This window comes from Helianthus annuus, chromosome 10 (genome assembly GCF_002127325.2).
Source record: "Helianthus annuus cultivar XRQ/B chromosome 10, HanXRQr2.0-SUNRISE, whole genome shotgun sequence".
NCBI classification, from domain to species: Eukaryota; Viridiplantae; Streptophyta; class Magnoliopsida; order Asterales; family Asteraceae; genus Helianthus; species Helianthus annuus.
Genome location: NC_035442.2, coordinates 154,008,493 through 154,080,581, shown reverse-complemented (window position 1 = coordinate 154,080,581; position 72,089 = coordinate 154,008,493). Strand labels below are relative to the sequence as shown.

Sequence of the window (72,089 nt, the reverse complement as noted above, 5' to 3'; positions counted from 1 at the left end):
TGCACAATGAGGCCTTTTATAGGCACTTTGATCCATTGTGATCATGACAACAAGGCCTAAAATGATTCTAGATCATGTACAAGTGTCCCCTGATGTCTAAGAGGTGATTAGGGGTCGCCCATATCTCTGGGAGATCTTTACATTTATGATTTACCGCTTAAAACAGCCAACAGCCAACTTTCTGTCGCTGGGCATCGCTTACGGACCGTATGGCTTGGTCCTTGCGGTCCGTAAGCCTATGGCGGAAAATGTTTTACCCTTTCACCCCCTTACGGTCCGTAAGGAATGACCCTTACGGTCCGTAAGCGTTCATCCGTGGCAAAAAAAATTAACCTTTCATGCATTGAACGGTCAACTTGCATTATATAATTTTGGGTATGGGATATGTCAGTATGAGGCCCTATTTAACCCATGCTTGATCAGATTTTATAATGGGTCACGGGTTTGCATAACTAATTATTTGTGTTGCATTTCTCTTAAGACCCTATTTAACAACTTGTATGCTTTTGATTATTAATAATGACCTGATTAAGATTAGGTGCTTATAAATTTGCTTGGGGTCTCGGGATTTATAGTGTCGAAGTCGCTCAGAGGTATTAAATTAACATGTCGACATATTCGAAAATCCTACCGCATATCTTATTTTAATTCCGGGTTTATAATATTTTGTCGTATTTGACACGTGTCATTTATTTATTGAACACAAAATTTCGAGGTGTTACACTTAGACTAAAATTATTTATGTGAGAATTAAAAGAATTGATTCATGCATTTATAAAATTAATATACCATAAATATAAAATTAATATACCATTAATTCACTAATTAATCACATTGAATAAAGAATTGCAATAGAGTATTGTGAAACCCAATAGACAAAACACAATTAAAAATATGTCACTAATTAAAATCACCATCAATTGCAATTCAAGATGATGTAAATATAGTTAAAAAGACAATTCTTTGTTTTGGATTGTATGCCATATATTTTCGGTTATCAAGAGTGTCAGAACGAAACATTTGAAAATGAATATATTTTACTTCCATAAGAAAGCCATTACATCATGATTGCCAGTTATTTGAATTGTTCAAAAGAGCTCGTGATATTATTAACAAATTGACTTACATGATTCAACTTCTAAATCAACTTGCAGGTCAGAAGATCATGAAACATAAAACATGGCAACAAATCAATTTATATGATCAATCTGATATAATCAACATTGCTCTGATACCACATGTTGATTATATCTATAAACATGGGTCAAAAATATAGAACCTAATCATGTTTATTCAATCATAACGTAAATATAGATACCAAGTTAGAGACACTTACTTGTGGGAGTGGTCATCTTTGAAGACGAAGATATGGCCATGATTCCCTTTATGGTACCTTGGGTTGATGGATCACCTTAGAGAGAATTTTAGTGTTGGTGTTCTTAAGGAGTTTTTCATACCTTTTTATCAATACCAATGATCAATATATAATGATCATAAGTGATGGTAGGTTATGAAAACTCTTTACATTCTCTATTAAAGGTACTTAAAGGGAAATCATAATTGCCCCTTAAACTAATCAATAGTTACAATTACTACCATCAAGTAACTGTCAGGAATTAGTTACGTCATATTGGTAATGTTACAAAATGATCCGTAAGGCCACATCAACGGGTTATTTCTAACACTTTGGTGTATAATTGATGTGTAACGCGAGATTGATTGGGGCTATGGTAGTACCATTTGGTGCCCCTTCCCTCATAATTCTATGGTATGAATGTATTTGTTTAAAAAAGTGCCTAACATAGTACCTTTGGATACCCCTTCCCTCATATTGCTATCGTATTAATTTATCTACTTAGAAAAGTGCCTAACAAAGTTGATAGGAAGCTCTAATACCTTGTTATACATTTATATTGCTACCTTTTAGGTTATAGGAAGATGAATAATTAGAATATGTTTTAAAGAATATAACGAAAAATAAATCATATGTTTTTTATATAAATATAAAATATAGATCATAATTGATTTTTTTTAAATATAATTAGGGTACATGGGGCACATATCACACAAAAAATTTCATCACTCAATCAGTATTTGAGGACTCAATTTATCACATTTCACTCGTCACACTTGCAACACTCATCACATTCAATTACACACTTTTATTTTTAATTTTTTTATTAAAATAAAATAATTAAAGACAAATAAATAAAAATTGTCTTGAACTCAAAAAATACAATAAAAATAAAACTCTATAACCTAAAAAACTAAATGTTGCGAAATAAAACACCGACCGAATTTGGGGAAATGAAAAATAACTTAAAAGTTATCAAGGCAATCCCACTTCGCACAAATTTCCCGTTTGCATCTATGAATCGATCGATATGGTTCGGGACGTTTTTATGCGGTTGGCTCAAAACTTACAAATCTATGTTCTTCTCTATCTCATGCAAGTGCTTCATGTTGCGATCTATGAATCGATCGATATGGTTCGTGGACATTTTCATGCGGTTGGCTCAAAACTTTCAAATCTATGTTCTTCTCTATATCATGCAAGTGCTTCATGTATTGATTGTCTCTTTTTAACTTTGAATCCGCCAACATCTTGCGACGTTCTATATTCTCGTCCATCCCCAACATTTTTTTTCAACTTGAATTCGGTCATGGATTCCACCCAACCTTTTTTCCCTTTGCTTGTTGACGACTCGACACTTTTCCTCTATTGCGGCCTTGTTGGTGTTGTGTCCTCGGTTGGGTCGTCATATAAATTGATGTTGAGAATGTTGCTTAATACCCATCCGTTGAGGTTGTGGAATTTCCCGACTCAGATGTTTTTTTTATCGTTTTTAGAACGCCCACAAGTACCCGTGGGGCCATTATTAATGATATGACCATCTTCAAATAAATGCAAGATCACCAAAATCCAAAAGAAACGGAATTATTTGAAGACAAGGTATTTCACGTAAACTACGATTGTAAATACGATTACAATTAAAAACTATGAAAAACACATATTAGTCCTGATCATGTAAATTAGGAAAGAGTAGCATATGCCATTAAAAAAAATACTGATGTATTTACTATGCTTTATAAAAAAAGTATATTTATTTCATCCAAGTGAGTTCGGCATTTACTAGAGGAATGGTACGTCAATATCCCACCCGTGACCCGTCGCATTTTTTGTGTGGTTGCGCTAGCCTATCTTTGTTGACTAATTCTTTGGAAACAAATAGTAATGGCCCATTTTCCAGTACTCTTTTTTTCTAAACATAATTATCAAGACCTGTCTTAAGCTCACGCGTTACGGGTCGGGATGTAAAATCATGCTAGGAGTGTGGGGTTGAGGGGGGCGTAAAAGTGTAAAACTATGTTAATCAAACAACGACAAAAACCAGGGAGAAACTTAAAACAATCACACGATGTTACAACACCAAGTAACCCACTGAAAACGTACATTAAAATAAGGACGAAAAGATATATTTGGCTTAAAGCATTTTAGGAAAAAATATACGTCAAAACGTAAAACAATTTTTATTTATACCGACGTGTACATAAAATAAAACACGTAAAACTCCAGGGAGTTAAAATGACTTTTTACAAAGTTTTTGAAAAATTAAGAGGCTGTAAGTGTAAGTGTGAATGTTAAAAGTTAAGTTAAAAATAACAAAACAAACAAAAAAAGGACAGAATAAACACTATTCATTAGTATATTATGAACTAAGTTATTACCCCGTGTATTAAACGAGTTTAATAAATAAATTTTATATACTAAATAATAAAACAATACATCTTTAAAAATCTCATTTATTGCACGGGTTGAATAAATATAATTTTATTTATTAAATAATAAAAAATTATATCTATAAGAACAATATTGTACGGGTTAAATAAATGTAATTTTATATACCAAATAAGAAAGTTATATCTTTAAAACCACGTGTATTACACGGGTTGAATAAATAAACTTTATATACTAAATAATAAAACAATATATCTTTAAAAACCCTATTTATTGCACAGGTTGAATAAATGTAATTTTACCAAATAATAAAAAAAAATTACATCTTTAAAAATATGTGTATTACATGGTTTGAATAAATGTAATTTTCTGTTAAATAATATATATATATATACCGACGTGTACATAAAATAAAACACGTAAAACTCCAGGGAGTTAAAATGACTTTTTACAAAGTTTTTGAAAAATTAAGAGGCTGTAAGTGTAAGTGTGAATGTTAAAAGTTAAGTTAAAAATAACAAAACAAACAAAAAAAGGACAGAATAAACACTATTCATTAGTATATTATAAACTAGGTTATAACCCCGTGTATTAAACGAGTTGAATAAATAAATTTTATATACTAAATAATAAAACAATACATCTTTAAAAATCTCATTTATTGCACGGGTTGAATAAATATAATTTTATTTATTAAATAATAAAAAATTATATCTATAAGAACAATATTGTACGTATATATATATATATATATATATATATATATATATATATATATATATATATATATATAGGGGATGATTCAATTGAAAACCAATTTTATTGTGAAAACGCGAAAACTAACTAAAAAAACTTAAAAAAACACACAAAGTTTTTTTTCAATTTTTTTATAAAAATCGTTGGTTTTTATATATGAAAAAAAAAACTTTTTTTCAAAAAAAAAAAATTGTATTACACATGTGTAATAATACACATACACATGTGTAGTATTACACATGTGCACTACACAAAATTTTTTTTTTTAAATTATTTTTTATATAAAAAAACCTGCGAAAATTATTATGCAAAAAAAAAATTGGGTATGTTTTTTTGGCTTTTTTAGTTAGTTTTCGAGTTTTCGCAATAATTAGTGGTTTTCATTTGAACCTTCCCCTATATATATATATATATATATATATATATATATATCCTTAAAAAACCTCGTGTATTGTACGAATTGAATAAATCTAATTTTATACATCAAATAATAAAAAGTTATATCTTAAAAAACCTCATGTATTACATAAGTCGAGTAAATGTAATTTTGTATAGTGAAAATAAAAATATTTAATATATTAACACAAAGTTTGGTTTTCGTGATAAAAATAGATTTTTCTGTTGTTGCAAAATTTGTTAACTAAGTATCAATAAATTTACCCCTTTATTTAAAACTTCGTAAATGTATAAATGATAAATAATATTAGTTAATTTTATTTTAAGTTTCGTAAAATCGATTTGATACCAAACTTAACAAAATGTTCAAATATATAGTTAAGATCAAATTATATAATTAAGTTTGAATTTGAAGTAAATAGATAAATATAAAAGTAATAATTAGTTCGAATAAATAATATTATAAATTAGAAGAAGATTAAACTAAATAATAATTATCGATAAGATATTAAGCTAAATAATATTTAGTAGGAGGGTTATCTATAATTAATTAGAAAAGATTAAACTAAAATAATAATTATCTATAAGAGATGCCCTAATATGATGACAACTGTCCTCAAATGGTTTCTTTTATTATATAGTAAATATAATAATAATAATAATAGATATATAATCAATTACAAAAATTGTATTTCTACATATTGTTTTGAGTGTTTAGATAAACTTAACGTAAGCCTTGTAATCTGAAATAATCTCACTAATATCTGATAATTTTTATTAATAAAAACCCAACTTAAAAATTATTATTATTCCAAAACATTAAAAATAAGAATCTTTTATAATATCAGTGGCGGATCTAGACCAAAATCTAAGGGGTCATCATCATCATCATACTCAGTAAATCCCACCAATTGCTAAGCTAAGGTAGGCACTGAGAAGAGTAAGATGTAGACAGCCTTACCTCTACCCCGTAGGAATAGAGATACTGCTTCCAGTGAGACCTCCGGCTCGATGGTAGTTTTTCATCAAGTCTTGGACATAAAGCACATAACACTCGACAATTAAGACAAAGACCAATTAGTGCATGTACTCCCTTGTCTTTCGGTTATCAACGCCACCACATGATGCATAATTAACCATCCCGTTTTTAACAATATTTTCACGAAATTAGTAAAATAACGTTAAAACTAAAGCACTCTCACTTTTTCCTCACCGAGTGCCCACACATATATACATTATATGCGCATACCGCAAGCGGGGCGTACCAAAATCCAAGGGGTAACGTTCATTTTTTTCCGTACATCATACAATGTAAACGAAACAAAAATAAAAACACGATAATAAATAGAGTTAAATACAGACCTAATAGATTTTTTCTCTTCGGTTTTAGAAAGGTTGAAATCGAGCCATATTATCCTCTTCTCTTACTTTATCAAAAGTTTCTCTTTCAATCGCACAAATTAGAGCATTGTTCAAATACTACGTACTTATTTGATTGCGTGAATCCATCTTGATAAACTTCAGTTTAGAACGTCCCTAAATTCAAGTAAACAAGAGTTTGGGCTTGATCTTTCATTTTACTTTAGGCTTTTAAGTTACAAATCAATAGTGGCCTTTTAATAAGTGTTGGGCTTTTAATAAAATTTTGAGAGGGTGAGGGTGTTCAGCAGTGTTTTTAAAACTGGATCAGACAGCAAACCAAATGTTATTCCGGTCAACTAGTCCATCTAGTCGGGGCGCTCTAACCGGATTTAGGAACCGGATCACATATTTAATAATTAACCAAAGGTATATTAAAACAAAATGTACTAATAATGAAAAAGTAATAAGACATGTATTTTCTAGGCTCTACTTCTCCATACGACGTTATCACTTTTTTAGTTTCCAATCTTTAAATTTAATTATGAACTCTAAAACAACTATTACATTCTCTTTCTACGCTTTCTTTTCAATTTTTATCCTCTTTTCTAGTTCTAGAACTCTTTTCTAGTTTTAGAGAATACCGATTCCAATATGTTTCATGGGTTTTGAGGATGAGAGTGACAAAAAAAATTGTTCAAAACACAGGTTGCGTCTCATGTTCTTAATTGAAATTCGAATTTGAAGTCTGTTCACCTGTTTTCCAGATTTGAATCTAGTTCCAGATTTAAATGATTTGACAAATAATATTGTGTTTCTTAGAAAAAGTCAGTTAAAAACTAATATCTCCATATAAAAGAAAAAAAAGAAACGTTATTCAAATATTGAAAAATATAAATAAAAATGCTTAATAGAAATTAATAAGTTTTAAGCTAAATAAAAAGATAAACATATAAAATAAAGAAATGAATTTGAAGGTTTCAACATATAAATCTTAATTTATGAATGTGACTATATTGTGTATTTGCTATTTTGTTTTGTTTTATTTTAGTTTTATTTTTATACTTTTATGGTCCTTTTTTTCATTTTAGTTAAATGGGCCATAACTTAATTTAAAACAAAAAGCCCAATATGTGTATATTAGTCGTTAGATATGTTCAAGTCATCTTCTTTATTGTGTTTTCGTTCTTTAATAGAGCCGCCAACAACAACCGGAAAAATCACATCATCTTAGCTTCATCCTCTCTTTTTCATTTCAAAATCATGTTATTGAGGAGGAGTAGCATAATATTATTTGACGGGTAGCAGAATAAAAAAAAAGTCATAAAAGAAAAAAACTACACATCAGCCAAAATGTTGAGGGGTAACGTGAACTACCCCTATCAAAGAGATAGGTCCGCCCTATATATCACCCAATAGTAAAATAGTTTTTGTATGTTCTTAAATAATGGGTCGAGTTTTCAAAGGTTTTTGGATTTTCGTGTCAAATTATAATATGATTATGATCCATACTTGACTACCGTTTTGTCGGTTTATTCGTATTATTTTATTATTCATTTTTATATAGTAACAAAGTTTTTCATTTTTTAAATGATAAACTCACACAACCACTTATTTTATAGGTTATTCGGTGTGGGGAGCGGTCTAGGGCCGGTGACCTCCCAGCACACCGCCCCCTAGATCTGTTAGCGTCCTCCTGAAGACGTTCTCGTCAGGCCTCCTCTTTCTTTTTTCTTTTTTTTTTCTTTGCTTTTTTTTTTTTTTTATGTCTTTTTCATCTTTGCACATAGTAGAGAAGAAGTAATATATTTATCCGGTGGAGTCCCTGTGCGGCCGGAGTTCAGCTCCGAGTGTGCTTCTTTTGGGTTTCAAAGATGAAGAGGAATAGATAATGCCCTATTTTATTTAGTAGTACTGGGCTTTTTACAACTTATGTGGCTCAACTGAAAATATTTACTACTGGGCTTTTACAACTTACTATTGTTTGTTTAATAAAATATCTACAACTAGTAGTTTTTTAATTCAGTTTTTTTTTAAGTGTAGGTTGTTTTTTAATGTAATAATAATAATAATGTAAGAATTAATATTTATTTTAGAATTTAAATTAATTTTAATTATATATATATATATATAGAGAGAGAGAGAGGCCGGTTATCATACAAATGCTCTAATCGTACATTATGTACGCTACAACAACAACCGTACGATCATCTCATTAAAAGCGCGTGTTTAAATAATTAAATTAATCAAAATAAAATTAGTAAAAGAAACAGTCAAGGTTAGAATCGTCCATAGCGAGAACAAAACCCCTGATTATTAGCACACAATAACTCAAAATCATATCGTAAACCCAAAATCAAAAGCATTCTCCTTCTCCAAAACATCACCTGCTACTCTCCATTGCGATTACCTGCTACTCTGCATTGCGATTTCAACTACGATTCCATGAATATTGAGAAAAGAAGCAAAGCAAACAACGACAGACCACAATCGAAGAAGATGAATCCAGGTATCAATTTACATTTGCGATTTAAAGTGTAATATACAGGTGCTTTAATTATCAAATGCGATTTTGTTTGTTTATTAACGTTTTAACTAAACATATAAGTTTTATAACATTATATATTGATAACAACATCAATTTTGCTAGGGTTTGTTATTGGTATATTTATTTGTTAGGTTTTGAATTTTTTATGCAGTTGTCTTAATGATACTGATGGATGTGCGATATCATATAGGGTTTTGTTGTGCTTTTTTTGATATTTGCGATTTCATATGATAAAAGCTGGTATGTAGAAGGTTTTTTGTTTTAGGTTAAATTAGATTTGCGAATTGATATAAATGCAAATGCGATTTTATATCAGAAGTTAGTTGTATTGTTTTTTTAGTTTTAGGTTAAATTAGATTTGCGAATTCATATAAATGCAAATGCGATTTTATATCAGAAGTTAGTTGTATTGTTTAGATAATGCTTATGTAACAAATGCGAAATCATAACACTTAAAAGCAAATTGATAAAATAAAACGTGCGAATTGATATCTAACACATGCGAACTGATGACTTGTTGTGCATGATTAGCTGACAAATGCGATTTTGTAAGTGTTTTTTAACTATAGCTTGCGATTTTGTAGAAATAGAATCTGATGAAGACTTTGAAGGACCAATATCAAGTCTGATAAAAATTAAAAAGCATAGAAAGAGATTGGTGATTCAAGAAAGTTCAGAAGATGATGAATTTGTTAAACCACCCCAAAAAAAGAAAAAGCATGAGAAGAAGGAAGATAAAAAAAAATCAAAGATAGTCACAAAAAAACATTCAAAGAAGGGGCAACAACCAAAAACAGAACACAGAGAGTTTTTCAAATACAACAATGAAGCAATACTACTGCGATGCCAACCTAACTCATATATGGATACTGTTAGAAGATTTTCAAAGAAACAGATAGATGATGTTAGGGATATGGGGTTTGGAGCTATTCTTGATATCAACATCAACCATATTTCGACAAGATTGGCGTATTGGCTAGTGAGAAACTTTGATGAAAAGTTGGATAAGCTAAACGTACGAAACCACCAAATCAAAATAACATCGAACACAGTATATGAGGTATTTGGATTACCAAAAGGTCCAAAGAAGGTTGAAATAATAGCCGATAAGAGGAAAGTCAAAAAGCAAGACAAAATTGAAAAAAGTCAAGAACCGGGAAATACGGTCCGGGATACATTCATCCGCCAGTGGGGACAAAACGCGAGACTTACCCATGGCTTAATAGCAAATACAATGGAAAACCAAAGAGACGGAGTGTCACACCCCAACCAATGGCGGAAACATCGGGATGAGACGAAGTGTGAAGATTGCTCGAGACATCATAACGCTATTTGTGACAATAATTTAATAATCCAAATTTCATTTCCAAAATAAATGTCAAAACATTACAAGAAAAGCAAATAACAACATTGTTCAACATAACATAAACAAAATTGATACAACACTTTAAACCTAAACGTCTAAGTGAGTATTTAGGCATCTTTGCTATCCGTTTTCATTTCATCATCAACAACCTGTAACATGTTTAAAAATACAATTCAATGCAAAAGCAAAGGCGAGTATACAAGTTTGGTACGTACATAGCATAAGTTAAAAAGTGTGATCAATTCCTCATGGCAAACATATGATTCAAGATAAACCTTAAATATGGCATGTGTCTAACATATCAAACCAAGAAAACGCAATATGCTCAAGACATAACCTCAAGTTTACGGGCGGGTCGTTAATCCTATAGCGCTACATATGTCAAGGTTTGGCTCGTACGAAGTTAATGATAAGTTCAACACATAAGAATAACCCAAGTTTAAAGTATCAAGTCATCACGTATACAAGCATGTTATAGGAACGTTCATGTGTTTAATAAAGTGTTCATGTGTAAGTTAATAGGTAAACATGTTACACCCCAAAAGTGGTAAAAGTAAAAAGGGGGAAATACGAGTATACTCACGGTTTACAAGTGGTGACTTGAAATTCCGAGAGCAAGTTTGTAGATGAATTAGTTCGGAGCACCTTGTCCTTCTACACAAGGAAACGTAGGTGTGTGAGTTTGGCGTATAACGGAAGATTATAGATTCGGAGTTTTTAATATATAGAAAGTAACATAGGTGAAAATAATCATCTTGTACGCATAACTCTTGTTCTTGACACTATTGAAACTCAAAAGAGTTGGTATGATTTCATGGATTCTAAGATCCATTAGAGTCATAACAAGGGCATGGTCATAGATGATGTAACGTCCACTTAACAAATAACTATTAAGTCATCATCAAGTCTTAGTTACTTAGATGTATACATATAGAATAACTTAGATATTATATAGTTTACAAGTCTTATGATTCAAGCATGAGGTAGGAGATTAATGTCTCCATTTAGGTACCTCTTTGTGTCATAGAATACATACATGAGGTAGGAAGAACAAGCTTCCATTTAGGCACCTCTATTGTTCACCACTACACTTGTTGTTATAAACAACAAGGAGGGTCATGAACATACAAGTATCAAGGTATTAACAACAACTAATCTATAGCAAAACATCAAGTAATGAGTGGATTCTTATGAAGGATAGCCCAAGCTAATCCAACCATCACACATTCAACAAGTTTCATACTTGAACATTACTTGTGGGTAAAACCCTAATTAAAAACAGAAAGTTTATGAGGTTTTAACCTCTGATTTAGATGTCTCAACCTTGTTTTTAAGCTTAACCAACCATGGGATAAGTTGTAAGCATTAGGACATAGGTATGAGATGTGTTGGACACAAGTTGCATAGATTTAAACAAGTTTTTGATGAACATAAAAACAAACAGAAAGTTTATGGACTATTTCGGGGCATTTCCAGGTCTGATTTCTCCAAGGAGAAGTCTAGGAATCGAACCCCATGATTATACAAGCAAGTAGGAAAAAGAATCGAGTGAATCGGATAAGAATTGAGTGAGTTATGCTCATTTTCGTGAAGGGGTGTCAATCTACTCGAACCTTTGCTTTCAGCTACGGTTTGGAGGATGTTTTGAGAGTTTTTAGTGTTGCAAAAGTGGTAGGGAGGCTGGTTATAAGTGGTATTTATAGGGGGAAGGATTAGGGTTTCAATGGGTTGGGCTTTGGAAGTGTTTAGAAGGGGTTACACCTTGAAACTAGCCCACAAAACCCAACTATATGGGGCTGAATTTTGCTGAATTTGGGCTGCCATGTTTCTTTAGTTTTTTTATTTTTTTAAAACATTATAATGAGTAATTTTATTAGTTAAGTTGTGTAATAATATGCAACAATGTTTCCCCTAACTTGTAACAAGGTGAAATATGAAATAAAACATGATTTAACTAGGCAAAAAGTGTAATGTACAAGTATGTAACATGTTTGTAAGTAACAAGTATATGTCACATATTTACAAGTTCAACATATGTTTGTAAGTATCACAAAGAAGTATCAAATGATCTCATGATTAATCGTATTATGGTGTATGTATAGTATGTAACAAGGAAAAGCAAGTTTTCATTCATGATCAAAATCTCGAGTTTACAACGAGTACTAGAAGGAACGAGTACAATGATACAAAGCTTCCAAAATTAGCAACACGAGTAAGACAAGCTATAAATAGAAAGTACAAAACACAGGGCGTTACACGGAGGGCATCTGTTTAAATTAACTTTCCTTGTATACTGGATGACTTTCTTTGCAGAAATTACAAAGGCAACACTTGCAAATGATAGATGTTTGCTCGGTGTAGAAGATGTTGAGGAAATAAAAAATCTAGATTGGTGCTCATATCTACTAGAAACCTTGCGCCGGACACGAGCAGGCTGGAAGAACTATAAGATACAGTTCGTAAGACCTGTTGCCTTTCTTACGGTATACATTACTACATTTAATAACACATTTAAAAATACTAGTTTGTTCTTTTATATAATTAAATGATCTTGCGATTTATACAGCTTTTGTACACGCATGAATACAACAAAAAGCTTAACCTGTTTGAGAAAGCCGTGGAGATGCCGGTTATTCGTTATATAACATCTTCAGAGATTGATAAAGTCGAAGAACATATTTCGGATAACGGACCTCTATGGATATCAAGTGAGAGTGAAGAAGAAGAAGAAAGTGAAGAAGAAAATGAAGAAGAAAATGAAGGAGAAAATGAAGAAAACAAGGAAGAAGAAGAGGGTCCTCTGGATGATGATTATACACTACGACCACCGGTTGACACGACAATAAGCTACAAAAGAAGGACTGCGCGCGCAGTACAAAACGAAGAAACCGGGGCAGAGCCAAAAGATAACGAGAACATCGATGATTTCATGAATTTCAGTTTTGAAATAAATGAAATGTCTCAGATGAACATTGACTTTGAAGTTGGAACGCAGACGCAGAAAATGATGGATTATTGCAACACTCCTGCTCCACTTTCATTGTCAGTAATCTATGACACGACCCACGAACAACAACTAGAGGCTTCAAGAGCAGCCAAAAAGGTAAGTGTAAAAAAATATTAAATTAACTTATTTAACTTAATTAATTATATTTAACTTCTATGTTCATATTACAGAATCTGTTGAAAAAGATGAAAGCGAATGTCAAAAAATACCTTAAAATGGTTCGAGATGTTCAAGAGATGAACAACTTAGTGTCAGAGGCAAAAACTAAGTGTTTTTGGGATGTTGAGGTTATGAATGCTTGTAAGGAGTGGGATCAGACGCTTAAGAATAATCCCATTTGTCTGCCACCTGAACCGGTTCAAGAGGATGAACCTGCAGCCTCTCCTGTTCATCAAGAAACTGAAAACCCAACTTCTGATGTTCATCATGAAGTTGATACAAACAAAGAAGGTAGAGAGGATGAAGAAGCACAAAAAGTAATATCCAGTGTTTTGGTACAATTGGCATCAGAAGGTAACACATGCGAACTCATATATTAACACATGCGATATAATGTAAAAATTCACTAAAAATTATGCATTTGCGAAACCTATAAAAAACACATGCGATATTATGAAAAACATTTCAGATTTGGTTTCGCACACAATGTCATGTATACTCCTGCGATTTTGATTATGCTGTATTAAATAAAATAATTTGGATCTATAGGTACACTGCAACCAGATGATGGAGGAGTCACATACACCCTCATTGCAAATATTCAAACAGTGGAACCGGGTGTATATGCTTACCAAACAACTGCCAATGGTAATAAAAACCCTTTACTTTTTGAGAAAAATTAAACATCATAAATTATTGTATATCTTAAATTACTCTGGCATGCAGAAACTGGTGAAAATGAAACTGTTGACGAAGAGACAGTGAACTTGGCAGAATCTACACAAAAGGTCCAGGAAGAAGTGCCGGAAAAAGACCCCCCACAACTCGATACGGACGTTGAAGTTGAAAAGGAAATGGAACCTGAATGCCCTCAAGTAACTGCTGAAGAACTGCATTCAGTTGAGTTGGTTTTGAGCGTAGGGCCAACATTGGAAGAAGATAAAGGGAAAAAACAAACTAGGGGGAGAAAAAACACAAAGCCAAAGCAAGTTCCAAAACAAGTCATACCAAAAGGTTTAAACGAACTGCTTTACAAGACAATAGAACAAGCAAGAATAAGAGGTGAAAAAAGATGTGCAGAACTTGGAGATAAATTTTGCTCACCTTACTGCAATAGAGTGGTGAACATGCATGAAGCACTCTTGACCCAAGAATTGAGTGTGATCCGCTTCACATTTGCTACCTTTGCAGACTTGCAGTAAGTATCATAAAAATATATCAAACAAACAAGAATATAATAAAAATATACACAAAACAACAACTAATTATTTGTTTTTATGACTGGCAGAGAAGAGTTTTACCGATCAAAAACTGAGGTTGCAACATTCAAAGCTGTGTTTGAAAGCTTCTTCAGGGAACAATACGTAGCATCGAACGGGATAGATGCATTTGTAGATATTCTAAACCTTGAAGAGAAGAAAAGGGATAGAAAATTATCACCACACAGATTCTTCTTGTTTTCCACAATGATGGTATGTTTTCATGTACATTTTGTCATTTGAAATTCTAAAAGGTAAATGCATACTAAATGATTTCGCAAACTATTTATATCTAAATCGCATGTATTATTTCAGAATTTTTGCTATTAAAACATTTTCATACTGTTTGTAATTTCGTATGTGTTGTATATACTATTCGCATGTGAAAAAAATCAAAAGTTTGCCTTTCTCCTTCTGTTGTAATTTCGCATTTGGTACATACACTATTCGCATTTGGTACATTGTTTTCATGGATTTGACTCTTGTTACATAACATACAGCCGGATATCTTTTACGACGAGGATAAATACATAGATGACCAACGACTTAAAATATTTGCCTCAAATTTTGAAGACATGTTAAATAGATATGAGGTAAAAAAACTTGAATCGGTTGACCTGGTGTTTATTCCGGTACTTCAAGGTGACCACTTCTATGTGTTGTGCTTCAACTTAAAAACCGGCTTAATTGAGCTGATTGACAATTCAGCTGCAAAACAAGAGTTTAAGGAAAGATACAAGGGGCTCCCAGACACACTGGTAATACAAAACCCTATACTTATACATGTTATATTTTATGTAAAAGCTACTAACACAATGTTACAATGTTACAGAGAATGGTATTGGTTTTATACCTACAAAATGCTTTAAAATCAACATCGGCTATAGAAGAGCTTGCAACCTCAGTGATAGAAAGAAAAGAAATGGATTGGAGGACGAAGAATAACGACGTAGACTGTGGAGTGTTTACGATGCGTCACATGGAAACGTACAAAGGTGACCAAAAGCCATGGGCGACAGGATTTGTGAATGAAGATGAAGTGAACAACAGACAGAAAGCACAACTTCATCTCCTAAGGACAAGATATCTCAGCAAAATCATTCTGTCAGAACACAACATGCATCGTCTTAAAATAATTAAAATGGCCAATGCTTTCGACAAAATGCCAGACAAAGAGAGATATATGAAAGATCTGGATAAGGAAATCCCAGAAAGGATGAAAATATATTTTGACAGGGCAACCTAAACTACATTTGATGATGTATTTATGTTACATATTTCAACTGTTACACCTGTTTCAAACTGCTTTAATTCTCTTCTTAATATCGCATATATTGGTGTTTCTTAATTGCCAATTTTGTTTTTATTTCGCATGTGTTTTGTATGAAAGTCGCATGTTTCACATTGAATTCTTAAAATTTGCGAAATACAAAGTCCATTACATACAAATTTATTGGAACAAAACATACATCAAAAAGTTCATTCAAAAGATGAAAGAAACTCTATTTTCATCTTCATAGAGCATCTTAATACAGTTATTGCACCAGCCAACTCTTTCAACTATTTCTCATCCCTCTCACCCAAATCCACCATAAACATAACTGCAATTTCTTTAAGACTACTCACTTGCATCTAGGATAACATGTTCAGAATTTCTTGTCTTCTCTTCATGTTTTCCGTTACACGAGAAATGTTGGCCTCCAACATCTCTTGACAAGATTGATCCTCTTGAATCTGTTGCTGAATTCTTTTCCTCAAAACCTGCTTGATACTTGGTTCAGAAGAAGAAGAAGAAGAGGATGTTGGTAGATCTGCCATTTTTTAATTGCATGTCTGCAATAGTGATGAAAACATAGAATATATAATAAAAAAATATTGATATGAATTATTGAAATCAATTATTGAACTGAATTATTTGATTTCAATAATTGAAAGACACAGTGCAAAAATAAAAATAATTACTCATAAAAGAATGCGAAATCAAAAGCTGCAATTGATAAACATCTTTAAAGTTTGCGAAATCTAAAATTACATTTGCGAAATTATATACCAAACTTTATTGTGTGCGAAATGACTATATTTAAACATGCGAATTTATGCAACCTATCCATTCCTTTACTAGTCGGTTTATTTTAACACATCACATGCGATATATAAAAAAAACACATGCGATATAGTAACCCAACAATTAGTTCCAATAAACACTTAACTTCTACCTCTGATTATAAATATAATAATAAAAAAAATTCAAATAAAAAAAAACCCCCCAAAAATTAACTAAATGACGATTCAAGAAATCTCTGCACAAATGGCCGTTCTGTGTGGAATCAATCAATGAAACCCCCGCAATCGAAAATTGATAAAGAAGAATACTTATATGGAACGGTTATGAAACGAACACCATAATTGACGGGATTCAATGATTAGCTGTCGTAAAAATGATAAAATAGAATGTCTGATATACCCTTATTTGTTAAAATTGAATCAGGACACGTGTATGGCTGTAGTTGTAGCGTACATAATGTACGATTGTGGGATTTGTACCATACTCTTTACCTATATATATATATATATATATATATATATATAGGGGATGGATCATGAGAAAACTAGTTTAAATGAGAAAACCAAAAAACTAACTAAAAAAACCTAAAAAAAAACCTAAAAAAATACCAATTTTTTTTTTACAATTTTTTAAAGAAAAATCGCTACTTTTTATGTATGGAAAAAAATTTTCAAAAAAAAAAAAGAAATTTTTTTGTTGTACTGCACATGTGCACTAATACGGAAAGCCTAAACCACTTAACTCACCCCCCACCGACACCCCCCAAAAACCTAAACCCCCCCCCACCCCCACCCCCCAAAAACCTAAATTCACCCTCCCACCAAAAGCCTAACCCCCCACCCCCCCCCCCCCCCAAAAAAAAAAACCTAAAACTAAACCCTAAACATAAACCCGAAAAAAACCTAAACCCCCCACCCCACCCCCTAAAAACCTAAACCCCCCTCCCCCCACACCCAAAAACCCAATCCTAATCCTAAACCTCCAAAAAAACTAACCCTAAAAGCTAAACTAGACTCAAAAAGCTAATTTTAAGCATGTAATGCAATTGTAGTACATGTTATATTGCACATGTGCACTACTATAATAATAGTGTTGAAAACAAGACGACACCATAAATCTTTTTTTATGTCATAAAAAATATGCTCGAATATACTTGAATGAAAGATAAGAAAATTTGTGATCTTATGGTGCCATTTTTGTTTTAAAATGATAACGTATGGAGAAATGGGAAATGTTTGAAAAGTTATATATTTTTTTTTCCAATTTTACCCCTCCTTCATTAAAAGTCCCCTCTCCTTCATTAAAAGTCTCCCTCCCCCTCCTTTTTAGTGGATTTTAGTTAGTTTTCTAGTTTTCTCATTTATATCTAGTTTTCTCATGATCCTCTCCCTATATATATATATATATATATATATATATATATATATATATATATAGGGTAGGGATACGGTAAAAAGTGTCTAAAATGTAAGAAGGGTAAGAAGTGTTTTAAACCATTGGATATTTGATCTAATGGTTGAGATCAATAGGGTATAAAATGTAAATTGTGTTTTAATTAGAAGGACCTTATGTAAAAATTGAAGGGCAATAGTGACTTTTCCAACGTTTCAAATATGGTAACCGTTTCAAAACCCCCATCAACTTCCTAAAGATCACCGAATTATATGGTAACCGTCATCAATCTCCAAAAAATCAACGAATTTCTTCATACTTTATCATAAATAGATCTATAATCAGATTCATGGCGTGGTGTTTTAAAGCAACTGGATAAATTGACTATGATTCAGGTCATGGTGTTTTATCTGGAGACATTGTTCATGTCGTGGTGTTTTAAACGCTTATGATTCAAGTCATGGTGTTTTATCTGGAGACATTGTTCATGGCGTAGTGTTTTATCAATAGAAAACATTCCCAGATTTTAAAACACCATGACTATGATTCAAGTCATGGTGTTTTATCTGGAGACATTGTTCATGGCGTGGTGTTTTAAAACATCTATGATTCAAGTCATGGTGTTTTATCAGGAGACATTGTTCATGGCGTGGTGTTTTATCAATACAAAAACATTCCCAGATTTTAAAACACCATGACTATGATTCAAGTCATGATGTTTTATCTGTAGACATTGTTCATGGTGCGGTGTTTTAAACATCTATGATTCAAGTCATGGTGTTTTATATGGAGACATTGTATAATCAGATTCATGGCGTGGTGTTTTAAAATAACTGGATAAATTGACTATGATTCAAGATGGTCGGAGAAGATGATCTGAATCGGAGATGGAGATGAAACGATCAATCCCTAAAAATTCTCATCGCCAGTTTTTTTTTCAGTTATATTGTAAATCAATTAAGTGACAAAAATGTACAATTACTAATCTACCCTTTTGAATTAATTAAGAGGAGGGACACTTGTCATTCCAAGATTATTTCTTACACTTCTTACAAAAGATGGACTTTTTACAGGATCCTTTACCTATATATATATATATATATACATATATAAGGGAAGGCTAGATAGAAAACCCTTAAGTTTTTAGAAAACTCTGGAAACTCAAATCTCCCCCCATTTTTACCCAACCTCCCGACATTTTTTTTTTTTGAAAAAAATAACACTTGTAATATACATGTTTTAAAGTGTTTTGGGTCAAAAAAAACAAAAAAGCGCCGAAGGGATGTTTTTTAAAAAAATAAACAAATTTCAGCAATGTCCGGTTGCCTAACATGTGTTAGGCACAAAAGACAGAAACTTGCTGATTTTTTTTTTAAATCATTCCTTCGGCGCTTTTTTGATTTTTTTGGCCCAAAACTCTTAAAAACATGTATATTACATGTGTTATTTTTTTCAAAAAAAAAAAAAATGTCGGGAGGTTGGGTTTTCTAGGGTTTTCTATATAGCCCTCCCCTATATATATATATATATATATATATATATATATATATATATATATATATATATTGCACTTTGCCAAAATGTTAAAAAAAATGAGGGGAGACCCATCCTCCATCCCCTTGGTTCATCATTGGAGGGGCATCCTCCTTGAATGTTGACGTTGCGATAACGTGGAGGGGCATCCTCCAAGGACTTGCCTCCTCCACACCCTATAGTCTAAATTTTAAATCTACACATAATAGTGAGAAATACCATTATAGATAAGGCTAGTTATGAGAATTTAGGTGTCCTACCCAAGCGCGAAAAAATGTGTCCTTAGGGCTTAGGCTTAACAAAATAGATAAGGTAAGCTATTTTTTGCCGCTCATTGTTATCATTGCTACCGTTGTTTTTGAAACTAAAATTAGTATTAGGCTTAAGTTATAAATTTTGAGATTGATAGTCTTAAATGAGGCTAAGATCTAAGCTTATATTTTATATGGGTTTTCTATTATTTTTTATAATATATATATATATATATATATAACATATATATAAGATTTTTTTTTTTAAATTGTGGCCTCGGATAAAATGTGCCTTGGACGGGAGTCCTCCTTACCCACCCCGAGGGTCGGCTATGATTATCGGTGTATATAAGGTGTCTCTCGCTAAGAGGTGCCACTAATTTTAATTCACACATTGACTATACTATAAGCACCAACATGTCTTTGGCGTAGTGGTATCCTTATGTATATAAGTTGCCCGTCCCTAAGAGGTCAGGGGATTCAAATCTCGTTTCAGACTATTGTATAGTGTAGTGTAGGGGTGTGTGTATTAGTTTGTTGTTAAAAAAAAAATACTAGGCTACAATCATGTTTTCTTTTCTTTTCTCTTATATAACGGGGTTTAAGATATCCAAGACTATATATAGGTCTATTCTTAATGTAAACATAAGTGTGACAACATATTTTAAAATTGGGTTTGGGAGGGGGGGGGGGGGTTTGTAAACATAATCCGACGACAAGGTTGTTTTCATTATTGATCTACCATAATAGGTAAAACATGAAAACCATAAGATATGATGACCTGAGATGCTAGATACAAACATGACACGATAACTTATCGTGTCATTTTTTCAAACACGAACACGACATTTTATAAACACGTCAATATGAATTAACATGTTAACAAACCTATTTAGGGACAGGTACACGATGTATATCACATATTTAAGAGCTTGGTTGATGAAAATAAAAATTGCCAGAAGTTCATAAAAGTCTTAACTAATAATAAACCTTAACATATTAACCCTCACCAAATTTCATAAAAGTTAGATCATAACATCCGTTACAGATATAAAAAGGTCACTAAACGTTGTTAACAAGTTGCTAATAGGTTAATAGGTCTTTAACATGTTTAGACACGAATTGTATCGTGTTCTAAATGTATCGATTTGTTTAAGACACGAATCCTGTTAGGCCTAAACATGAAACCTGTTAAGAACTTGTTAATAAGTTTGTGTCTAAATGAAATATATATCCGTCATTGGTTTACATTTTTTCTATCCTATATAAATAAAACAATTTGTGATGAATATCCTATATAAATAAAAAAGTAAACTACTGTTTTGGCTCCCGTGGTTTAGTCAGTTTAACCATTTCAGCTCAAAAAGGAATCTTTTAACATATCAGACCCGAGGTTGCATTTTATAACGGTTTTGGCCCCTGACACTAACTTTGTTTAAGTGTAAGGGTAATTAGGTCATTATATACCTTAGGGCTATTTTTGATAATTAAAAAGTTCTTTTAATATTTAAGAGATTATTAATGCAAGTAGTCAAGTTTTTTTTTAATTATTTTGTTATTTTCACGATTATTATTTAACAAAATATGTTTTATATATACAAATAAATATGTATTTTCATTCAGCGTTTGTCTTTTATAAACATCGTTTTTAAAATCATTGTTTTTAACCTTTTTTAAACCGTCTATCGTTGTTAAAATTATTCATTTATAAACCGTTTGTTTATTAAAATCATCCCTTTTAAAGTTGTTGTCTTTTAAAGTTTTTTTTTAAACGATTTATTTTATACCGTTCTTTTTGAAATCACTTTTTTTTAAATTAATTCGTTTTTTTAAGTCGTACATTTTTAAAAGCGTTTCTTTTTAAACCGTTTCTATTAGAACCGTTTTTGAAATAGTACACTTCTGAAACTTTTTTATTCCGTTTACTTATAGCCGTTAGAGAAAAAGAACTTCAGAAAATGAACGATTTAAAAAAATTGAAGGAATTTAAAAACTATCGATTTTAAACGAACGAGTGGTTTAAAAAAACGAAGACTAAAAAAAGGACGTTTATAAAAAAAACCTTAAAAAATAAGTTAACAAGTGTAAGGTACTAAAAACGCACAAATTTAATAAACGAAAGGTTAAAAAAATAACGAATTTTGAATAAAAAAATCCAAAGAAATGAAAGATTTGAAAAAGAAATAAATCATTCTAAAAAAAGTTTTAAGAATGAACGATCTTTTGCAAACTTTTTATTACAATGTTTCTTTTTTTTTTTTAAATCTTACATTTCTTTTGTTTTTTATACACGTCCTTTTGTAAAATTTAAAAAATGAACGACCTAAAAAAGTGAGTTGTTAAAAAATGTTCAAAAAATAAACGATTTTAAAAAGAATGGCATAAAATGAAGTGTTTTAAAAAACTTTGAAAGAGAAACAACTTTAAAAAGAACAATTTTTAAAAAACAAATGGTTTAAAAGGGAAAAATTTTAAAAACGGTAGATGATTTTAACAAAATGTAAAAAAAAAATATTTTTAAAACGACTTTTATAAAAACAAACCCTTAATGAAAATACATATGTATTTGTAAATTTAAAACGTATTTTATTAAATAATAATCGTGAATAAAACGAAATAATAAAAAAAGTTGAGTAATTGCATTAATAATCTCTTAAATATTAAAAAAAAACTTTTTAATTATAAAAAACAACCCCTAAGGTATAAAATAACCTAATTATCCTTACACTTAATTGCAAAAAAATAATAAAGTTAGTGTCAGAGGCCAAAACCGTTATAAAATGCAACCTCCAGATCTAATATTTTAAAAGATTTCTTTTTGGACTGAAATAGTTAAACTGGATATATTTCATGGCAAAAAAAAAGTAATTTACTCTAAATAAAACAATATGTGATGAATAATTATGAGTTTATGGCAATGTCTTGCATTGGTACGAGATCCCAAAAGACAATTTTTAACATTAGCAGAAAAGATCACAAGATAATGTTTTGTATTGTATGTTGATAATAACATTGTCATGTCATGTGCAAGTTTTGAACTAAACTAGTTAAATTTCCGCCCGCGCGTTGCGGCGGGGACCCAATGACTGCAAAATGTGTGTCAGTAACGGCAAGCAGATACTGAATATCAAAACATAAATAAAAATGTCGTGAAAAGGATAGTCAATCCGTCCAAAAAAAAAACGACTTTAAATAACCTAATATATAATAATAATAATAATAGGACCCACAAGTCCTACACGTTGGAAATTCGGTTGTTTTCAGTTCAGTTATTACGGTGCTAATATGTTAAAATATGGATGAGCTCGGTACCGGTAACGGGACCGAAAGTACCGATCCGGAAAATCATCGAAATTAGGTACCGGCACTGAAAATGCTCGGTACAATACGGTATGGTATTTGAAGGTAAAAATCAATAAATATAGGTGTGGTTCTAGACCGGTGTCGAACCGAAAGTAACGATTCTGAAAACGCCAAAAGGTGGGTGCCAGATTGGTACCGAAAATGATTTGGTATAGTAAATTTAGTACCGATACGATACCGGTTTGATTACAGGATTTGATACGATTTGCTCATCAATAATCTAAATATCCAAGTTTATTTTATATGCTACAATTCATTCATTACGTAAAAAGGCAAAAAAATAAAGCAAAATAAGTTGTGTGTATTAAACCTCATTCAAACGAAACACAGTTTACTTACTGTGTGTATGAAAAGTAATCTAAACTGTGCAATTACTTGCATTGCTACGTTGCTACAGGATTTGATGAACTCGGTACCAACCGGTACCGAAAATACCGTTACCGAGATCCCCAAAAGTGGGTACTGGTACCGAATATACCTGGTACAGTATGGCTTGATATGGTCGGTACTGGTACGGTACCGGTATTTGAGGAGATAACCCGATGAATACCGGTGCCGAACGAATACCGAAAATACACCCAGTTAATTTGATACTGGCATCGGTACCCGATACTATTAATACATTTCTATTTTTATTACTATTAATTCATTTCTCTTTTTAATATTTATTATTTATTACTGTTCATTTGGTTTTTATTATTTATTACTGTTCATTTGGTTTGTTTTTTAATATAAGGATAATATACCTATTTACCTTTGGCAATGAAGCGCTGGAATCGGTAAACCATCTTTTCATTACCTGCGATATGGCTCAACTAATTTGGAGTTTAATCTTTCAATGGATGAAAGTTCCCCTACCACGTTATATTCTGAGTGTGGTACAAATGCTGGAGGTTATCGGTTCTTACAAATGTGCAAAGAAATTTAAACGTGCGATGTATACGGTGGCGGCAGCAACATGCTGGAACATCTGGCTGATGCGGAATGCAGTCATCTTCAGAAGTAAATCTATTGAAATCGAAAAATTGCTCAGTGATATTAAAGCTATCTCATACACCTGGGTAAAGAATCGGGCAGGACTTTCAGATATAACATGGGAGAAATTGTGGAATTTTAGTATCTAATGTAATTGTATTTCTTTCCTTCTTTTTTCGTTTATCTTTTTCCTTGTTTGTACTATGCTTGAGCGCCTTGCTTAAGGTTTTTATATAATTCCGCCCTTTTTTTTAAAAAAAAGAATTACCTTTGGCGGCTTAAAGATCAGAGATATTAATTGTAATAAACAAGTCTAGGTTTGAGCCTACCCTCAAGTTCTTTACTTAAAACTTGCATTTATGAACAAGTCTATTTTTTTTGTATTTGTATTGGTGTATGAATCTTGGCGAGGTTAACAGTTTTCGTTGTCTCGCTTTTAACAAAATTTAGCTGGCCGTTAAAAAAAAACTTGCATTTATGTTAACCATGAAACCGGTTGATTGAGTCGTTAGAGATAGATTACCCTTTTCAGATTTACTTAAACAGAGCTTAATTAAGTGAGACGTAACCTCCAAAGCTGCATCGAACCGTCATCATCACTAAATTCATAATTTTTATCATCAGATTTATCTTGATTCATGGACGACAATGACCATCACTCCCACGAAATGTTATAAGCCAAACTCACTTTTCCTGATGGAAAAGAAGGTTAAAAAGGTAGTAATCTTGCGACGATACTTAATTCTAGAGATGCAGTGGTTACCAAAATATAACTAATTATTATACATTAATAGTAAATGGTAGTTTCTTGGCAATTTAACTTAACTTGAAGACTTTTATATATCTGTACTGTACTATCAAGATACTTAATTCTAGAGTTGGTCATGTACCACACTTGACTCTTCCTGGCTTTATCCGTTGTCACTGTTAGCCATCATAAAAACAAACCTGTTTTAACTTTTTCTTTCTTATAAAATAACTTGTTTTGATACAAACCAAGTGTAACCCTATAATTGAATAATGTGTTCGTTTAGTCAAACTTAGATAGTTATTAATTATAATTATAATAACAATCATATTTACTTAGTTTTTGTATTATATTTTTTTGAATCTAATTGTTAACGTCCGTGATACATGAATCATTGAATTATTCTAGTATTATACTATAATTAAACTAAACCCTAATCAATCAGTATTCACGTGCACATGGGTTAGCTGCATTAGGTTATTTATTTAGACAATAATATTATTTAGCTGATCAACTGGCCAGTGGCCAAGATGAAGACTGGTTGACTCTTTGACTTTTTGGGTTGGGTAGGCCACCATGTGCTGGCCGATATAATTGGGAGTACTCACATTCTATATATACCATTCAACATCTATCTTAAGTTACAACAACTCATCAAGAAACAAATAACCAAGGTTATGCAATCTCATGCCTTGTAACTAAAACCCCATCCCCTCTTCCCTCTGTCACCACCAGGCCATCATGGCCGACCACAAATCCGAAGAAAACGGTCTTTCGGGTAAGTCTAATCACCTTATCACTGACTTCGATCCACCAAAACCGCCGAAGAGGAACAAGTATGCTTTCGCCTGTGCCATATTGGCTTCCATGACTTCTGTCTTGCTTGGTTATGGTAATATATCTAACTGTCTTATTTTTATCTACGTTTATTTGTTTCTGAGCTTTATAAAAATCTTTTAAAATCCCACCATATGTTGTGTCGGATGTCACGTCAGTAAAGTAAATAACTAAACAATAAAGAAGCCTTTGAAAAAATATGTGTTTTTTAGCATGAAACGCAAGTTAGGATGCATAATGATTTACGTGTTACAAAACATCTTTCCAAAAACAGTAGTATCTTTTTAACTACATTATAATTTAAAAAAAATATTTGAGTTAATTACATAGTTAGTCCTTGTGCTTTGCACAGAATAACATACTTAGGTACTAATAGTTTAAAATCATCTTCTAGGGTATTAACTTTTCATTTTGTAACGTTTGAAGGTATTAACTTAACATAGTTAGTCCATGTGGTTTGCACAAAATAACATACTTTGGCACTAATAGTTTAACAAACAATTAACGTTAATACCTTCAAACGTTACAAAATGAAAAGTTAGTACCCTAGAATGTGATTTTAAACTATTAGTATCTAAGTATGTTACTTTGTGCAAACTATAGGGACTAATTATGTAATTAACTCTATTATTAACTTGATAAACGACAACAGTCTTATGGGTTTTTTAAATATTATTATTTCAGTATTCAGTATTTCCAACTTGTGTTTGAAATTATTATGGTTGGAAATGGAAATGGAAATTTTTATATATTTGTATATTAAACAATACAATAATACAGTTGATAATAAAAGAAAAAAAAATTTGTGGCAGATATTGGTGTGATGAGTGGGGCCCAAAAATTCATCCAAAGAGATTTTGGTTGTAGTGACAGGCAAATCGAGATCATGGTGGGTATTCTCAACCTATACTCGTTGGTCGGGTCAGCCGCCGCCGGGAGAACATCCGACTGGATTGGTCGCCGGTACACAATTGTGTTGGCTGGAGCTATTTTCTTCATCGGAGCAATCTTGATGGGGGTCGCTACAAACTACGCGTTTCTCATGGTTGGCCGGTTTGTCGCTGGTATCGGCGTAGGATACGCGCTTATGATTGCACCGGTGTACACAGCAGAGGTTTCGCCGGCGTCTGCTCGTGGCTTCCTCACTTCTTTCCCAGAAGTCTTCATTAACGCTGGTAGGCTTCATGACTGGACTTAACAGAAAAATTTAAACTTAGTCACACAGGACCGGATGAGTGTGATAACATATTATCATAAATAAATAATAATTTAAATATATGGGGGTAAAATGAAAACTTATACGACTTGTGAGAACTTAAAGAACTCAGTCTTACGAAAAGTTTTTTCAATTTTTTTAACCAAAAATCCTAAAAAAATCAACGTTTCAAAAAAAAACTGGTTTTTCTTTTTCATTTACGGCATCCGTAAATGCTGTAAAAAATGATAACATGCTTATGTCATCAACTTTTTAAGGCCGCTGTAAAGGGTAAAAAAAAACACCGCTTTGAATTTTTTTTATTTATATTTATATATTTTTTACGGCAGTCTTTCTAAATATTTTAATCTACTAGTGTGAAAAAAAAATAGGGGCAAAACTCACACAGAAACGCTGAGTTCTCTAAATTCTCACGGGTTTTCCTTAATCTTTGTATTTTAAGAATGATTCATCCAAGTTGATACAAAGTTAGATGACACAAGCTATAATTTACTCTTCAAATTTTTTAAAGGGGCAACTTTTGAATAAACATTTTCTAATGTACAATAAATCATATTTTGGAATTTGGATTACAATAAATATTTTCCGCTTTATATCTTCAAATAACACAACATCAAATATGATTATAGTATTGTTTTATAAATATTTTGTATTTATAATGATTTTTTTTTTAATTTTTATGTAATACTTTTTTTTTCTATAGGTATAATGTTCGGGTATGTGTCAAACTATGCTTTCTCAAAGCTTCCGCTTCACTTGGGATGGCGAATCATGCTAGGAATCGGAGCCATCCCATCAGTAATCTTAGCCGTGGGTGTCTTAGGCATGCCCGAGTCACCCCGTTGGCTAATCATGCAAGGACGATTAGGTGATGCCAAAATCGTCCTTGATAAAACCTCCGACAGCTTGGAAGAATCCAAGCTTCGGTTGGCTGACATCAAGAAAGCAGCTGGCATCCCTGAAGACTGTAACGACGATATTGTCCAAGTATCTAAAACTAGCCACGGTGAGGGCGTATGGAAGGAGTTGTTGATCCATCCCACGCCCACCGTCCGCCATATTTTAGTAGCGGCCCTAGGCATCCATTTCTTCCAACAAGCGAGTGGAATCGACGCCGTCGTGTTATATAGCCCGAGAATCTTCGAGAAGGCAGGGATAGTCAAGGACACCCCGCAGCTACTCGCAACCATAGCCGTTGGATTCGTGAAAACAGTGTTTATTCTAGTGGGCACGTTTAACCTTGACAAAGTCGGACGTCGACCACTATTGTTATCTAGCATTATTGGCATGATCGTATCGTTACTGACACTCGGTATGGCATTGACCATCATAGACCACTCCGATCACAAGATCACATGGGCTATAGCTCTCTGCATTATCGCAGTTTTATCATTCGTGGCGTGTTTTTCGATCGGGATGGGGCCAATTACCTGGGTGTACAGCTCTGAGGTGTTTCCGTTACGGTTGCGAGCACAAGGGTGTAGCATTTGTGTGGCAGTGAACAGGACGACAAGTGGGGTGATCACTATGACATTTATTTCCCTGTATGAGGCGATTACGATAGGCGGTGCGTTCTTTGTGTTTACCGGTATAGCGGCGGCGGGGTGTGTGCTCTTTTACACCCTGTTTCCGGAAACACGGGGTAAGAATCTAGAAGAAGTGGAGGATGTTTTTGGGACCTTTTTCCGGTGGAGGTCAAGACAGGCAGAATTGGACAGGAAGAAAGAGGCTGAGATGGTGGCTCATAAGGTCCAAAATTAAGTTTAGGCATTAGAAGTTGCAAGAAAATAAGTATGTAATTATGGGTTTATGAAGCGTATTTATGTCTATTGCTCACAAGGGAAAATTTGTGTTGTTTAAAAGTTGCATGAAATGTGGGTGTAGTAGTAATGCAATGCTCTATTTTATAACAAGAAAGATTATATCGCATTATGTTGTAGTATGGTTTGGACTTTGTGAAAATGGTCACAAGTTGTTTGGCAATATTTGCATTTGGTACATTTTATAAGCACGCATGTTATTGAATAGGTGTTGTTTTATTACTATATATATACTGGTCGGCAGTGGCGAAGCTTGAAGTTTTCGTCGGGGGGTCGAAAACGTATATACCAAAAATTTCTATAGAACCGGGGGGTCGAAAACGTATATACCCAAAAATTTCTATACGAAAACTACATGTACAACACTATTGAGCGAAAAGTTCAGGGGGTCGGGCGCCCCTCCCGGCCCCTTAAATGCTACACCCCTGCTGGTCGGATAACTAGACCGGTTTTAAATAGCCGGATAATATCATAAGTGATTTAAATTAAAATAATATTGTAGCTTAATTAAATATAATAAGATCAAATATATATGATGAAACACCGATTAACACAAGGATTATCGGTGGGGTTATTTCGTCTGTGGGGTTCAACCTCTTTTCTTGCTCGTAGGAATGGCTTGAGATCTGCAAAACATTAAACACCGTTAGTCTCGCTAAGAGGGGGAGAAGGGGGGTTTCCCTCTTAACCAGGCTCCGACGTGAGAATAAGTACTGTTCTGAGAGAAATAAACAGTGTGTGTATAGAGAGAGTATGGAGAGTAAAGATCGTGAATGATGAAGGGTCCTATTTATAGCCGGAGGGTGAAGAAGGAAGGAGCAGCTGTGCCAGCTGTGGGCGCGTGCCAGCTGTCCGACCAAGGGGAATATCCTCTTGGTCTGGTCTGTCACGGCAGGTGTAGTGGTACACGTGGCGTTCTTACATTTGCCCACGCTGGATACCTCGTACTGGCGTTGTCAGCCCTGCTCCCTGATTTGTCGCAGGTCTATGTGTCGTTCTGCGAGTGGTGACACGTGTTGTCCTTTATGTCGGATAGAGCATCTTTGGCGCCAGCTGCACGTCTTCCAGAAGTTTCTAGAAGCTTCTGGATTGCTTTGCTGATGTGGACGCCTTGTATGCTCAAAAGTGATGTGGTCCCTGCCATGTAGGCAGAGAATTGGGACCATACCTCTTCAAGTCCCCCCAGTCCAGTGTGCCTTCTAGTTGAGTTGATCGTCTAGGAGGGATTCTGGACTTATGAGAGTAGTGGGTTTTTGCGGCATGTGGAGTTTGGTGATTTGGAAAAAATGAGCCAAGTGGACGCACGGCGCGTGGGTCTTGGCATTTTGTAAGAAATGAGCCAAGTGGACGCACGACGCGTGGGTTTTGGCACTTTGTAAAAAGTGAGCCAAGTGGACGCACGGCGCGTGGGTCTCGACATTTTGTTAAAAATGAGCCAAGTGGACGCACGGCGCGTGGGTCTTGGCACTTTGTAAAAAATGAGCCAAGTGGACGCACGGCGCGTGGGTCTGGGCACTTTGTAAAAAGTGAGCCAAGTGGACGCACGGCGCGTGGGTCTCGGCATTTTGTAAAAAATGAGCCAAGTGGACGCACGGCGCGTGGGTCTTGGCACTTTGTAAAAAGTGAGCCAAGTGGACGCACGGCGCGTGGGTCTCGGCATTTTGTAAAAAATGAGCCAAGTGGACGCTTGGCGCATGAGTTTTGGCCTTTTGTAAAAAGTGAGCCAAATGGACGCATGGCGCATGGGTTTTTGGCCCCTTTGTTGTTTCCTTCTGATGGAAGTTTGGTGGGCATGGGGAAGTGTTTGGTGTGACTATCTGACGTCCCTGTCTTATCGGAGGTGAACAGTTGCTTTTGTAGTTACTTTCTGTCACGTCAGCCGGTTCTGTTGCCCATGTTTCCCGAAAAAAAGAGCCGACGTCTTCTCTCTCTTCTGACGTGGCACTCTTTTATTGGCTCCTTTTTCTGTACCCTGACGGTCCACTACCCATCGCATTAAATGCGATGGGTATAAATAGGAGGCGGTTTCTCGTTCTTCTTTACTTTTTCAAATTTCAAGTGTTTTCTCCTTCTGTATTCTTCCCTCATTCTCCGTTCTTCAATACTTTCTTTGAGTTCTTATCTCCGACGTCTTAGTATTTAGACCATGTCTGAGAAGAATCATACTCAACGGAAAAGAAAATATAAGGGGAGGGCCCCTCCTGGTCCTGACCAGGCTGTTATTGGGTGGAAAGAAGAAGAGTTTAATAATCTGGTTGGGGGTATGGGTTTCCGTCCCGAGTGGGGAGCCCAGTATCCTCCTGTTGGTTCTACTGCCTTGGACGCCCCTCCGGGTTATATTACGTTGTATGCTGCGTTTTTCCGGGAAGGCAGTTTCAGATTACCTATTACAAAGTTCACCGCTGCTGTGTTGAGGGGCTATGGGCTTCATATTTCACAACTGAATGCTATTGGGCTTCCACGCATTACTCACTTTGAGTATGTCTGTAGGGCTTATCGTATTGAGCCTACGTTTCAGATGTTCAATGTATTTTATAGTGTGACGTATGCTAGCGGTTTCTATTCGTTTCAAGCACGGTCAGGTGTTGCTCCGGTGTGCTCCGTGCCTTTGAAGAGTCTTCATGAATGGAAGCAGAAATTTTTCTACATCCGCCGTGGTGTAATCCCGATAGATATGCCTTATCGGCAGGTGGGCCAAGGGATTCCAAAGGTAGATGTTATGGAGGATTATGGTGCCCAGGACTGGTTCAAGAGGATAACCCAGAAGGCGACTGCTATTTCTCAACTGGAGGAGATGGATCTGGTTGGTGCTGGGATGAGTTTGTTGTGGGTGCCCAAGAATCCATTAGGTCAACCCGTATACAGTTATCAGGGCAAATGTATGTTTCTTTCATAAGATACTGTTGAGTTATTCTCCCTTATGTTTGTTATGTTTTCTGATCTTCTTGCCTTTTTGCAGTTGGTTACAGCTTGTTGAATGTCTTGGATCCTAAGGCGACGGGTGCCATGGTTGAAGCTACCCAAGCGAAAGGGAATCCGACGTGGTTAGACCAGATCTGCGGTCGTTTTTTGCATCCGACTGATGAGAGCTTGAGTAAATATGCTAGCGAGGTTCTAGGTGAAGATGTTTGGAATGACCCTGTCGACTCGGGTCGAGAGGGAGTTATTGTTCTTTCAAGTGGAAGTTCTGACCAAAACTTTGAGGATCTAACCTCTCGTTGCGCGCGTGCAGGTACCGCGCAGGGTGATGTTGCTGAACCCGTGCACGAGGTTGTTGGTGATGATGATGTAGAGGTGCCTGTTGACTCTTCTGCTCAATTGGAGTCGAGGAAAAAGGCGAGAACTGATAAGTCTGGGAAGAGAGAGGGGAAGACTGAGGGTAAAGCTGCTGGTTCTTCTCGTAAGCGACCCTCTACTCTTCCTTGTCTAGATTATGTGATAGTTTCTGACACGTTGTCTGGCCTAGGGGCTGGTGAGAGAAGTCGAGAATCGGATCCTGATGACAGTGCTACTCTGACTGAGCACATGAGGAAAAAAGCCATCGAGGATCACAAGCGCAGGCTTGATGAGCAGTCCGCTGCTCTTTTTGCTGCTAAGAAAGCAAAACTTCATAAAGAGGCCCCCCCAGCACCTTCTGAATCTGAGATTGATCTTGGTGATTTTAGTGGAGCTCGCGGGAATCTTTTGGAGGAGCTATATGCTGCATCTGCCCCTCCTACTGGTAATAGGCCTTTAATTGCATATTTCATTCGTTTCCTTCGAGTTGGTTTTAATTCTTGTTTCATGACAGCAGTCAAGTTTGGCAAGAAACCTCGTATGGTTGATATATCGCAGATTACGCCGCCTACTTCTCCTCCGTCAAGGACGGTTGGTCTGACCCCTCCTCGTGATGATGTTGAAGCAGACAAAAAGGGAGGAGAAGGGGTTGCTGAAGATGTGGGTGAAGGTGGTGGTGATGCTGAAGCTGATAAAGGGAAAGGTGTGGAAGTGGAGGTGGAATCGAGTGAAACCACAGCACGCCAAACAATTTATACTCGACGCACTCCGGGTGGTGGTGCTACTTCTGGTGCTGCTGGTAATCCTGAATTTGAGAGAAGTCATGCTGGTTCTTGGGATACACGTAATCCCGCTTGTGACGACCTACCACACGTTCCTCGGGGGAATCTTACTCAGGGTTCTCGGATGAGTGAGTTGGGTAATTGTCATGATTTCTTCTCCATGTCTCTCCCCCCTGCGGAAAGACTATTTCAAAAGAGGCGGAATCGATTTGAGCTGCTAGACGACCATGTTCATGCTGGAGTGAACTTCTTTGCCACCTCTCAGGAGATTTTACGCGAGTGGCGATTGATGGGTGAAGAAATCAGTGAGTTTGAGAATGCCAAGAGGTTGTTTGCGGAAGAGAGGGAGAAGTTTAATGCCGAGAAGAAGGGGTTGCAGTGGAGGGTGTCTGATGCTGAACAAAAGCTTGAAGAGCAAAAGCAGTTGAATGTTCAGAAACAGAAGGATTGGGAGGCCGCGTGCGAGCGTACCAATGAGGAGATGCGGTCTCAGTGTGATGCCATTGTGCGTTTGTCTGGTGAGAAAATGCAACTTGCTGAAGAGGCTCATCAAGCGCGTCTTGCTGCTGAGAAAAAAGAGAAAGAATACGTTGATCGTATTGATAAGTTGGAGGTGCTCGTGCAACAGAAGGTGGCTGAGTGTGAGGCTGCACAGCGCCTTCTTGATGAGAAGACAGCGGAGTGTCAAGCTTCTGAGTTTCTTGCTGAAGAGGCATCTGTTGACACCAGATGGTTGCTTTCTCGTGGTGTACCCTTGGTAATTTCTTTTGCTCTTTCATGTTCTTTTGTTTTTGTGGTTTTATATTTGATTGCCTTACTTTATGCAGCTTGTTGACCGTATTCTAAATTCCCCTGAACTTGCCACGTACATGTTTGAATTGGGCCAAGCGGGTTACAATAGCGGTCGTAAGTTTGGGTATGCTGAAGGCAAGGCTGCAGCAATCAACAAGGAAAAAGATTATCATTTTGAGTTGTATAAGGAAGATTGTGATGGCGCTTATGCGGCTAAGTGCAAGGCGTTTTCAACTCTTGACTTTGCTGTCGTCCGGGCGGCGCAGAAGTTATCCCGGAAGCCAGATGGAGTTGCTCTTCTGAAGAAAGCCCTTGGAGATGATGCCGATGCGGCAGGAGGTGCTGGCACCAGTCAAACCTGATGGGTGTGTTTCGGCCTGTGTGCCGCGTATGGCCCTGAATGGGTCTGTAATGCTGACTGTTTTTAGACAATTTTATTTTTGTTTACCTTTGTGTCGTGTATGGCTCTGTGTACTGTGGATATACGCGCTTAATATGCTTTGTTTGATGCATATTTTATCGCCTGTTTGGCTTTATGTGAATTTGTTATCGTCATAATATGTGCATGTTTAATTACTTTGATTAGGTGTCACGAATGAATTATGGCGCTGACAGGTGATGTTGTGTTATTACAACGTGTTATTCTGTCGTTTGTATGCGCGCGCTTATGTGTGACTTACGAAGTGATCGAGTTGCAGGTTATTGTGTGAGCTCAGCTGTGTTAAGCCTTGGGAGCATTACAATGTTTAGTTACCTTGCTATCGATGTTTTCATGTTTATGTGGGCACGAAGTTCTATTTTGGCGTTTCGTAGGCTTTGGTTGTGTTTCTGACCCGGCTGTGCACTTGGTTGTGACGAGCCTTGGAGGTCTACAACGTTTCCTATAGTCGAGCCATTGATGTTTTCGTGTACGCCCAAAGTAATAAATGCAGTTGTGACAAGAAATTTGCATAAAATAAAGGTAGCCAAACACTTCTTGTATTATAGTAAATGTGTTGGCAGTTCGCCCTTTTACGATTACATAGTTGTTTTACATGTAGCACTTTCGGAGTTGTTGAGCATTCCAGGTTCGTGGAACCTCTTTGTTGTTGATGGTGCGCAATTTCTAAGCTCCTTTGCCGAGTACTGCATCGATTACGTATGGGCCTTCCCTTTTGGGAGCCAGTTTTCCGGGCTTTTCCGCGTTGGAAGCTTCATTGTCCCTTAGGACATAGTCTCCTGGGTTAAAAGTGCAGACTCGGACTCTGGAGTTGTAATATTTTTCCAGCTTTGTTTTGTATTTGGCCTCGTTGATTGCTGCCATCTCTCTCCGTTCTTCTAGGAGGTCTAAGTCGATCCTCCTTTCTTGGTCGTTGTCGATTGAATTCATGGAGAGCATCCTTGGAGATGGCAGCCCGATTTCTGCTGGGATAACAGCTTCAGACCCATAGACCAAACTGAACGGTGTTTCACCGTTGCTTGTTTTTGGCATTGTTCTATGGGCCCACAATATGCTGGGTAGTTCGTTAACCCAGCCTCTTCGTTTCTCGCCAAGCCTTGCCTTTATGCCATCGACGATGCTTTTGTTGACTGCCTCTACTTGACCATTCCCTTGTGGGTGCGCAACCGAAGAGAAGGTATGTTCGATGTGTAGTTCTTTGAACCATCGTTCGAGGTCGTCTGCTGCAAAGTTAGTTCCGTTATCGGTGATGATTCTGAGAGGTAAGCCAAAGCGGCATATGATTTGCTCTCATATAAATCGCTTGACGACTGCCGATGTGGTTGACGCAAGTGCTTTCGCCTCCACCCATTTCGTGAAATAGTCGACTGCGACTATTATGAATTTGACTGCCCCTGGTGCTTCTGGGAAAGGACCTACCATGTCTATGCCCCATTGTTGAAAAGGCCATGCGGTGGTGACGGGTACTAGTTCATTTTTGGGGCGCATGGTCTTTGGCGCATGTCTCTGGCAGCCACTGCACTTCCTCAATTCTTTCACGGCATCAAGGTGCATCCCGGGCCAGTAGTATTCGGCATTCATCACCTTTGCCACCACCATTCGAGGCCCGGCATGAATACCACAAATTCCTTCATGCACTTCCCGGATTAGGTAATTTGCGTCGTCGGCGTCAACACATCTCAGTAGCGGGCCTAGATATGACTTTCGGTATAGTATCCCATCTGCCATCTGACAGTGTTCTGATTTGTATTGGATCTTTCGCGCCTCGGCTTTGTTTTCGGGAAGTATCCCTGACTGCAAGTACATGATTATCGGTGTCATCCAGGACGTTGTTCCTGTCTGGATGACACTTACTTCCCTCAGTAGAACGGATGGGTTGCTCAAAACCTCTATGCGCACATCTTTTGCTAGGTGCTGGAAACTTGTTGATGCGAGCTTACTCAACGCGTCTGCCGGCTTGTTCTCGCTTCTGTTTATGTGGTGCACTTTGTAAGAGTAAAAGGTTTGTAGCAAGGTTTTTGCTTGGCTGAGGTAGAGTGCCATGACATCCCCCTTGTCTTCGTATTGGCCGTTTATTTGCCCTGCTACGAGCATGGAGTCAACATGCGCTTCGATGTGTCGGACCCCCATTTTGATTACTAATCGTAGGCCAGCCAAGAAGGCTTCGTACTCTGCTTCGTTGTTTGTGCTTTTAAAATCGAGGCTCGGGGCTTACCAGCCTTAGCCCTGCGCCTGCTCCGTCTTCGTTGGATGCTCCATCGGTATATAACAACCATGGCTTTTCTGTTTGCTCTTTCTCAGCCTTTTCCATGGCTTTGCACTCTCTTTCTTTGTCATCTGGGACTTCTGTCATAAAATTTGCCAAGACTTGGCCTTTGATTGATGGTCGTGGTCTGAAAACCACGTTGTGACCTCCCAGCTCTATTGCCCATTTGGCTAGCCTTCCTGATACTTCTGGCCTTGCAAGGATATTGCCGATGTTGTAGTTTGTTAGCACGTGGATGACATGATTGGCAAAGTATCTGCGCAGCCGCCTTGAAGCATGAATTAGTGCGAGGACTAACTTTTCCATGATTGCATATCGGGTTTCTGGATCGGTCAAGGTCCGCGACACGTAGTAAACTGGTGTTTGGACGCTTTGACGATCGACAAGCAGCACAGCTCCGACTGCCCTATCAGAAGCTGATAGGTAAAGTACCAAAGGTTCTCCCTTGTTTGGTGCGGTTAGGGTTGGCAGTTTGATGAGGCAATCTTTCATCTCGCGGAACGCGTTCTCTGCTTCCGGAGTCCATTGGAACTGGCTTTTCTTCATACAATTGCGCAAGGTTTTGATGAACGGAAAAGATTTTGCAGCATGATTAGCTAGGAAACGGTTGAGCGCGGCTAGTCGTCCTGCTAACTTTTGCATGTCTTTGATGTTTGATGGTGAGGGCATCCTTTCTATAGCTTGGACTTTTTCCGGGTTCACCTTAAAGCCATCTTTTGTGACGATGAAGCCTAAGAACTTTCCTTCTTCCATTCCGAATGAGCACTTTGTTGGGTTCAGCTTGATACTTACGCTGCGTAGCGTGTTGAAGGTCTTTTGGATGTTGACCAGCATCGTGCCTTCTTCTTTGCTCATAACCACCAGGTCGTCCATGTAGACTTCTATGTACTTGCCAATGGCGTCACTGAACGTTTCATTCATCAATCTTTGGTAAGTTGCGCCTGCATTCTTCAAGCCGAAAGGCATCTTGGTGTAGCAATACGGCCCTGTTGGTGTGCGGAATGCTGTCTTATCCTCATCTTGGACGGCCATTTGAACTTGGTGATACCACTTGTAGCAATCAAGGAAGCATTTCCATCTGAATGTTGCCAAAGAATCGATTTTCTCGTCTATGTCTGGTAAGGCGTAGCAGTCGCGCGGGCATGCCTTGTTTAAATCTTTGTAGTCGACGCACATTCTCCAGCTGCCGTTTGGTTTCTTTACCATCACTGGGCTTGCTACCCAAGTTTGGTATCTGACTTCTCTGATGATGCCTGCATTTAGTAGTTCTGGTACTTGTTCTTTCATGGCATCATGCTTTATATCGCCCAGGTGGCGTTTTGCGTGGACCACTGGTTTTGCATCTTCTGAGACGTTCAGACGGTGTTCTGCAATGTGCCGTGGAACACCAACCATGTCAGCTGGTGTCCAGGCGAACACGTCCATATTCTCATGTAACAACTTCTTGAGCGCTGCGCGTGTTAGATCGGACATCGCTGGTCCTAGGGTAATTGTTTGTTCTGGGTGACCACTGTTCAACACCCATTTCTCTGCCTCTGCGCGTGGCGCTGGTTTACTTGCTTTTGTAGGCCTCATTTCATCTGTTGCTAAGACTTCCTTGCTTGCGTATATCAGTGCGATGCCTGTTTCCGTTGGGAATCCGATGGCCGAGTGTGGTGCAGAGCAAATCATGCTGAAGTCTCCTTGTGACTCTCTCCCTAGGAGAATGTCGTGCTGTGAGTGTGCAGGCAGCACCATGAAAGTGACTTCTTCTGGTCTGGAGTTTCGCCCATCCGAGAGTAACACCGGGAATGATATTTGTCCCAGGGGAAAGACGGCCTCATTGCAGAAACCAGTTAGTGGGTAGTCTACTGGCTCTAAGCGCGCCTTGTCCTCCTGGTCGAATTGATTGAAGCACTGTTCGTATATGATGTCCGCGGTGCTCCCCGGATCGATGAAGATGTAGTCTGTCTGGTAATGACCAATCACTCCTGGGATGACTATTGGTCGTTTTTCCCTTGGGCCTCCTCTAACAACTGGGAAGATGACTTGCTTCTCGCGCCACGAATCATCTTGTGTACGCTTGTTATAATTTTTCTTTGGTCTTCGTGGGCCTCCCTGCACCATGTGTGTCTCTAACTTCCTGAGTTTTTTGTTATCCGGCCCTTCGTCTCTTCTTTGGATTTGGCGATAGTCGCGCTTTCCGCCTTTGACCAGGTGAGTGAGCTTTCCATCCCTTAGGGCTCTTTCAATTTCTTGCTTCAGGCTGAAACAATCGTCGGTGAGGTGACCCGTATCCTTATGGAATTCACAATAGAGATTGGGATCTTGGCCCCTTTTGTTGCGCATCTGTAGGGGTGGTTTGAATTGGTGGTTTTCAGTGGCCAAGACTTCCGACGGGGTCTTGGTTAGTGGCGTCCACTGTTTCTCTCTGTTTTCTCTCTTTACTTCTTTTCTGTGTGCTATCTGATTGATTGTGTGCCGCGCATCTTCTCTTGGTGGGCTTCTTTCTCTATGACTGGAAGACCTCCATGACTGGCCTCTGTTTTTTCTGCCATGTCGGTCATTAGAGTTATGTGCGCGTTGACGGTGGTCATCACCGGTCAACTGTTTGTCTGTCTGTGCTATTGTCTTGGCGGCCTCAATGAAAGTTTCCCAATCTTTGGGTCCTCCGTCTCTACCTTTCACGCGCTTGATCAGATCGTCACATTTGACTGCCCTCATGAAGTGCGCGCGCATCATTTTTTCTCCCACATCCCCAATCTCCAAGCATTCTTTGTTATATCTTGTGATAAAATCTTCCACGCTTTCGTGGTCTCGGCGCCATATGTTTAGACAATCTGCTGGGTCTCTGGCGTGCCTCCGCTGTTGAGAGAAGTGTGCCAAGAACTTCTCTCTGAAGTCGACCCATGATTTGATTTTTCCTGCTGGTAAGCTGTCGAACCAGACGCGCGCTGCGCCCACGAACGTTTGTGCGAACAGGTGTCACCAAGTTGGTAGGTTCCACCCACCTGTTGCTCCTGCGCCTTTGAAGACCTGGAGGTGATCGTCTGTATCTCTCAATCCGTTGTATTTGCCAACGTTGTGCGGCAGCTTGGTTTTATCTATGGCAGCTGTGGCAATCTCCCTGATGAATTTCGAATCTTCAGCCATGTCATCTGGACGATAGCTTAGGGTATAGTCATGCTCTGCCTTTGGGTTGTACCCTGCGCGCTTTGCGGGCTTGTATGCTTCATGCTTTGGGTGAAGTCTGCTAAACACCGTGGTTTCCCCTTTGTACGTTGGGTCGTCCTCTTCTTCGTCCCATTCTGTGTTCATGTTGCGCGCGCCTAAACGAGCCTGGATCGGTTTCCTTTGCACGTTGGGATTTTGCACAAAGTTGCTTTCTGTTTCGCCATAGGTATCGCGCGTGTCGTGCGCACTTGGCCTTCTCACATTTTGAACTGGTCCTCTCTCCGGACGTAGGTTCCACGTGTTAGTCTGCTGAGTTGTATGTGTACTCAGAGACCTTGGTGGTGGAGTTACAAATGCTGACTGGTTAGCTTGTGCCTGGAGTAGAGCTTGCTGTTCGCTGAGTTGCGTATAAACGAGGTTTATGGGCGCCATCTGTTCGGCATACCAGGAGGCGAGAGTTTTTCCTTCGGGTAGCCCTAAAAGTGCGGAGTAATTGAGTTGTGCTTGTTCCGATGGAGCTGAGGGGCCAGCTCCATGGCTTGGTGTCAGCATTGATGGTGGTGTCTGTTGCAACACCCCGGTCGGAGCTTGGAAAGCGGCTCCGTTTGTGGTTTGACTGATGATCCTTGCTGGTGGTGTTTGGAAAGTGGGCCCAGCTGTGGTTTGGCTAACAACCCTGGATACACTCCCAAAGATAGAAGGAAAATCATTGTTCAGTTGTCCCTCTTGGATGGTTTCGTTCCTTTGACCCCTTTAGGCATGTGCTGTGTCCGAAACGAGTTCAAAGGAAGAAACTTCTCCGTCCACTGGGTGTGAGGGAGTTTGTTCAGCCATTTTTGACGAGTGTTTTTCAGTAGAGAAAAGAGATGAGATTGGTTTTGCAAAAAGCGGATGGCGCCAATGATGAAACACCGATTAACACAAGGATTATCGGTGGGGTTATTTCGTCTGTGGGGTTCAACCTCTTTTCTTTCTCGTAGCAATGGCTTGAGATCTGCAAAACATTAAACACCGTTAGTCTCGCTAAGAGGGGGAGAAGGGGGGTTTCCCTCTTAACCAGGCTCCGGCGTGAGAATAAGTACTATTCTGAGAGAAATAAACAGTGTGTGTATAGAGAGAGTATGGAGAGTAAAGATCCTGAACCTGAATGATGAAGGGTCCTATTTATAGCCGGAGGGTGAAGAAGGAAGGAGCAGCTGTGCCAGCTGTGGGCGCGTGCCAGCTGTCCGACCAAGGGGAATATCCTCTTGGTCTGTCACGGCAGGTGTAGTGGTACACGTGGCGTTCTTACATTTGCCCACGCTGGATACCTCGTACTGGCGTTGTCAGCCCTGCTCCCTGATTTGTCGCAGGCCTATGTGTCGTTCTGCGAGTGGTGACACGTGTTGTCCTTTATGTCGGATAGAGCATCTTTGGCGCCAGCTGCACGTCTTCCAGAAGTTTCTAGAAGCTTCTGGATTGCTTTGCTGATGTGGATGCCTTGTATGCTCAAAAGTGGTGTGGTCCCTGCCATGTAGGCAGGGAATTGGGACCATACCTCTTCAATATAAGAAATAAAAAGATATATTTTTTGATTTTTTAATACTAAACAAATAATATAAGTCATTTTTTAACATCTAAGACACACACAACCAGTCAATGTACTCCTAAATTTACACTAATTTGCACCATATAACTAGATCCATATCACTTGAGGATTAACAATTTTACTACACTATTTGATACAACAAGAACACAAACCCTTTGATAACATGAGCCATATAACATCTTTAGTTACTATTAAAAGAGAAAATACCGTGACATATGCCAACTCGGATTTTCATATGTCATTATTACATTATATCACTTTCATTTATTTATAAATACATTTCATATTTAAAATATTTAACCTCTTCATTTGAATTTCAAAATATAAAAAAGGAAGTTTTTTTACAAGGGGCTCAATTAATGTTTGCAGAGCGTTTGTATGTGATGTATCTCTATCATATAACTCAATCCTGTTCTTTCCTCCTCCTCCATAACTCACTTTCATCTTCAAAAAAGACTGTAACACACCATCTTCCAAACCAAATAACCATCTGCTTGTTTTCTGAGTTCAACACAATCATCATGCACGGGTCAGAGGGAGGAATATGGAGAGAGGAGAACCATCGCAGACCTTGCTTCTATTTTTCTTCTTCGCCAGTGTCGCATTGGGTAGAATCCATCGTAGGTCTTGCTTCTTCAACCCTAAAAGTCGTAGCAGGTTGCATCTCGATTCTGTCAGGTAACCCTAAAAGTAACACCTTTTATGAGTTTGCAATTTGATGATGAAATCGAATACTTATTCGTATGAATTTTTTTTCTTTTCTTTTTCTTTCAATTATGTTTCTTGCTTAATGAATCGAAAACTCATATATGTGGATACTAGGAAACAAAGATCTGTATGAAAACCCTTTTTGTGTCATGTGCTCACCAACTGTTTGTGAAAATGCTTGTGTTGGGAATAGATAATTTTTTATGTCAGTTAAAATGAAAAAAAAAACTATTGCTTAATAGAGCCAACCATTCAAGTAAAAACTGGAGTTATTTATAGTTGGAAATTTTGAAAATAACATTTTTCACAAATATAGGAAAATGATTTTTTCCTATTTTGGACTAGAAATAAATATCATAAAATGAGCGGGTTTTATATATTTATTTGTGGGTTTGTGTTCTATGTCGGAAGAGCTTCGCAACGAACTAAACCACGTCTAAAACGGAGTTAAGATGAATGAGATATCGATGCTCAAAGTTTGGTGTTTGAAACTTAAATGCTGAAAAAAGTGGGAAAGTGGCATCTTGTCCCACATCGGATGAGAGATGGAACTTAAAGGGGTATTTAAGTGGGAACTCTCCATCCTTATTGTTTCATGGAAGCACTCTAACTGTACTCGCGAAGGGTGCGGAGCACCAAACTCGCACTACGCACGTGGGCGATGAGACGCAATGTGGCGCTTTGATGGCGCACTTCGCACGCTTGCATCGCCGCGAGCCGCCTTTGTATTTTTGACCGCGTGCGCGTGGTGGAGCACAAGGGTTACAAGGACCAAGTGGTTGGTGATGTGGCATGCAGGCGCATGACCCTGGTGGGTCCGCACGCAGTGGCGCATGACGTGGCAGTCATGCGCGTACGCGCGCGAGTACACATGGCGTGATGGCGCGCACTTGCGCATGGAGCATGGGCACTGAGGTGACGTGCGCGGCACACCAAAGTGAGCCAAAACGGCGCGACTGTGTGGCGTGCTCGTAGAGGCTTACAGGTGACGTGGCGCAGGTGCGCATGGGACTGAGGCGCACGCGCGCATGGCAGTGAGCCAAATGAACACAACGCGCATGAGGGTGCAGACGAAGTTAATCGTGTGCAGTTACGTTTCAGCATTCGAAACTGACGAAGTTAATGCGTTTGACTGAGAATTAAGTGACGAATTAAAGTGCATTAAAGACGTTTAATGTAGTTTAATTCACCCATTTAATTCATTTTTCAGTTTCTTCAAGACCTGCAACTATAAATAGGAGCATCCTATTGCAGAACAAAAACACCGAAATATATCAGCTTTCTCTACAATCTTTTCTCATAGAATATTTCTCTCATCTTCAAGCAGCAAGGTATACCTTCGGGTTGGAGTCAAGACCGGCAGTGCAACTGCTTCGGGCTGTTGTATCCTGGAAACAAACGTGTTCTCCTAGGAGACACGAAATTTGTTTTAAGGGACCCGTGTCTAACACGATCCTCAGCCAAGAACAGTGTTTCTGTTCATTTTTCTTGTTCTTGTCTTTCCATTTTTTCAGTTGTAATTGTACTGTATTTTATTTTCATTCTGTTTGTTTCTGTATTACAAGTTAATAAAGGATTTTATTTAATTTTCCACGAACGGATTCCGACAACCTTAAAACAAATTTTTTTAAAACACCGTTCATGTAGAATCACAAACATATTCTGCTGTGAATTCGAACCAGTTTTGAATTCATACAGTTGTGTTTTAAAAAACAGGTTTTTTTTTCTCTGTTTTGATTCAAAGTAGCGACTTTGTCAAAATATAACTCTATTCTCCTACTCCTTCTTTAACTGAGTTCTAAAAACCTACTGTTGTAGTCTTCAAAGTTGGACTTAGAAGCTACACGGCTGGTTCGGTGCACTCATAAAAATAATAAATTAGCACATTTATTATTTTGAAAACAGTTTTATTAACTTGTTTTCTTGGAACTTTTCAGAATGTCGACTGAAAACGTGAATACCAGCAACACCAACGTGGTTGTCGGTACCCCTGCCAACACCGTGGGAGCGTCCACAGTGGCAAATCATGCTGAATGACCCGAGAAGTTCTCGGGTCTCCACTTCAAAAGGTGGCAACAGAAGATGTTCTTCTACTTGACCACCATGAACCTTGCGAGGTTCTTGACTGAAACCGTTCCCCAACCTGCGGAAGGGGAGACCAACGCTCAGGCTCTGAGCGCGGTAGAGGCTTGGAAGCACTCGGATTTCATATGTCGAGGCTATGTACTCAACGGTCTCTCGGATGCACTGTATAATGTGTACTATAATATCAAGACTTCCAAATAGTTATGGGAGTCTTTGGATAAAAAGTACAAAACGGAGGATGCGGGAACAAAGAAATTTGTTGTCGCCCGTTTCTTGGACTACAAAATGGTTGATAACAAGACTGTTATGAACCAAGTCCAAGAGTTACAAATTATACTACATGACATCCATGCTGAGGGAATGGTACTTAGCGAGACATTTCAAGTGGCAACCATGATCGAAAAATTATCTCCTGCTTGGTTGGATTTTAAGAATTATCTTAAACATAAGAGAAAGGAAATGAAGATTGAGTAACTTGTCGTCCGTCTTCGTATAGAAGAGGACAACAGGGTGGCCCAAAAAGGCACCATTTTGCAAGCTTCGGCTAAGGCAAACATGATGGAAGTGGGAGAGTCCTCAAAAGCCAATAAGGGCAAACAGGGTAAAAAGGACAACAAAGGGAAAGCAAAGGTTAACAACCTTGGACCGAAAAAGGGGGCTGTGAAAAAGAAGTCTCGCCTTTCCAAGGTACTTGTTACAATTGTAACGAGACGGGGCACCATGCTAACCAATGCAAGAAACAAAAGCGTGAGCGTGCGCATATGGTTGATGAGGATGGTATGCCTCTGATGGCAATGATAACCGAGGAAGCGGCTATGATTGAAGAAGTCAACGCGATGGGTGCAACCCGCCATGTTTCTGGAGACAAGGCTCTTTTCTCTACATTCAAGGAAGCATCGGGTGAAGAAAAGCTTTATATGGGAAATAAAGCTACCGCAAGCATCAATGGGGAAGGCACAGTCATCCTGAAGATGACTTCTGGCAAGGAGTTAACCTTGACCAAAGTGCTTTATGTTCCAGAGATACGGAAGAATCTCGTATCGGGATGGATACTCAACAAGTTTGGATTTCGTCTAGTGTTTGAATCGGACAATTTTGTCTTGTCTAGACGTGGTACTTTTATCGGAAAGGGCTATTCCCTTAATGGAATGTTTAAAATGAATGTTTCGGTTGTAAACGAAAACAAAAATATGAATGAAACTTCTTCTTCAACTTACATGATTGAGTCTTCTAATGTTTGGCATGGTAGACTAGGACATGTAAATTTTAATTCTTTACGTCGTTTAATTAAATTAAATTTGATACCAACATTTCATATCGAGTCCGATCACAAATGCGAGACATGTGTCGAATCCAAACTTACGAGATCATCGTTTAAATCGGTTGAACGAATAACCGAACCCCTTGATTTAATTCATACCGATGTGTGTAATTTAAAAGCGGTTCCCACGCGTGGAGGAAATAAGTACTTCATCACGTTTATTGATGATTGTACTAAATATTGCTACGTGTATTTACTAAAGAGTAAAGATGAAGCAATAGAGAAGTTTATCTTGTACAAAAACGAAGTTGAGAATCAACTTAAAAAGAAGATAAAAGCTTTGAGAATTGATCGAGGAGGTGAATATGTTGCACCTTTTGCGGATTTATGCGCAAAAAGTGGCATTGTACATGAGTGTACACCTCCTTATTCTCCACAATCAAATGGTGTTGCGGAATGAAAGAACCGCACATTGAAAGAGATGATGAACGCCATGTTGATCAGTTCGGGAGTGAACCGAGAAATGTGGGGAGACGCCATTCTCTCAGCAAACTATCTTTTGAACAAGATACCTTTGAAAAATAGGGACGAAACTCCATATGAGTTATGGAGAAAAAGGAAGCCTTCGTACAAATACTTGAAAGTGTGGGGGTGCCTAGCTAAAGTGATTGTACCACCTCCTAAGGCTCTTAGGATAGGACCCAAAACTGTTGATTGCATTTTTATTGGATATGCATATCAAAGTAGTGCACATCGTCTTCTTGTACATGAGTCCAAGAATCCCGATGTACATAAACACACTATCATAGAGGCAAATCCTAACGTCGTCTCATATTTTGAGAATGTGTTTCCTATGTGAGGACAAACACATGCGACTTCATCAAGAGTGGTTGATGAAGCGGGTCCAAGTTCATCTACATGGTTAGATGAAGCAGGTCCAAGTTCATCTACAAGGATAGATGAAAGACATGAACGACCCAAGGTCGAGGAGGGTGAGCTTAGACGAAGTAAACGACAAAGGGTTGAAAAATCCTTTGGTCCAAACTTCATGAGCTATATGGTTGAGGGTGAGCCCAATACCTACCGCGAGGCGGTTACCTCCGCAGAAGGACCTCAATGGCAAGAAGCAATTAAGAATGAAATTGATTCTATATTGCAAAATCATACTTAGGAGTTAGTAGATCTTCCACCTAGTTGTAAACCACTTGGATATCGTTGGATATTCAAAAGGAAGATGAAAGCTGACGGAAGTATTGATAAATACAAGGCAAGGTTAGTAATCAAAGGATTTAGACAAAAGGAGGGTCTAGACTACTTTGATACTTACTCACCTGTAACGCGAATAACCTCTATACGTTTGGTTCTTGCAGTTGCAGCTCTAAGAAATTTGGAAGTTCACCAAACGGATGTAAAGACCGCATTTCTAAATGGCGATTTAGAAGAAGAAATTTACATGGAACAACCTGAGGGTTTTTCCGCCCCAGGAAACGAGGGCAAAGTATATAAATTTGTCAAGTCTTTGTATGGCTTGAAGCAAGCTCAAAAGCAATGGCACCAAAAGTTTGATCATGTCATGATTGATAATGGTTTCAAAATAAATGAGTGCGACAAATGTGTTTATTTTAAAGACACACCAAGGGGTTATGTTATTTTATGTCTTTATGTAGATGATATGCTTATCATTGGGAGTGATGATAACATGATCAACTCAACAAAAGACATGTTGAAAGCGAGGTTTGACATGAAAGACATGGGTCTCGCGGATGTGATTCTTGGAGTAAAAATCACTAGAACTCAAAATGGTCTTGTGTTGAGTCAATCTCACTACGTGGACAAGATCCTTGGGAAATTCAATTCGGACGATACGAGTATAGCTCGAACTCCAATTGATAATACCCAACGCCTAAGGAAGAATAGAGGCGACAGTGTTTCTCAGTTAGAGTACTCAAGGATCATTGGTAGTCTCATGTATCTAATGACATGTACTAGACCCGACTTAGCATATGTTGTGAGCAGGCTAAGTAGATACACCAGTAATCCGAGCGAGGATCATTGGAAAGCTATCACGAGGGTGCTTAGATACATAAGATACACAAGAGACTATGGATTGCATTATACCCGTGATCCAGCAGTGATCGAAGGATACACTGATACGAACTGGATATCAGATATAAAGGATCACATATCCACAAGTGGTTACGTGTTTACACTTGCGGGTGCGGCTGTAGCTTGGAAGTCTTCCAAGCAAACGGTTATAGCGAGATCCACGATGGAATCCGAATTCCTCGCTTTAGATAAAAGCGCGGAAGAGGCGGAGTGGCTACGTCAATTTGTGGAAGATATTCCAAGATGGCCAAGCTGTTGACAGCAATCTACATACATTGTGACAATTAATCCGCGCTTGTTAGAGTACAAAGCGCAACGTACAATGGCAGATCAAGGCACATTCGACGTAGACACAACACGGTATGACAACTTATCTCAACGGGTGTGATCTCAGTTGACTATGTTAGGTCAAAGGAGAACATTGCGGACCCGTTAACAAAAGGCTTAAGCACATATAAGGTGTATATGTTCTCAAGAGGAATGGGACTAAAGCCCATAGATGAAGGGAATATGAGGGAAACCTAACCTAGTTGACTGGAGATCCCAAGATCTAGGTTCAATAGGCCAACTTAATCATAAACCCAAAGGGAGTCACTATGGGGGGTGCCCCAAAATTCATAAAGGGAGTTGTATACTTCCTAGTCCATTCCAATCAGTGACATGGAGTGAGGTTAAGCATGTTGAGGTTTAGGATTTTGTGTAAATCCAAATTAACCATGATGCTTTTAATGATTCAGAGGAATCACCTATGTTAGAGAGAAGTAGGGTCGCTTCGAATGTATTTGTGGGGAGGCGCAAATCCTAGAGCTCTCGCAAAACCAGGAACGTGTTCCATGACCATAAACGAACACAACCATGAGGACTTGACTCGACTAGGGAGAGTATTGTGTGAATGTATATTGTCGCCTACATAAATGGGGGATTGTTCAAAGACACCGCGTCTACAAGACCCTAGGAGGCTAAGTATGCTTCACAAAAGGAGGTTCAAAGGTTACACCTACCTATCTTGCAATACTCAACTGTTGAACGTGTATCGTTGAAACTTGATAGATCGATTTCTATTCATGTGGGGGATTGTTGGAAATTTGTGAAAATAGCATTTTTCACAAATAGAGGAAAATGATTTTTTCCTATTTTGGACTAGAAATAAATATCATAAAATGAGCGGGTTTTATATATTTATTTGTGGGTTTGTGTTCTATGTCGGAAGAGCTTCACAACGAACTAAACCACGTCCAAAATGGAGCTAAGATGAATGAGATATCGATGCTCAAAGTTTGGTGTTTGAAACTTAAATGCTGAAAAAAGTGGGAAAGTGGCACCTTGTCCCACATCGGATGAGAGATGGAACTTAAAGGGGTATTTAAGTGGGAACTCTCCATCCTTATTGTTTCATGGAAGCACTCACTAAGTGTACTCGCGAAGGGTGCGGAGCACCCTAACTCGCACTCACACACGCGCGCGCGTGGCGTGGGCGATGAGGCGCAATGTGGCGCTTTGATGGCGTACTTTGCACTTCGCACGCTTGCATCGCCGCGAGCCGCCTTTGTATTTTTGACCGCGTGTGCGTGGTGGAGCACAAGGATTGCAAGGACCAAGTGGTTGGTGATGTGGCATGCAGGCGCATGACCCTGGTGGGTCCGCGCGCAGTGGCGCATGACGTGGCAGTCATGCGCGTACGCGCGCGAGTACACATGGCGTGATGGCGTGCACTTGCGCATGGAGCATGGGCATTGAGGTGACGTGCGCGACGCACCAAAGTGAGCCAAAACGGCGCGACTGTGTGGCGTGCTCGTAGAGGCTTACAGGTGACGTGGCGCACGCGCGCAGGTGCACATGGGACTGAGGCGCACACGTGCATGGCAGTGAGCCAAATGGACGCAACGCGCATGAGGGTGCAGACCTGCGTGCGTGCGGGCGCAGAAGCTTCCAGCAGCAGTTAGTGTTGTGTAGTTACGTTTCAGCATTCGAAACTGACGAAGTTAATGCGTTTGACTGAGAATTAAGTGTCGAATTAAAGTGCATTAAAGACGTTTAATGCAGTTTAATTCACCTATTTAATTCATTTTTCAGTTTCTTCAAGACCTGCAACTATAAATAGGAGCATCCTATTGCAGAACAAAAACACCGAAATATATTAGCTTTCTCTACAATCTTTTCTCATAGAATATTTCTCTCATCTTCAAGCAGCAAGGTATACCTTTGGGTTGGAGTCAAGATCGGCAGTGCAACTGCTTCGGGCTGTTGTATCCTGGAAACAAACGTGTTCTCCTGGGAGACACGAAATTTGTTTTAAGGGACCCCTGTCTAACATGATCCTCAGCCAAGAACAGTGTTTCTGTTCATTTTTCTTGTTCTTGTCTTTCCATTTTTTCAGTTGTAATTGTACTGTATTTTATTTTCATTCTGTTTGTTTCTGTATTACAAGTTAATAAAGGATTTTATTTAGTTTTGCACGAACGGATTCCTACATTTATTCCCATTAATCACACCCCAACTTTTTTCTTGGAACTTAGGTAGTGTTTGGTATGCAGGAATGAGAGGTTGAATGGAATGGATGATTACGATGGAATGAAGAAAAGGGTGTTTGGTTGGTCAATGGAATGGAATCACCCATTCCAAAAAGCATTCCATTCCCTCAAAATCATTCCTTCCACCCCCCATGTTTTTTTCCATTCCTTCCTCTCTTGCACCATTCATTAACAACACCACAACCCACCACCTTCGCCACAACCCACCACCACCACTACCCACCACCGGCGCCATCGCCGCCACCCACCACCACCTCACCCCGACAGCCACCGTCGCCACCGCCACCTACTCGCCACCGTTATCACCCACAGCCGCGACCAACCGCCACCGCCACTTGCCGCCACCGCCCACCACCATCTTCGACGCCACCACCACCGTCACCACCAACCGCCACCGCCGCCACCCACCGCCACCTTTGCCGCCCACCGCCACATCTGCTGCCACCCACCACCAACGGCCACCTTGCCGCAGCCATCACTCGTCGTCACCGCCGCACCGCCACTCGCCGCCACCACCACCACCCATCGCCGCCGCCGACACCCACCACCGCCATCTATAACCACCCACAATTACTACCACCGACCACCACCACCACCACTCACCGCTTATTTTATTACTCTGTTTTTCTTGCCTACCGAACAATACATAATAATAATTCATTCCATTCACACATGGTAACCAAACAAGACATGGAATGGTAATGATCCATTGCATTCCCTCGTCCATTCCATTACCTCGTCCATTCCATTCCTTCGTCCATTCCATTACCCCATACCAAACAGACCCCTAATAGTTATATTTGAGTTTAGTAGTGTTTCATTGTATTTGCTTGTAAGAAGATAGGTGTTGAATTTTGAACTAATGTGCAGTTCCAAACTGATGCTTTATTTGTTTTATCTTTATTATTGTGCACAATCGGTTTACTTTGTTGAATTCTTTTGTTTAATAAGGGAAGCACTGATATACAAATAATGGATTTTAAGTTTTTTACTTTGTTACCAAGTGCATTGATAATATAATATATGGTTGCCTTTGCGTGCAGATAAGATCCAATACATGGGAGCTGCAACAGTGATTATCGTCTACGTCATCCCTGACTGGTACTTTTTTATTTGCTTAATTTAAAGAGTGATTGGTTCATGTGAAATAAGAAAAGAATATAATTGAAGGTTGAGGGAGGATTCATATTCTCCATGTTGTTGAGTCGATAACATTTTATTTTGTGTTATTTTTATAACTAGGATGATTATGCCTCATGAAACCAACACTTCATCCCATATAATTGAGGTTTGTTTTAGTGATTGCATGATTTTTATTTGTTCTAATTTATATGTTTTTGACAGTGCATTTTATAAATCGAATTTTATTGAAGCATTGTCAAGCGATTGCAAGTATTGTCTAATCTTTTAATCACATTTTTAATAGTCATTTAATCTTAATGTTTTATTTTTATTTGAATAGGATAATAGAGTTCTTCTTGAGTTGTTTAACTTCACACCAAAGAAATAGGTTGCATCGAGCATGTAGACATGGACTTTTAGAAACAAAGGTATCTTCCAACACTAATAAATGGAAGTTTTGATGCATTTTTTCACGAATAATCATCTTAAAATTACTATTTGTTTACAGTTTCTAAGCAACTATGATGAGTTACTGGTGTGGGATGTTCCTAATGGTAGTTTTGTCATTCAGAATGTGCAACTACAAAAGTGCATTATTCTTTCTTAACCATCTTAAGAGGTTATTTCTTGAGTCGGAATGTAGACGTGGCAAGGTCTCCGAAGGCTATTTGGTTTATTTAACCATTAAATAATAGAGCAAGTCTGAGTCGTACTGTAAAGTTGGGGTGTTTAATAGTCTCATGCTTTGTCGAGGCGTCATGAAAATCGACTCTAAAAACATTTTATATCGACTTTGTCAATCTTTTATGTCTAAGAAACACCATTTTCTAAACGTCAACATGGTTTTGATAACAATGGTGGTTTATATGACATCCCTTATGTGGATGATGTGGAAGTATGTTTTTACGCTTAGTTTATTTTAAGTTTGTTGTTTTAGTTATCATCATATTGTTGTTTTTAGGTGGTTTCATGTTGAAGGTTCAGAACTCACTATTGCATTCCTATATGCCTTCATGGAAGATGATGGTGGCACACTTAGTATGTTCATCTTTGACTGTTGAGATTCAATTTGTGTATATAGTGAACCGTGACAGGTTCTGCCGTTATGTTATGTTTGGAAACATGGTAATATATATGTTATAGTTTAGTATAATTATATTTATTATAGTTAGGAGATATGATTTGAATAGTTTATATTTGTATTTATATAATACATAATATCTTACGTGGGTTAATTACTTATCATATGTATAGGTACTTTCAAATACTTATTTTGATCGTGGGTTTATTTGAAAATCCTGAAGCAACGTTAGACTCATTGGCGGTTTGTGGGACAATACTCGAATGGGTGTTGATGTATCAATCAAGTTTATTGTTGACGTAAGGTATGTTTCTATCAAAATACATTTGAGTTTGATAATAATTACTGAAGTTTTTTTTTGGAATGGGTTATTTTCAAAAGGCTTGACCACTAGGAGTGTTCATCGAATAACGAATTTTCAAATTATTTGAATCGAATTTTTAATTTTTTACATGAATTCGTATTCGATTCGATTCGATTAGTATTGGAAACTCGAATACAAATAGAATTCGAACCCAATTCAAATAAATTCGATTTAATTCAAATTCACCCTAAACAATAAATTATTTTACTTTCATTTTTTAAAACTACCACAAATAATTATATTCAATATAAAAGATAATAATCTGCCAAATTAATTAACTATCAATATGTCAAAACACCAAAATTTAGAAGATAGGTTGGTTACCGGTAGCGATTTAAGTTAGGAAAAAATTTGAAAATAGTAGTATGGGCTATTTGTTAGAAGGTTTGGTAATGTTTTGAATAATAAACTATCACTTATACTTTGGCCAAGTTTAGAAGCTATATGTGTATGTATATGTATGTTTGTGTGTGTGTATACATATATTTAAAAAATATATATAAATTGAATTCCAATTTCGAATTGAATTCAAAATCATAAATTCGTATTCAATTCTAATTCGATTACTGGACTCGAATATGAATCAACTCGAATTCGAACATTTTTAATCGAATTCGAATTGAGTCGAATTTCGAATTTTTCAAATCCGAATCAAATTCTGAACACCCCTGTTGACCACAAACATGGTCATTTTTTAATTATATATCTTATATTTGTAACCAGTATTCAATAATTTTGCTTTGTAGCAGTTGAAGTCGTTGTCTTTGGTAGCGACTTCAACAAGATGCCCATTCGTATGCTATTTTCGAAACTTTCAAGATATAGTAGTGTTTATCTTATATAACTACTAACTTAGAAATAAAATAAAGATAAATTCAAGCTTTATGTAAATAGCCCTTTTAATAAATTATGATTAATTTTTGGTAACAAAAATGATGTATGTCTGATAGTTAGCAATGATCTAGGTGCGGGACATCCAAAATCAGCAGTGTTAGGTGCCGTAATAGTGACCCTTAGCTCTTTCATGATATCCTTGATATGTGCTATCATCCTCTATGCTCTAAAATATGTCATAAACTAATGCTTTTACCGATGACAAAACAATCGCTAATGAAGTCTTAGTACTCACACCTTTGTTTTCAGTTTGCATCTTTCTTAACGACATCTAACATGTCCTTTCTAGAAAGTATTTTGGTCCAATTATCAAAGTACTGTCAAAACAACCAATTTGTTACACTGACCAGAAACCATGTCCTTTATGGCAGAATAGTTTGTGTTAACTCTTCCTCTACACGATATATATCTGAAAACCGAACCGGCCAGGAAGCTAAACCGACCCTTTTCGGCTTAACCCCTTTCGTACTAGCTCAATCCTTTTATCGAGCACATCTGGTACATAACTAGATATATCTTTCTTTAGTACTAATTGACACATTTTGACTTTTAAGGTCAAATCTACAAAAGTCAAATATGATTTTATCTATATGTAATACGTTCAACCAGTTATAGTGTTTAGTAATTTTATAAATATTTTTATTAATAATTTTTTAAATTCCATTTTGTCTGATGTTGAAAACTTGTATCTTTGGGTATGCGAGTGGAAATTCATATTATGGAGCAAAAGCAAGCATAGGTTTGAAAGCTCAGCATAGGCACTTGAGTCTTTCTCTATTAATCAATTTGCTTGCTTGCTTATTTTTCATATATAATTAGCCGAAATCTAATGCTTTTGTAATTCGATTTCTATTAAATTCTCCTTTTATGAATTTTTATTCACAACAAACATACTTTTTGGATTCACTCATGTAACACCTCGGAAATTTATGTCCAATAATGTATCGACATGTGTCATGAGCATTAAACGTGTAAAAGATTTCTTTAGAGGGACTAAAATTGACAAACAGAGAAAGTATGTGAATATAAGGGTTCAAAGTGTCAGCAATGGATAAATATAATTCACAATAGCCCTACACGATGTTTATACCCTTAAATGAATAAATCATGGATCATACGAAGCTAAATATGAAAGAAAGTGAGAGATTACAAACTACAGGGGTTAAATGTGTCAACATGTTTAAAGTATACCTCTGAGTGACCTTTTAGCAAACCCGAAGCTTTGTAACGATAAATTATACTCACTAGAGTGTGTGATAAAAATTTCATAAAGTTTCGTTATCGTATGAGAAAGTTATAATAAAATTCGTATGCGAGGGGTTAAAAGCGTCAATGTTGAAATTTATGACTTTTCGGGTGATCACAAAGTTAACCAAGGACTTGCCAATGTTTGAACATGTCATGGAGCCCTTAAAAGTAAGGTTAGAGGGCCAAAAGTGCAAGAAAAATACTTAAAACCACGTTAGGAAGGACCAGGGGCTGAATTGCAAATAAATGAAACTTGTTTGGCTGGTTCTGGAGGGCCAGGCGGCCCGCGTAAGAGGACCCTATGGGTCTACGCGGCCGCGTAAACAGCACAGCGACAGAAACTTTGGACAGGTGCCTGTTAAGGCTGTTAACCGACTTCAAACGCTTGTTTTACATACCAGGGGCTGCCCCAATGGTATTTCATGCATAGGGGGCACTATTAAGCATCTCATATCACCTGTAGACTTCCTTGGCATGATCCTAGATGATCAAAATGAGTATATAAGGAGCTTCAAGGTTGCAACATTGAGCTCATTCATTTGCAAACCTTCACAAGTTTATTTCTGGAGCTCCTCTGATCAGCAACAAGATACCTTAGGCTTCCTAATCGTGCATAGGACCCTTGTAAGTGTCCTTAACTCTTCCTAATTCAGTTTAGCTTAGTTAATTAGCTAAAAGTCAACCCGTCGTAAATTAAGGTTTGACTTCGAGATTACTCATAATTTGTCCAGTCAAATCTCGAATTAAAAATACCTATGAGTGGGTAATTATGTGGGTAATAAACCCTTAAAAGGGTACTCTCTGATTTCCACTCTAACTAGGTCAATTGTCGGGTCAAAGTTAACTTTAAAAAGTCAACAGAAAGCTTATTTTCAAATGAATGCATAATTAGCAATGTAGGATTCATGCAACCTGTTTTATCATTAATATAACTTGGTAATTAATGTAAGAACGGTCTAAACATGTTCACCCCGACAATTTTCAGTTTAGGCTCGGTTTGGGACCGAAAGTCGCATAGTTTGACTTCTGCTTTGACTTTCAGTTTTGACCCATTTGAGCATAGTTTAGAAATGCCTTAGAGCCTTAATAGGACCAGGTTTCATATAAGTATAACCCTATGTGATTATACAACTTGGTTCATTAAATATCCGATTCATATGCATGTTTCCGTTAATTGCTTAAATGTTGACTATTATGCCCTTTTCACCTTAAAATGAGATTTTTGAAAAAGTAAAAGAGTAGAAACCTTAGTTACTGATTTATAAGCTTGTCCCTAAAATTTGACATCAGTTTGAGGTCTAGATTAGGAGTTATGCTCATTAGCGTAAATAAGAAGTTTTTTAGTAATTAAATGGCATAATTAGCATATAGCATATCTAAACCCAATTTTTGATATCAAACTTTTTACCCACTGATATAAAATAATATTTTGGGATTTTTGAAGATTTTTATTTATTTTTAGGCTGAGCATAACTTAGAGTTCTAAGCTTAATTCGGTTATTGTCGGTTTTGCCCTTTTGGGCTATAAAATGAGTTTTACAAATCCTTTTGATACCAAACCTTTTTCCACTGATCTAATATAATAAATAAATAAATTATTTTGAGCCTTCTGGAATAACAAAAATATCAGCTTTCCTTTGAAAACCCGGAAATGGCTCCAAATCGCCTTTTTAAGCGTTTTTAACGCATAGTACGTATTAAAGCTATTTTAAACATATAAGGTTTGGTCCTTACTGATATATTCAGTAAATTTTTATATTTTAAGAGTAAGCAAAAGTTTTTAACTCAGATTTCCAGTTTTGATCTTTTAGGCTTATGTGAAATTACCAAAATGCCCCTACGGTGCATAGTATGGTTATAATTAACAAATTTCACATATATATGATACCCTACTGATATAACTTATTAAACTAAGTATTTTTACTGATTATATCAGACCTGTAACTCAGATTAATATTTAAACTCTTTTATAACCTTTTAAATGACCAAAATGCCCTTACGGGGCATAGTTTGAGTTTAAAATCATTTTGGGCATAATAGAAGATATCTTACTGATGTGACAACATATTTAAGTCATATTAACTTAGGAAACCTGTATATGACTCTTGTGGTTACCCGTTACGCATTATTCGCGTTCGGTTCGGTTTATGTGACTAGTTTGCATAAATTGACCAAAACGGGTCAAACCTTATCATTTTATCTCAGAATTCAGAATGTGTTTAGTTTACCCATATTATACAAGTCCCCAAACTTGTCGGGTATAAATCACATTCTATTCCGGTCTTCGCTTAATCATGCGTTTGAACCGTATCTTTCATTAAAACTAACCGGTCTAAGCTTAGGCTAAATTAAAGACCCGTTAGGAATCTAATAGGTTATTATAAACCTTCGTTCTAGAATATGAGACCCGGTAAAAGCTACGTGCACTTGCTTATTGTGATTATTACTTGCAAAGGTAAATACTTTTAACTTATTTTCCCTTATATGGGCTTGGGGTACGATATATAAAATACTGCTTGGTCGGGCATTTGACTTTAATCGTTTGGTGATTAAATATTATCAAGATGACTCGTTTAAAAATTTGGTTTTGTTTGCTTAACGCCTTTGGGGGCTTAATGACCATGTCCCGGATATCCTTGGCATCATTCATAGAATGGCCACGACCTTAGCACACGGGTGTAGGCGTACACCCGTCAGTGCATTTATAATTAATAAGGTATAACCGCCGGTTACGAGAATAACTCGCCGCGGGACTATACCATGTGGTGTGTCTATTAATCTTTAACCCGGCATGAACCGGGCAACTGAACGCATAACAAACATGTAATTCTTTTACAAGATTAAATACAAATAATTATCCTAAGTTATAAAAATCTTTTGTGCCATGTGCATTCAAATCAATTTTAAACATTTTCAAAATGAGTCAGTTAAATTGTATTTACCAGTGTAAACTGACGTATTTTCCCAAAAAGGCTAAGTGCAGGTACTACTCGTAATAGGTTGGCCTCTCCTTAGCATCAATAAGAGTCTCGCAAGCTTGGATGTATTTAAGTCTGTTGAACTATGTTTTCTTTTCTTCGATCCGCCTGTGGATCTGTTTCAACTACTTTGTGATACTTAATATTACAATCTATTCAGTTGAAATAAATCTATCTTTTGCTTCCGTTGTGCATTTAAATTTGTGTTGTTTGACTATGATGATATCAACTACGTCACGATACTCCCCACCGGTAATACGTGGAAATATCGGGGTGTGACAACTCACCACTTGACTTTTTTTTCAGGTCTATTGACTGCAGGCATTTTGACTTTAGAAATGGGACGTGCCCATTTGGAACCAGTTGTTTTTACAAGGTAATTCAATATACTAAATGTCTGATATACATGTTATGTATTATCATGAGGCTGGAAAATAGCGATTATATAATTATATTGGAATATATTATAAAAGGTTTTGTGTTTCTTTGTTAACAACATGCATACCGTGATGGTCGCTTAGAAGAAGTCGTTTTACGTCATCTTGGGGCTGAAGATGGACAGACTGCTATTGCTAAAGATATCAGGTCTTATAAATTTGATTTTACACAATTTAGTTATTAAACCAGTAGCATGTAGGGGTGTTCATAAACTGTTGAACCGACCAAACTGCTCAATAGAAGCAAGTCGGCTGATTGATCGCTATGAAATTTGTACGGTTCAGCTCACAGTTTAGTTTTGGCAGTCTAACAGTTCAAGCCACGATTTGGAACTTAGGAGCTTAGTTTAAGGAAAGTTGTTTGGGTTTTTGATGACATGTTATTTTTGATAACAAACCACCCGTGGAGTGTTCTTCTTCAGGTCATGTTATAGACTTAGGTAGAGGATCAAATACAAGACATAATTTGTGTGCGAAGTATAAGGGAGAATCTCATCCATTGATCTCCCAAGATCAATGGCTTAAAATTAGGCGGTGGCATTTTGGTAAATCTCAGGTTCAAACAACCGAAGAAACAAATATAGAAAGGGTATTCTAGTCTTATCTCACTTGCACTCCCCCCCCCCATGATTTTTATATGGCTATAATTTTTTCATACGCTAATATATTAAAAAAATTACACCGTATTAACAAGCATTTCATTCTCTTTAATTCGAGCAGCCTATTGCTATAATTTTCTTAAAAAAGTTACAGGATATTGAATACCTATTACGTGATTACGTGATTTTGAATATCAAGTAAGTGACTACGTTATTTTGAATACCAAATTCGTGTTTACGTGATTTCCTTATAGTATTTATGTGAACTCCACTGAATGATTACGTAAAAACAAAACATGTAATACATAACATTTCATATGGAATACCTAATATTTCACGTATAATCACGTATTAAGGATAAATTATATACAACACATTAGTTAAATCAACCTATAATAACCAAATAATGTATATTAGAGATTTAATCACGTAATAGAACATAAACAATCAAACTCTTACTATTGAATATGTAATCACGTAATAAGCATAATTGTAATAACATTAGTTATAACAAATCATATTGAATATTGAATGTGTAATGACGTAATGAATTTATTTTGAATGTGTAATGATTTACATTGAATGTGTAATCACGTAATGGGTATTCAAAAATCACATAATCATGTACTGGGTATTCAAAATACTGTAATAGGTACTGGGTATTAAAAATCACGTAATGGGTATTCAAAATCCTGTAAATTGTTTTTAAGAAAACTATAGCAATAGGTTGTTCGAATTAAAAAAAGAATGAAATACTCGTTAATAAGCTGTAATTTAAAAAAATATTAACGTATGCAAAAATTATGGGCGTTTGAAAATCAAGGGGAAACTAGTTCACTTGAGAAAAGACAAAACTATCTTTCCTGCCAAAGACACTTATCATTTCCTCCTTCTCACCTATGCTTCGAACAGAAATTATGTCTTGTACAAGATATTTTCTCTATAAACTTAATGGTTTTAACTTTGACTCAGTTACGTATCTCCCTCTTAACTATAAGAAAAAAATTTCAAATCATTTTTTACGTATATTACGAAAAAGAATAATAGATTTTAATAATCCCAACTATTAGCAATTAGCCGAAAACATTTTCAACTACAGAAAAATCTACTGATGGTCTCACCTTTTAACTTATTTTCTCCCAATGAGCCTTTTTCTAACTGAGGTCTAATCCAGTTAGTTTTTAGGTGACGTGGACGCTAACATGACATAAACCTTTGTTATTTGATGAGGTGGTTGCTTATGTGGCACTTTTATCACCACCTCCAACCTCACCTCCACCACCACCCACCATCATCAACCATCCCCACCACTTGCCACCGCCTACTACCACCACCACCATCAGCCACCCTCAAACCCCCTAACCTTTTCAGCGAGAATGCAGTGGTGGTGGTGGTATTTCACGATTTTCTGGCAGGACAACCAAGAACACTGGTAAGGGTGATGACATGGGGATGCAGATGTAACACCCCGTGTTATCGAATGTCAAAGTCAAAGTCAAAGTCCAAGTCAAGTTTGACTTCTTTAACTATAATTAGCATATTCTATGTGTTATTATTTGTATTATGTGGAGTAAGTGTTATTAATCAAAGAATCGAAGTAATCGAATGTTAATTGACGCGAAACGCTTTACGACTGTGAATAGTAGGAAGTAACAATGCGATAAAGTTAATCAATCAATAATCAAGCTAATCGAATCATCAATCGAACTCGAAACTCGAATCATGCGAATTTGGTATTATATTACGTGTGTGTATTCCTTACGTGTTACCTGTGCATGCTTACTTTATGTTATGTGTGGTGATCAATCAAATCGAAACTCGAAACTCAATCGAACTCAATCGAAATCGAATCATGATGAATGGTAAAAAGATAGTGTGAAATATAGATGCTTGTATGTAGATATAGTGGTTGGGACTAAAAGTAATTTGAATAGGAAACTCTATCGTATTCGTATCGTCTTCAATCGAAATCGAAATATCAGAAATCGTCGCACCCAACGCTCAAAGCAGGCTGTGAATCGATCAGGCTCCTAGCCGATCGAACAGCCCAGCCGATCGGACGGACTGTCCGATCGAGCAGGCTGTCCGATCGGGGTGCCTGGCCGATCGGCCAGCTCTTTCCCCTTTTGGAAACCTATAAATAGGCCTGTCATTATCATTCTTTCCACTTTTGGAAACCCTCTGACCGACCAGCTCGTGTTCTTCACTATTTCTCAGATTTCTCTCAATCCCGGTAAGATTTCATCCTAAATCTTGTACGTTTTTTATCTATGCACACTCCTACACCTTTCTATCCTTCAAATCTTGATTTCTAACCGTGAAATCATCAAGATCTAAGTGTTCTAGGATGATGTCATCATGGTGTTCTTCAAGAACTTCATGTTTTGGCCTCAATCCATCAAGAATCACTTGGATCTAGCCAATTTCCACATAAACAAACTAAGATCTATCACAAGATCTGAACATTTACATGGTGTGAAGGATTGAAAGAAGGATTTCCAACTTTCTTTCAACTCTTTTACACTCAATGCCTTCAAACCAGTAGAAACGGAGCATGAGCCGACTCACTAATCATTCTAATGGTTGTGTGGTTCAAGATTCGGATTCTATCTCCGAGGTTCACCAATTTCGGGTTAAACGTTAAACTACCGTTCCGAACCGTTTACCGGCCAGACTTGGGTGATCCCTGTCCGAACAGGGAAAACAAGTAAGAACGAAGGTGCCATGGTTCAGCTCGTTGTCAAAATACCTCGATATAACGTCAAACAATCAGAACAGCCAAGTGTTAGACGAACAGGCCGACCAGGTCAGGATGCTGACCGATCGAACAGGCTGTTCGAACGAACAGCTCAACCGATCGGACATGTCAGCCGATCGACCAGGCCAGCCGATCGGCTAGCACATGGCCCCACACTTTAACAATTTCATGAAGTCTAGTAATGAACGAAGTGTTGTTCGATCGAACTACGGGTTGGGTTGAATTACTCTTCGGATCATAAGATACTATGCTTCAACCCTTAATCGATTTTCAACTCGTTCGATGTATAGGAGTGCCACCCGATCGAACATGTTGTTCGATCAGGTAACATCCTGCTGAGGACTTACTACTGAAGTGTCTAACCGATCGGTTAAGCCGGCCGATCGAACAGGCTGTTCGATCGATCAACCTGAAAGGTAAGAACAGTTCAATGTTCTCAAATACTACAACGAAAACCTCAAAAGGACAAGCCATCATACACAAACACATCATACTAAAAGGAAGAGACTATCCACTCAAACAGTCCAACCGATCGAGCCTACCGGCCGATCGAACAGGCTGTCCGAACGGACTGTCTAACCGAACGAACAACCCGTTCGATCGATCCTGCAGTTCGATCGACCAGGCTGTTCGACCCATCATCACTTGTTTCCATTTAGCGCGTTACTCATCGTTATACTATCGAACTACTCAGGCTGGCCCTACTCTCAAGCGCTCCCTTCAATCCATCAATCAATCGCTGTGAGTATACTCGAACCCTTTTTGCGTTAGCACTTTTGGGTGTTACATACGTAACTTATCTAAAATCACAATCAAACACACTACTCAATTATTTAACGCTAACCGTTCTGCATGTATTACATGACTAAATGAATGCTTGTTGTTATGTTTACACGTGGAATGCTGTCTACCTGCCTTAACGACGTAGTACTATAGTTTGGACTCAGCACCCGTTCACACGGGGGTTGTTAAGGACAATTACTTGCATGGATTACGGTGGTAATCATGTATTGCGAACTGTCTCAGACAGTCAACCCGCAGTCACTGGTATCGATAGATCCATGTCGATAATTAACATGCTTCGTTTTCCTCTGTGTACGTGCTGGTTATGCGTAAACTATTTCGAATTCTATATGCTATTATCAAACTTGTATGCTCACCTTTACATTTTATGTATTGACTTTATTTTAACATATGTGACAGGCAATTAGGATGCTTGTCTGCTAGGAAGGCGAGCTTAGAATAAGCGTCTAGAGCATAGTTGTCTGTAGATCTTGCAGATCGAGTCTCTAGAGGCATTTGAACAATTATATTATTTGTATTTAAATCTGAGTTGTCGGAATAGAACATTTGACTAGTTGTTATCTGTAATAATTTGTTTTACTATTTGGGATACGGTATGGGACGTATTAATTAAACTAAATGGTAATGATAGTTGTTGTGGAAACTTCTGGACAATCTGTTTCACTCAGTGCCATGCCCCGATGATTCCGCCATCGGTTGGGGTGTGACAGATTGGTATCAAAGCCATAACTATAGGGAATTAGGCTAGACACGACCTAGTCCGGGTCGTTGTCTTAGAGACCTAGACTATAGTTAGGAACCAACAGACCAAGTTTATGTGTTATATCCTGTTACTCTTCGCTATCACTGCACTCGAATTTTCGAATAGAGTCAAGCGATTTAGTCGAGACTAGGTGTGAAAACCGCAAACTCTTGACTAAATTGTTTGATCAATGCTGATTTTGCCAATTTATCAATGATTACCCCATGATTTTCAATAACAGACGAGGAGAATTATACCAAATCAGGAGTGAAATCCATATTTTGATGAATAATCTCCTCAATTTTACTAAAACAAGGAAGAAGTTGCTAAGCTAGGGGTGAAACCCTAACCTTGACAACTTGTTTTGATTTTTATTTATCTCACCAAAGCCTCGACGGACTCCAATGACCTGAACTCCAAGTACGGCCGAGGGAATACGTGCTGAAAGCCCAAGAATCGAGGCAGAAACACGAACCTGAAAGTCGAAATGTGACAACAAGTCTATTGTGAATAGTCGAATCGCTTTGGGTAGTCGACGTCTAATAGCCGCAGACAATCTATCTCTCGATTTTATGTGTTTCGATCCTGAGCCCGTAATTGCTTACTCGGATCATTTGTCGATTTTATGTGCTTTATGTGTACTTACCTGTTATGTGTTTGAATTTTTGGAGGATTATTCGATTTTGCCATCACTTCGATCGACACACACGACTCGTATTACTATTCTATCCCAAGACGCTAACAAGTCGCCGCAGTTTTAGACAATATTATGCTATGATACGCGATTATACTATACTACCCGACACGCTATACGACTATACGATACTAACTCGATATGCTATTCGCAATCACTATATTCGAATAACTCGCAACACTTAGATGCAGTCAGAATACTGTATGTGCTACTGTGTGTGGATAGGAAAATTACGTGACATTAACTGCATCTGTGATTAAATGCGTAGGTGCTCTATGTGCTTCTGTGCTCTATGTGCTTCTGTGTTTATGTGCTCTATGTGCTCCTATGCTTTGGTGATTGCGTGAATCTGTGGTTTTGTACCTATATGTTTATGTAATTCATGCCTTATCGTGTTCCTGAGCTTTAGTAAGTAGTAGACGTGTGAGGTGAGATTCGATTTGTTGTGTCTGAGACCCACGACAATGTCTGTTGTAGACCATGTCGTCATCTGGACATCGAACCCCTCTTACTCGCCAAGAAAAGAGAGACAAGCGTCTCGCTGCTATCATTGCCAAGCAAGTGGCAAAGGCTGTAAGCGAGGTGTATGAAAACGTCATCAAATCGTCTAAGGAGTCGCGAACCGATGCTCCTAAAGATGCTAACAAGACCGTTTTGAGCTTCAAACTGTTCAAGGCATGCGGACCAAAAGAGTTTACCGGAGAAGATGGCCCTACCGCCACGTTTCAATGGTTTGATTCGGTTGAAGTCACTCTGCGCCAAAGCGGCTGTCCTGAAAATCTCTGTACCCTCAATGTGACCGGTGTCTTCCAGTCCCGAGCTCTAGACTGGTGGACGGCCGAACGAAACAAACGCGGGAATGATGCAGCTTATGAGCTGACTTGGGAAGAGCTGAAGGCCATCATGATGGACGAATTCTGCCCTCCCCATGAACGCCAAAAGCTGGAGGACGAGTTTTGGAACATCAAGCAGAAGGACGGAGACAACGCTGCTTTAACTGCTCGCTTCAAGCAGCTTAGCATTATCTGTCCCGGTCAAGTCAAGACGCCAGACATGGCCATCAAGAAGTACATTTGAGCTCTACCTGATTGTGTTGCCGACTTTGTTCACGCCGCCAAGACATCATCAATTGAGGAGACCTACTTGCTTGCCGCCGAGATCAATGACAAGCGGGTAAAGTCTGGTTTCTGGGATAAGCCTTCAAAGTCTCTGCATCAAGCTACTACTGCACCGACCGCCGACTCCACTGCTCAGTCATCCAAGTCATCACGCCGAAAGAAGAAGCAGCAACAACAGCAGCTCCAGCAACAAGAACTGTGCTGTCACAACAACTACTGCCCCTCTGCAAGCCTTACCGGCTCAGCAGCAGCCGCATCACCGACCAGCTCCAGTGACCAATGCACCGCCAGCAAAGTGTGCTTACATAGTTCCTCACCTGCTCTGCCCGACATGCTCATATCATCATCCGGTGGGAATCGCCTGTCGTTTCTGTGCTCACTGCAACCTCTACGGTCATTTCACTGCGAACTGTCGCTATGGTCCCCGTAACACCGCAGCTCCTGCCGCCGCTCATCAAGCTCTACTCCCAGCCCCTCAAGGCCAACCCGCAGCTCCAGCGCCCGCGGTCAATGCTCGAGTCTGCTTTGCATGTGGTGACCCTAACCACTTTGCAAACATGTGCCCGAACAGGGTGGTGAAACAAGAGCCCCAGTGATGTGTGTAAAATGCAACATATAAATCACATCAATTAAGGCATAAAACTAACCCTTTTTAAGTACTAATGTTGGAAAAAGAGTGTTTTTGTCTTCCTTTTGTATTTTCAGGATGAAATGAGCTCAAAATCACAAAAGAAGCAAAAAAGACAACTAATTCTACCATAAATACAAGAAAAGGAACAAAAGTGGACTGCCCGGACCCTCAACGGCACCTCCCAAGGCAAAGGAGAAGAAACAGAGTCTGAACACGCCCCGTGTCCAGCGAACACGGGGGCGTGCCCAGGAAGCAGCAGAAAAGACAAACCAGTAGAAGCTTCCATTGCCCACCACGGGGCCGTGTCCAGCGAGCACGGGGGCGTGGTGAAAGTACAGCAGGCGCATTAATTGTAATTCGCAATTACAATTAATGAAGTGAGAGAATGTCAGACGGGCACGGGGCCGTGTCCAGCGGACACGGGGCCGTGTCCAGCCTGCTGTTCAGCCTATAAATAGAGGAGCTTGGCTTCATTCTCTCTCATCCCTTGGCACACCACCTCTCTCACACCTCATCCACCACCCACCACCACCATAACACCATCATCCACCACCATCATCCATTGTCCATCGTAGAGTGTGTGAGTCGTCTCGGGATCCAAGATTGATCGTAAGAGTTCTTGACAATCAAGGCCATGTTTGCCTAAGTCTCTTACATCACTTGGTGAAGACAAGTGTTTAGTATAATACTTTTTATTTTTAATCTTTTGCACTTTTTATTTGGTTTTGTATTAATGACTTTAATAACTAGTTACTTATGTTGAAGGTGATCTTTCCTTATCGTTTGTCCGTGGTGTCTTGGCATTATTTTACTGTCTATATAAAATAAAAGATTTTCACCATTCATATCTCCACGGTCTATATGGAGGTATGTTGGCTAGCTGGTCGGGGGTTAAGGGAACGGTTTGGTAAGGGTCTTGCCCTTGTTCAGCGTTTAGAGGTCCTGCTTGGGACCTGGGTCAAATTTAGTAGGATCTCCTTCAATGCCCATAGGTATTGGATGGCGGGGATCCAAACTCTTTGACCCCCTCATAAGTTAACTACTATTAATACTATAACCCGGCTATTTAGGACTGTATCCCTGCTGACTCAGACTACTTAGCCGAGGGTAACGTCACCGCCAAAAGCGGGGCCTACCACAATTTGCATTAATAACTTAATTCATTATCTTTCAATAATCCGACCCTTTAGGATTGTATCCTTGCTGACTCAAACTACTGGGTTGAGGGTAACGTCGCCTTCAAAAGAGGGGCCTACTACAATAACTAAGATAATCTCTTAAACAAGTGCAAAAGTGCGAAAATAATCAAAGGTTATACTAATACACGTGTCGGATCCAAGTGATTCATCTTGTCTATCTGTTTTTATTTTATTTTTATTTTCAGCATTTAGTTAGTTTTTATTTTTCTTAGTTTAAAACATTTTTCTCACTTTTTGAGTTGATTAGACGTTGAGGATAAACCGGTATTAAAAGCTCTTGTGTCCTTGGACGACCTCGGTATCTTACCAACACTATACTACGTCCACGATGGGTGCACTTGCCCATATGTGTGTTTAGTGTTAGTGAATATCGTGTTTTATAAATTTAAAACTTGGCTAAAAGTGTAAAAAGGGGCTTAAATACTCATCAAAAATATAACACACTTCACGCACATCAAGTTTTTGGCGCCGTTGCCGGGGACACAAGGATTTTAAGAAAGCCTAAAATCGACGGCCTAATCAGTTTTTCAAAACCTTTTTAAAACGCGCGCATTTTTCTGCATTTTAGTTTAGTTTTGCATTTACAGTAGCCTGAACACGGGGCCGTGCTCACTGAACACGCCCCCGTGCTGCATATTTTTAGAGTAGATACCCAGATACAGAGTCTGAACACGGGGCCGTGCTCACTGAACACGCCCCCGTGCTCAACGTGACCAGTAACTTTAATTAAAACGCCCAGATACAGACCCTGAACACGGGGCCGTGTTCACTCAACACGGGGCCGTGTCCAGCTTCTGTTTCCGTCTTATTTTTGTTTTCTGGTCCCGAGACTCAGTTGTGGTCTGTTGAGTGATTCTTATGGATCAATACTCAAGAGGTTACAACTACACCTATGATGAGGATGATTATAGGGGTAATTATTGCACTAATTGTCGTAACGCACGCTCGGTTCAATATAATACTTCATATCAACCATCCAATTCATACAACCATTATGAGGAGCCCAGGTACGAGCCATCAACTTCATACACATCCTATGAAGACCAAAGGTATGAACCTCCTCCCTCATACTCATATTTTGATGAACCAAGGTATGAGCCTTCATACTCATACTTTGAAGATTCAAGATATGAGCCACCATCTTCATACTCTTACTATGAGGAACCATGGCGTGAACAACCCACCTCATATGAGTGCTATGAAGAACAAAGTTTCGACCCTTATCCATCATATACTTATAATGAAGAACAATGGTGTGAACCATATACTTCATATGAGAATTATGAGGAACCAAGGATCGAACAACCGGATTCAAGCCTTGAGGATCCAAATTCTTTTTCTCTCACCGATGTAACTAATAGGATATTGGAAAAACTTAAAACTATCGAACGTTATATAAAAGAATCTCGCGCAAGGGAAGAGGAATCCCGCGCAAGAGAAGAGCTAAAAAATGATAATAACGTAGAGATAGTTGAAAGTATAAAAATGGAAGAACAAGAAAGTGAAAAACCTACACATGAGTTAAACAACGAAAATGGTGAGTCCGATAATGTTAAAATTCAAGAAGAGTCTAATTTTGAAGAAATTAACCTCTTGTCACCTACTTTCGAAAATCATTGTTTAATAACCACTCATGCTAAGTTTTTAAAAGAGTTAAACACTAGTGCTAAAATCAAAGACTTAGTAAGTGTTAAGTTAACTAATGATCAAACCTCGCTAATAAAAGAAGATCCTTTTGAAATTAACATTACACCGGTTCCATGTTTCTTTCAAAATTCATTTATTAGCAATATCACCATCGATAAAGATCTTTGTGTTAACATAATGCCTAACTACATTTTTGAAAAATTAAGTGTTAGTGATTTTACTCCACTTCAAATACCCATTTTTCTATCCAATCGGAAAGTAATAAAATCAATCGGTGTAGTTGAAGATGTTTTGGTTCAAACAAATCAAATGGTAATCCCAACCGACTTCGTCATCCTAGATGACGCCCCCTTAGTCTTGGGAAAACCTTTTGTACAAACTCATAGAGCTTTGAAAAACCGGAAATTCAACAATCTACCTCTTCAATTAGGGGCATTCAAAAGGAGCATAGATCTTGAGCGCTCAATGAAATATCCTTTTGGCAACAATGACCCCCTAATTGAAGATGAAGCTGAACCACCCGATACAACCAACGAAGAGGACCACTTTGTCGAGGAAGAGATAGCCATAGAACAAACCTTTAAGGTTCTTGATCTAGATGAGCCACAAAATAAGGTGTCTTCTAAAGACCCACCCATTGAGCTCAAAGAACTTCCTAAAGGTTTGGAATATGCTTTTCTAGGCAAAGAAGGTAGTTTACCCGTAATTATTTCATCTAAATTAAGTAATACAGAAAAAGAGAAATTAGTTAACCTACTTAAAAAACACAAAAACGCGATCGCTTGGAAGCTTGTAGATATTAAAGGAATAAGCCCTTCCATGTGCACGCACAAAATTTTAAGGCTAAATTGCACTTTTCGTCCTTTATGTTTCAGGGTTTTTGCAGGCGCTGTCCTTTAAGTTTAAAAATTACACTCTATGTCCTTTATGTTTGCAACCTATAACAGGCGGTGTCCTTTCTCATAAACCCAGTTAACTTTTTTATGTTAAAACCCCTCACCTTAACAGCAGGGACCGTATGTGTAACTTTGTAAACATGAGGGACCTTTAATGTTAAAACCCCACTTCTTCTCCGGCCATCTTCTCCGGCCTTCTTCTCCGGCCATCTTCTCCGGCCTTCTTCTCCGGCCATCTTCTCCGACCTTCTTCTTCGGCCATCTTCTCCGGCCAAGTATTTCTTCAAACACTAAATTGGATATGGATCTAGAAAACTACCTCCATCAGCACGAGAACTGCATGTGCTGGCAAAGTATTTCTTCAAACACTGAATAACACGGGGTGTGCAGTATTCATCTGCAGCAGCAAATCCAAGGTAGTTATATGATCCCAAGTTAAGGCACCTGCTTACTTTTGTAGTCCGCCTGCCAACACATGTAAATTTGCCAGAGTTTAGGACGACTGGACGAGTGTTGGGGACACCTTGTAGACTGAAATGGAATGTATTAAAAGTTTGTAACACGTTCTAACATTTGGATATTAAGGAGGAACCAAAGCATTATGCTAAATTTGAAATTTCAACTGAAAACTCAGGATGCATATCCAAACACTCACTTGAGTGTCTTGTTATTATCATTGGAAACACGCTCCAAGACATCGAACCAAGCATCAGGAGGGCTCGATATAGGTCGTCCAAAACAATCCTAATGTACATATACATATTAAAAACAGAATTTAACATTTAAGCTAAGACATTCAAATGGGAATTAACATTAAAATATAAGCACTCAAATAACTTAATTGAGCTTTAACAGAAAGGTTAACAGTAAGTTGAAGATGGTGAATTAGCTTTGACTTATCTGAATAGGACAAAGCATGCTCATTCATTATATTAGTGCCTTTTGCTTTCACATTCAACTTTATGGACAAATCGTTGTAGCATTAAAAGGTTGTTTGTCAGGTTTCCGAGTTTAAATCAAGGCCTGAAGACAGTGGCCCTCATAGGGTTTTTGATGGATGACTGGATGCCAATGAAAACAATTTAGTTTTCTAGATCCATATCCAATTTAGTGTTTGAAGAAATACTTGGCCGGAGAAGAAGGCCGGAGAAGATGGCCGGAGAAGAAGGCCGGAGAAGAAGGCCGGAGAAGATGGCCGGAGAAGAAGGCCGGAGAAGATGGCCGGAGAAGAAGGCCGGAGAAGATGGCCGGAGAAGAAGTGGGGTTTTAACATTAAAGGTCCCTCATGTTTACAAAGTTACACATATGGTCCCTGCTGTTAAGGTGAGGGGTTTTAACATAAAAAAGTTAACTGGGTTTATGAGAAAGGACACCGCCTGTTATAGGTTGCAAACATAAAGGACATAGAGTGTAATTTTTAAACTTAAAGGACAGCGCCTGCAAAAACCCTGAAACATAAAGGACGAAAAGTGCAATTTAGCCAAATTTTAATGAATGATGACTACAAGACGGTAATTCAACCACAACGAAGAGTGAACCCCAATGTTCAAGAAGTGGTTAAGAATGAAGTCATCAAACTACTCGACGCCGGACTAATCTACCCTATCTCCGATAGCCCGTGGGTAAGTCCCGTTCAAGTAGTCCCAAAGAAAGGAGGTATGACGGTAATAACTAACGAGAAAAATGAATTAATACCAACGAGAACCGTCATAGGATGGAGAGTCTGTATAGATTATAGGCGATTAAATGAAGCGACTAGGAAAGACCACTTTCCTTTGCCCTTCATTGATCAAATGTTAGAAAGATTATCCGGTCATAAATTTTATTGTTTCTTAGATGGTTTTTCAGGTTACTTTCAAATACCGATAGCACCAGAAGACCAAGAGAAAACAACTTTCACATGTCCCTACGGAACTTTTGCATATCGACGCATGCCATTCGATCTATGTAATGCGCCTGCAACATTCCAACGTTGTATGGTCGCCATTTTCCATGATATGATCGAAAAGACAATGGAAGTCTTCATGGATGACTTTTCCATCTTTGGAGACTCATATGACCAATGCCTCGATAATCTTGAACGAATGCTATCCCGATGTGAGGAAACTAACCTCGCCCTTAACTGGGAAAAATGCCATTTCATGGTAACAGAGGGAATAGTACTCGGTCACAAAATCTCAAGCGAAGGAATGGAAGTTGATCGAGCAAAAATAGAGACTATTTCTCGATTACCTCCTCCATCCTCCGTGCGAGCAATCAGAAGTTTCCTAGGACATGCCGGATTTTATAGAAGGTTTATCAAAGACTTTTCAAAAATTTCAAGGCCTCTAACAAAATTACTTGAAAAAGATGCACCCTTCATCTTTGACAAGGAATGCAATCAAGCATTTCTAACCCTCAAGGAAATGCTAGTCAATGCACCTATCATGATAGCGCCAGATTGGAAATTTCCTTTCGAAATCATGTGCGATGCAAGTGACTTCGCTGTTGGAGCAGTCTTGGGACAAAGAAAAGAAAAACATTTCCACCCAATTTATTATGCTAGTAAAACTCTTAATGATGCGCAAGAAAATTATACAACTACAGAAAAAGAATTACTAGCGGTGGTATTTGCTTTTGATAAATTTCGTTCTTATCTTGTTCTTTCTAAAACAGTAGTCTATACAGACCATGCAGCCATCAGGTACCTCTTCAAGAAGCAAGACGCAAAACCCCGTTTGATAAGATGGATTCTACTCCTCCAAGAATTCGACATTGAAATCAAGGACAAAAGAGGAGCAGAAAACACTGCTGCAGATCATCTCTCACGCTTAGAAGACCCAGCTTTGGAGACAACCAGAGACGAGCAAATCAACGAGAAATTTCCCACGGAATCCTTGGAAATGATGGAAAGTAGACAAGAACCATGGTATGCCGACTACGCTAATTTCTTAGCTAGCGGTATAGTCACCAAAGGATGGCCACATCATCAAAGAAAAAAATTCTTTACTGATGTAAAGCATTACTTTTGGGAAGACCCCTATCTTTTCAAAATGTGTACCGACCAGCTCATCCGAAGGTGTGTCTATGGTAATGAAGCACGAAGAATTCTCCATCATTGT

General features: G+C 38.0%; 2 protein-coding genes across 4 annotated transcripts; both read left to right on the top strand.

Moving 5' to 3' along the window:
- Nucleotides 1-25,443: 25,443 nt before the first annotated feature.
- On the top strand, nucleotides 25,444-28,954 carry LOC110886077 (polyol transporter 5). Its single transcript, XM_022133841.2, has 3 exons — nucleotides 25,444-25,808; nucleotides 26,566-26,928; nucleotides 27,673-28,954. Exons 1-3 carry the CDS (start codon nucleotides 25,658-25,660, stop codon nucleotides 28,728-28,730), a joined length of 1,572 nt encoding a protein of 523 aa, XP_021989533.1. The 5' UTR covers nucleotides 25,444-25,657; the 3' UTR covers nucleotides 28,731-28,954.
- Nucleotides 28,955-41,461: 12,507 nt separating this feature from the next.
- Nucleotides 41,462-52,275, top strand: LOC118483174. 3 transcript variants are annotated; one of them, XR_004869782.1, is made up of 6 exons: nucleotides 41,462-41,763; nucleotides 50,820-50,877; nucleotides 51,019-51,064; nucleotides 51,239-51,326; nucleotides 51,860-51,936; nucleotides 52,153-52,275. XR_004869782.1 is itself a non-coding variant. In XM_035978708.1 (5 exons), exons 1-4 carry the CDS (start codon nucleotides 41,469-41,471, stop codon nucleotides 51,284-51,286), a joined length of 447 nt encoding a protein of 148 aa, XP_035834601.1. In that variant the 5' UTR covers nucleotides 41,462-41,468; the 3' UTR covers nucleotides 51,287-51,326; nucleotides 51,860-52,047. The 3 variants fall into 3 exon arrangements, 2 of the variants coding, with proteins under 2 accessions (XP_035834601.1, XP_035834600.1); XM_035978708.1 differs by lacking the exon at nucleotides 52,153-52,275 and having other exon boundaries at nucleotides 51,860-52,047; XM_035978707.1 differs by lacking the exons at nucleotides 51,019-51,064; nucleotides 51,239-51,326.
- The last annotated feature ends 19,814 nt before the right edge of the window (nucleotides 52,276-72,089 follow it).

Bases quoted from the DNA above. Each gene is read 5' to 3' on its own strand.
- LOC110886077 (XM_022133841.2), top strand. From the start codon at position 25,658: ATGGCCGACCACAAATCCGAAGAAAACGGTCTTTCGGGTAAGTCTAAT. The intron at 25,809-26,565 runs GTAATATATCTA...AATTTGTGGCAG, and splicing joins TTCTGTCTTGCTTGGTTATG to ATATTGGTGTGATGAGTGGG. The intron at 26,929-27,672 runs GTAGGCTTCATG...TTTTTTCTATAG, and splicing joins AGAAGTCTTCATTAACGCTG to GTATAATGTTCGGGTATGTG.
- LOC118483174 (XM_035978707.1), top strand. From the start codon at position 41,469: ATGTATCTCTATCATATAACTCAATCCTGTTCTTTCCTCCTCCTCCAT. The intron at 50,878-51,859 runs GTACTTTTTTAT...TGTTGTTTTTAG, and splicing joins GTCTACGTCATCCCTGACTG to GTGGTTTCATGTTGAAGGTT. The intron at 51,937-52,152 runs GTATGTTCATCT...TCATATGTATAG, and splicing joins AGATGATGGTGGCACACTTA to GTACTTTCAAATACTTATTT.